Raw genomic sequence first — 71,751 nt, 5'->3', positions numbered from 1 at the left:
CCATACGGTAAGGTATCTTATAATACGGAAAAACTTCTCGCTTTTTAGATATTTAGCGTAACGGTCGCGAGTACAAAAAAAATCCCATATAAACTTAAGTGGGAGTATGAGGAAGTGGCTTCAAATTTCAGGAAACTTGAGGGGCTAGATTTTAAGCCATACTTAACAAGAAATTTATCAATCATTCGTATTGCTGCTACAAGATTTAAACTAAATTGTTGAAACTACGCTCTATTTATATTTTTAAAAAATCGGTATATCAAATTCAATATAAATAATATTTCTATTGTAAGTCCATTTTAAATTACCGAGTTCTGATTTTTTTTTTAAAATTATAGTATTGTATTTCGACTTATCACATGCATCTTGTTAAAAATCCCGAGCTAGATTATGATAAGTCAAGATACATTACAGATTTTTCTGACTTTGTTAAATTTTCCAAAAAATACTAATAAATGGACACTTTTTTTACATTTTCCACTAAAACTACCATCGTGGAACATGTTTCATGGGGGAGAACTTACATTTTTCTACGATATATTGCAAAAGTATATGTAAACTAATTGCAGTGAAATTTTTATAGCTTAATATTGTATCTCAAACTTTAAACTTCTCTCCTGAAAAGTTGCATTTTAGACTTACAATAGTCTTCTTCGGAACCGACGATATCGCCAGAGAAATCGAAACTTCAGATTTCCAAAATTCTACCAAAATATGACTCCTTAGAAAGTAAGGGCCTTGACAGACCTGAGGATTAGCCAAGAGACGGCTTAGCATAATTATATTAGAAATAATGGTTAAACAACATTTCTATCATTTTCCACTGTCGTCTCTTGACTTAAGTCGGAAGTGTGTCTAGGGCATAAGGAGTCAAATTGACCTATATATTATATGCAAGAAAAAGGTTTTTATAGAGTTTTTTTCTCTTTTATTTGTATAGAGATCTTCCGGATTGGTACAAAAGTGCCATTTTCAACGAGCTTTACTTCATTTCTGATGGAGGAACCTGTTGGTTCATCACGGATTCCAGTGATAATTTGGCATATGATGACCCTCGATTGGCCTATGGACGTTTTGCTTACCTCGAAGGCCATGAATATCGTATGTTCAATACATACGATGTTCACTTCTACGCATCTCACGCCATCGCAAATCTTTGGCCTAATCTACAAGTGAGTCTTCAGTATGATTTCCGTGATTGCATTTTCTCCGAAGTCGGTGAACCCCGAAAGTCTCTCTATGATGGAAAAATAAGCGCCCGAAAGGCTAAAGATAGTGTTCCCCATGATCTCGGGGATCCCTGTGAGGAACCCTTCATTCTCCCAAATTCCTATCCTATTCACGATGTGGCCGAATGGAAGGATCTCAACACGAAATTTGTCCTTCAAGTCTATCGGGATTACCACGTGTTGAGTCAATTGGCACAGTCAAATGCAGAAAATGCCAGCAAGTTCAGCTCAATAGAATTCATTGATAAGGACAGCCTCTTTGAGATGTACATACAAGACAATAAGCATCGTTTGTCACCAGACGACAAAGATAACCGCAAATCGGCCTCAATGTACATAAACGAGACGAATGGCAAAGTGTACCTTATGGACGCAATGGTTTATCTCAAAGCCATGTATCCAGCATGTAAGGCTGTCATGGCAAAAAGTCTCGAGTGGGATCATGATGATGATGGACTCATAGAGAATAGCAAATCACCCGATCAAACCTATGACTCATGGGTTATGGATGGACCAAGGTAAGAAATTTCAATGTCAAAAATATATAGTATTATCTTCCTATAAAAAAAAATTGAGATTCTAACAGAAAGACACGACACAAAAAACGCAAGAACAAAGTTTTTATAAACCATCTTAAAGTACTACAAACAAAAAGCTGAATTTAGAATTGAAAGCCTTATAATACTCAGAAATATTTTTTGGGTATTAGATTGGTGCAAAAGGCCACTATATTAATCCAAATCGGACTAATCAGTTATAATGATTATGAACAAGATTATGACAAAAATTATAAGGTAAAATTTGGAATTTCGAACAATGCGAAATTTCGAATAAACCAATATATAGGGGGTCAGTAAACTGACCCACACCTTATTTAAAATCAATCAAATTTAGAATAACGTTTTAATTAATTTATTACTAAATTACCAAAATTCCGAGTTTTCATTAGAGCTAGTATATACTACATATAATTTAAATGAGTCCCGCTCAAAATCCTGAAAGCCAACATTCTGAACGCCAAAATCCCGGAAGCCAAAATCCCGAACAGTCAAAAACCCGAAAGCCAAAATCTAGAAAAGCCAAAATTCCGAAAAGCTAAAATCCCGAAAGCCAAAATCCCGAGTGGATCATAAACCTTAAAAACCCTGCAAACCGGAATCCGGTGTCTACACACTAGAAGAAATTTTCGTCAAAAATTGCCTTTTTTAAAAAATTCTGACATTTCTGCCTACAAGGATAGGGGAAATTTTCTTTAAAAAGGCATTTTTTAAAGAAATTTCTACTAGTGTGTAAAATTTCCCAAAAATTTCCCAAAAAAAAAACAGCCAAAATCCCAAAAATCCAAAATCCCGAAAAGCCTAAATTCCTAAAAAATAAAATGCCGAAAACGAATAGCCAAATCCCGAACACCAAAATCCCGAATGTGTTTTGGAACATTGTTCTACATTAAGATTTCGAATTTCGACTCAATCAGGATTTTATATCTTCGAGATTTTAGTTTTTCAGTATTTTGGCAGGTACCGCATTTAAATTATACTACCTTATAGACCCCAAAAAATATTAAAAAAAAAATAAATTGATTAAAAAATAAAAAAATTAAAGGATGAGCTATAATTATTTAATATTGAAATAAGATGTGATTGCTGCCTGATTTATCGATAGAGTAAAGAATCTTGTTGGAAATTTTATGTCCAGGGTTCACAAATAATTAAACCCGATTTATAAACCAAATAAAATTTCCCAAAATATGGCGTAATAAAATATAATATAATATAATTTCGGATTAAAAACGATTATTGGTTTAAATTAGAAAAATTAAATAATATTTTATTATACCATATTTTGAGATATTTTAGTTGGTTTATAAATCGGGTTAAATTATTTGTGAACCCCTGGACATAAAATTTCCAACAAGGTTCTTTACTCTATCGATAAATCAGACTGCAATCAAACTTTACTTCAATAATAAATAATTATAGCCGATCTTTTAAAAATAAATGGTTTAGAACCGATTGGAAGTCACTTCAACCATATTAGAGCTTCAAAATACCTTTTCGATGTAAGAAATTCGTAAATCACCTTAAAAGCATCTCAAAATAAAATGTAATAAAATACACGATAAAAAATCCTTAAATCGGTTCGGATCTAAGGGCCTTGACAGACCTGAGGATTAGCCGAGAAATGGCTTATCGTAATTATATTCTAAGTAATGGTTAAACTTCACTTCCATCATTTTCCACTATGTCGTCTCTCGGCTTAAGTCGCAAGTGTATCTAGGGCATAACCGTTTCGGACTTGCAAAACCTTTAAATATTTTCCTAATATATCCAATCGTTTTTCAAAGCTTTCAACAAATATTTGAACTTTGGCCTTGAAAACTCGTTAGACGGACCAATTCAAGGCTATTGAGCTATATGCACAAAAATCACACAAACCGTTTTCAGGTTATCTCAAAAACGGATTCCGGTCAGAAATTTGGCCCTTTCGGAATTTTAGCATTCAGGATATTGGCTGCTACCGCTCAGAAAACATGTTCTCGAAAACATTGGAGAATAGTCAGAATCAGAAATAAAATAAGGTTCAAAGAGTATCGTGCTTTTCTCGTCATTTAACCATTTGCTCTAAAAGCGAACAAGTATTGTATCAGTTTTCTCCTTAAACCGTAATGTGCTGGACACATTTACGGCTTAAGCAGAAAGGTGACTTAATTAAAGATTAGACTACATTTCCATCAGTTTTCCACTAAACCGTCTCTCGGATAAAGCTCAGAATCACATTGACAGTAAAATGCTCACCGTATTTCGTTAATTTACGCATTTTCATTGCAATTATTACGCAAATTTTTGATAACCGTATCACCTTATCTCATACTCGGTGGCACTAGGTGAAAATAATATGAGAAAATTGAAGAAATAAAACAAAAATTCGATAAACGATGAGCAAAAAGAACTGTACGATTAATTTTTCTTAGTTTTTTTGCTCATCGTTTATTGAATTTCTGTTTTATTTCTTCGATTTTCTTATATTATTTTCACCTAGTGTCACCGAGTATGAGATAAGGTAATACGGTAATGGAAAATTTGCGTAAGAAGTGCAATGAAAACACGTTAATTAACGAAATACGGTGAGGCTATGGCTAGCATTTTATTGTCAATGTGATTCTGCCCTAAGCCTTAGGTCTGTCTAGGGCAAAAGATATGTAAAATCTGTAAGGATCATGTAAAAATATGATCTCAGGAGGGAAAAAACCGAAAGTTGATAGTATCAAGTATTCTATCGATGAAATATATATACGATTTTAGTATGTAGTATTAATCATAAAATTTAATTCAATTTTATCCTAGTTTCAAAAATTCCAGGAATGAATTTCAGTTTGTCCCAATCAATTGTGATATAAGGCCTCTTGAACGTTTTTAATAATTTAACCTTAGACCTTGAAAAACCAGTTTTAGAGATGATTGAAATTTTTTTGTATACCTAAATGACAATATCCTCCTAGAAAACATCTAAAAACCAATTAAAACCTAAATTATTGCGCAACGACTTTTTTATATAGTCCCAAGAAGGTCGATTTATGGGGAGGTCCTTGGAAAATCCAATTCTCTATCTGAATCCATTTGACCAATAGCTCTTCTAACTCTAAGATGCACCGTTAGTGTGACATCTTTTTTTAAATAAATCTTCTGATTGCCAAGATATGCAAAGAAATGGGTCCGTGCGGGTGAAAGGTACAAACTTCGAGATCAAAAAATCAAGGAATCTAATATTGCTCTCCTTGTGAAATTCGGCAATGAAAACAGTTTTATTAATTGTTTTATATGACTCAATGTCCATTAAGTCGCCAAATAGTTAGGCACATTTACCGACACTTTCATGAAAATTAGCAAATCTGCTGAACCTTGGGATAGTTTTAACAAAAATACATTAAATCACAAAAAACAATGCGCTTTCCAATCACAGTAAATAATGAATGAAAAATTTAATTGACTTCAAATTGCAGCTCTTACTGCGGAAGTTTGTGGTTGGCCAGTCTCCATTGTATGGCAATCATGGCCAATAAGATGGACCAGCCAGAAGAGTGTGTCAAGTACACAGATATTCTGGAAAAGGGAAAAAGTTCATTTGAAGATAAACTGTGGAATGGAACATTCTACAGATTTGACACGGCTCCAGGGAACAAAGATACCATCATGTCTGACCAACTATGTGGACATTGGTATCTCAAGTGTTCAGGATTTGACTATGAACTCTTCCCGAAAGAGAATGTTCGATCAGCCCTCAAAGTCATCTACGAGAACAACGTCAAGCGCTTCTGCAATGGAACTCTTGGTGCTGTCAATGGCTACATCCAGAATCCTCAGCCAGATAAGGATGGGCATCCCGATTGGACGACAATTCAGAGTGAAGAAGCATGGACAGGAGTAACTTATGGACTAGCATCCCTCATGATACACGAAAAAATGTACGAAGAGGCTTTTGCAACTGCTGGTGGTTTGTACAAGAGCCTCTCGGAGCGCATTGGAATGAACTTTGAAACGCCTGAAGCTCTGTATGCCGAAAGGCACTACAGGGCTATCGGATACATGAGACCCTTGAGTATTTGGTCCATGCAAATGGCCTGGGAACGTCGAAAACAAATCAGGGACTAAATAATCCCTACTAACAAATTTTACTCTGATGTTTTTTCCTCAGTCATCTTCATTATGTTTCAATTTCCCATTTTTTCAGCAACTGACATTTTTCACAAAGTTTTGTACAAAAAAAATGCAAAACAATTCACGGCTTCTTTCGCAAAATGTATGCACAAGAAAGTGACGTGTAACTCAATTTTATTAATCGCAAAAAATAGAGAAAGAAAAGTTGAAGATTAGAAAAAAATAGATCGTCGCTTGCGTCAACAATTGCTGTAACTACATTTTTTTTTATTTTCTCTTTATTTTCAATTTTGAAAATCAATTGCAGGTTTTCTACCGAAAGTATTTTAACTATTTGACAAGGGAACAATTTGCGAGCTATTGTAGATCCGCTATTTTGAAATTGGAGCAACAATAATTTTTATCATAAATCGATATTATTCACAGTTAAATACAATTTAATAATTTTCATGATAAAACAAAAACTACCTTATGATCGGTCAGGTAATACTACAAACGAGCCACCATCTCTTATAATGGTTCTATAATCTTTCTATGCAAAGAAAAGCAAGCTTAAATTATTTGAGTTTCGGGTTTCCCTGAAAAATCTAAGGATTTCCCATGAACTGCTTTAGTTCTCCATGAATTTTCGGGACATACGATGGAATCTACAAATTCCTTGTAGTTTTCTCGGGTTCCCTGGAGGGTCAAGGGTGTCCCAGAGTTCATACACTGAGATAAATCAGAAAAACTTAAAATAACATTCTGGAAATGCTAATTTTACCCTGCAAATTGATCCAAAATCGGTGTAAATATTACGCTTTTTAGGTGTATTAGGGGTTAAAGTTACCCTTTTCCATGTTAATTTTACCCTTTAAAAGGTGTAAAATTAACATTGAAAAATGTTGATATATACTATTTTTACATCTAAAAAGTGTTAAAGTTCTGAGGAAAAAAAGTTAATAGTATCCTCTTTTTTCTCAGTGTATGTGTCCTCAGAGTGCTTCGCATTCTCTCTAGTTTCTCGGGTTATCTGGAATCTTTCAAACATCCCCGGAGTTATCCGAACGGCTTCCGGTCAAAATCCCGAAAGCCAAAATCCCGAATTGGCCAAAATCCTTACTGGAGGCAAAGGGAAAATTTCTGTGTTTTGGGAAATTATTCTAGACATTATCCTCCATATAATTTCATTCCTTTCAGGGTTATGAACATTCGGGATTATGGCGTTCGGGATTTTGCCTTTCGGATTTTTGGCTGCCTTCGATCCGGAGTACCTGGGATTCCCTGAACTTCCTTGAGTTCCCTGTATTTCTTCGACTACCTCGGAGTTCGTCAGATTCCCGGACTTCCCTGTATTCCCCGGACTGTCTTAATTTTCCCAGGAGTCTCGAGTTCTCAAAAATTCCTCTCTTTTCCCGGAGTGGCTTGGGTTCTCAGAAGATTTTCGAGTTCCCTGTAGTTCATAGGGTTCTCCGGAGTTCCTTGAGTTCCTTATATCGGATTCATGATAAGTTTTTCGAATTTCGTGTGATTTTCTCACGTACCTGTAAGTTTCTCGGATTAACCATGAGTTCCTTGGAGTTCCCATAAATTCTTCATATTCCCTAGGTCAACCTGCTGGATCCGTCAGGCAATCTGTTAGGACGAAGCCATTAAGGCAATCACGTGGATGAACGCCTTGGACGCCAGAAGTTTCTCCAGAACCCTCAGCGTTCCTCCTAACGATCTATTCCCTACGACAACGACCTAATATGAACAAACTCTCAATACTAATCCTGTCTACGATACCCCTCACGAAAGAGTAACTCACAGGTCTACACTAGGAACGCTCTTAGGAGAAATCGGCACCATTCCGAGAGACATCTATGATGTCAATTCAAATATCGACGAAGGATTTAACTGTTGAGGAGGACCTAGTATTAACAAACTTAAATTATTCAGGTTCTCCACAAGTTCCTCGAGTTCTCAAGACTTTCTTGAACTCCTAATGGATTCCCCGGATTTTTCATGAGTTCCTCGGGTTCCCTATGAGCTCTCGGGCACTTTAGAAACCCGATTCTCCCATAAGTTCCTCGTAAGTTATTTGTGTTTCTGTTGATTAACCAAGTTCTCCTGTATCACCGTGAGTTTCCAAGCTAAATTAAATCCTTCTTGACCCCTCTAGATCACACAGAAGAAGAAGATTTTCCAGTCATGTAATTTTATCAATACTGTTTGTTGCATAAACCCTCCTCTTATGAAAATATTAAGAACTTGTGATACCCAGATAATTCCAATACAGTTTCAATACCTTTTAAAAATACTCAACAATTTACAAAGAAACCAATTTGATTGGGAGCTATGAAGAAGCTCACCAAAAGGAAAAATAAATACACTGGTGAGAGAAATCCGAAAAAGTTAAAATAACATTCCGGAAATGTTAATTTTACCATTTTACCTTGCATTATTGATCCGAAATCGGTGTAAATATTACGCTTTTTGAGTGTATTATGTGTTATATTTACCCTTTTTCATGTTATTTTTACGCTTGAAAAGGTGTAAAAATAACATTAAAAAATGTTGATATATTTTTACACCTAAAAAGTGTTAAAGTTACGAGGAAAAAAAGTTAGTCGCACCCCCTTTTTTCTTAGTGTATATAATTCTTTTACAATATTCAAATTTTAGCATAAACATGTTTTAAACTTTTTTTTTAAATTTTTCCTCACAAAATAATAGTCTTTTCTTCGATAACGTATATTTTAAAATCCATTTTAGTTTCAGTTACTACAATTGTTGACACAAGCGACGATAATTTAGTGATTTGTATTACAATGACAAAAATTGTCAATATTAAAAAAAAGCTCAAGGAAAATTTTACAATTCTATATCAATCAACTAATAAGCCAAAAGTCTTATCCCACTTCTACAATCAAGTAAATGGAATACCTATGTAGGTATTTGCTTCTAACATTTGCTTTACCGATTTTGGTGCTTCTTAGAATAAAAGTATTTAACGTATTTCTTTTTTTTCCAAAGTTGCAATGCAATTGTGATTATTATTTTCATGAAATTTAGCATCATGAATCAGCAACTATTTGTTTTCTGGTCATGGTTAGTCCCACTAATATTTTTCCAGATGTGATTTTATATAATTACTATTGAAGCATTTTTTTCAATGTTGACCAAAAGAAAGACAATTGCTCTTGCATTTTATGCTGTAATATTGTGAATGTGGTAGAAAAAAATTCTAGGAGTTAGTAGTACAAAAGGGAAAAAAAAGAAGAAAAATTGAAGAGCTCAGACACAAGCTTAAAAAGCTATTTTGTGAAATTAAACAGACAAAAAAGAAAAAGAATATTTACATAAATGTATACATAGTTATATCTATGTTAAAAAGTTTCATGATCCACTATTACGTGTACTATAAAACTTATATAGATGTGATTGATTTACAAAGTATAATGTACACTTGTATTGAAAACCAATGGCTTTTTTTCTCCTTTTCAGAAAATTATAATATTTAAATTTTAAATAAAAATATATGGAAATAAAAAGGTATTTGAAGGCTTTTTTTTAATACTTCACAGAAAATATTTTATTGTGTTGCACGATAACATCGCGCAATTGAGAGAGGTAAGAATCAAGACTCATAGTTAAAATATGCATATTGATTGTAGATTTTCCTCCTTGAAATTCTCTATGATCGAACCATTTCCCGTTTTTAACTCAGTTTATATATCTCTCCATAAAGCACAGTAATTTCACATCAGAATTTCTCATGTTTTGCGAAAAACTTAACGGAGAAATTGTCATCCCACCACTAAAAAAATGTCCTTCACAATAATTAGTTCAACGTTACAAACTAAACGGTCATGTTTATGCAAAGTAATGAAATGACTTACAGATTTTTCTAAAACATCTAAAACAAATTATCCAATTTGCAGACGGTTTGAGTTTTTCTCTCCAAGTCTTATTATATGATAAACGCTCGCATTCATTTACTTAGAATCTCATAATTATTTATTCTTGAGACTCTAGTTTCGCAAGAAATCTATTGCAAAAAAGTATTTGGCAGTGGACCTAGGCTAAGTATGCTGAACTCGATTGTAAATAAAACAGAAGAGAAGGCGAAAGAAATTCGCAGATTACTCGAATTCGTCTGACAAGAAATAACAGTGATTGTGATTAGCTTTTATGAGCATATAGAACCGTTATCATAGCAAATTCGGTTGCTCAAAAAAAAATCAAAAACGGTAGGTAAAAAAAACAAAAATAATAAGTAAAAAATCAAAAATGATACAAATGATACAAGTTATTTTATTACTTTCCAAAAATTTCCCTTTGCCCAGGAAATTTGCTTTTACCCCACAGGGTGAAACTAATACTTTCTCTAAACACACAGAATTTCCCGAATAATTTCCGAAAACATAGAATACTTTCCTTTGCCTCAACAAGTGATACTGATAAAACTTCCCAAAACATGGAAAATATTCCTTTGTCCCAAAGAACGAAATTCATAAATACCCAAAGCACAGAAAATTTCCGTTTGCTCCAAAGAAGGCAGAATTTAATAACTTCCCAAAATACAGAAATTTTCCTTTGCCCCAAGGGGCAGAACTAACAATTTCCCAAAACATAGAAAATTTCCCTCTTCCCCAAAGGGCAGACCTAATAATTTGCCAAAAGTCAGAAAATTTCCCTTTGCCCCAACAGGCGATACTGATAAATTTCCAAAACACCGAAAATTTTCCTTTGCCCAAAGAGCGAAACTCATAAATTCCCAAAACATAGAAAAATTCCCTTTGTCCCAAAGAGCAGAACTAAAAACTTCCCAAAACACGGAAATTTCCCTTTAGCAAAAGGGGCAGAACTAATAATTTCCCAAAACATAGAAAATTTCCCTTTGCCCCAACAGGCGATACTGTTAATTCCAAAATACAGAAAATTTTCCTTTGCCCAAAGAGCGAAACTAATAAATTTCCAAAACATAGAAAAATTCCCTTTCTCCCAAAGAGCAGAACTAATAATTTCCCAAAACATAGAAAATTTCCCTTTGCCCCAACAGCCGATACTGATAAATTCCAAAATACAGAAAATTTTCCTTTGCCCAAAGAGCGAAACTAATAATTTCCCAAAACATAGAAAATTTCCATTTGCCTCAACAGGCGTAACTGATAAATTCCTAAACAGAAAATTTATCATTGTCCTAACAGTGAAACATTTTAACTTTTTTGATTTTTTAACTACCAATTTTGTCTTTTTTGTTACTTACCATTTTAGATTTTCTTACTTACCATTTTAGATATTTTTACTTACCATTTTAGTTTTTTCTACTTATCAGTTTTGATTTTTTTACTTACCAAATTTGATTTATTTACTTACCATTTTTGATTATTTTACTTACCAATTTTTAATTTATACGAGTTAACCGGTGAAAAGTGAACAAGGACGAAATATTCAGCTGGAGTAACTACAAAACATATCCGAAAATCATTGAAATCGCTAGGGCCAATTTTGAGATAAGTCAAAAAATCATGTTTTTGGAGGGAATAAAAATAAGTGGGGGAAGTTAGTTCGCTAGAGAATGTTGGTTTGTTGGAGGGTCACCGAAAACCGGAAGTCAATATCTCTTATCGTTTGGCAACCAGGATAATGAGAAGTTGAAAAAATTCAATTGTGGAAACTGCTCTGTCTTGCAGTTCGAGCAGTTAAAATGAGTAACTCTTAATATTCTCTGCTCGTTACTAATCTTAAAATACAACCTTTTTCTTACAAAAAAAAAGAAGATTTGCAAAATGTAGAATATATCTATTTCTTTCTCTTTAATCTTCGAGCAATGATAAATATTGAATTCATAAAAGCAATCAAACATTTGCCAAAAAAAAAATGCAAACACATAAAAAAAAGGTCTTTATATCGATACACAGTGAAATCGAGAGATAAAAGGAGTGGGAAAAAGTCCACTAGTTGAGTTTAAATGAATACATTAACTTTGTTTGAGTCTCTATGTAGGAACGGAAAGCATTGAAAAAGCCCAACTCACATCACCTTCGCACTACTATCCGTTGAGACTTCGATCAGAGAAGATCAATCTACAACAGGTGAGTCTTCCCACCTCTCTCTCATAATCTCATCCCAGCAGTTGCGCAATAGTTTAATTACCCATCAATTGAGAGTGAAAATTACAAGGAAAGACGGCTTCTAAATGCAAATTCTGTGTCCCTGGACGTGAATTTCCCCTTCTAACGGACATTGAGAAAGCAGATCGTGATTAAAATTAACAGTGATTAACACTTTTGGTGAATTAATTACTCCGCTAAATAATGTGTTTAAATAACTTCTTCTCTTAAAATTGTGTTAATATGTATGAAAATCAATATTGCGCGAATGACAAAAATTGCTTTTGTGATCCTACATAATTGTGTGATCTAATCAAAGACAGAGTTTTTGTTTAAACCCAACAATTGAGATGTACAATGAGAAAAAAGTACAATTTGTGAGATTTTTGCTGAGTCAACCACAGTTGAAGAAAAAAATTCAAATAGATGGGTTTCACTTGTTCACGGCAATTGTGGTCAAGTTCAGAACGAGTTGATGTAAGCAAGAAAAGTTTAGCAATAAGAAAAAAAAAGAGAAACCAATGTGACCAAAAGAAGTTAAATAAGTTACAGATAAGGCAAGGGATGTTGGCACAAAGCAAGTAAACGGGAAAGAAAAAGTAAAGTTTAAATCCTTAGTTTGTTTAATTGTTTTTAAACAATTGGACTTTTTTCAAAATTTTATCTGATTTGTGTAGTAGCATTTAATAAAAAATTAAAATTCTAATTTGATAGACGCTATCAGACAGCCATCTTAACGATCACTCAATTTAAATTCTTTGGATTAATTCATTCAATTGAAGGGTATATAGATGACATTTCTCAATCCTCAATTGAAAACAATATTTTCAAAAACTTAGTGGAATATTACTAAATCAATGAAATTTATCGAGAAAGTTAATGTAATGCGATAATGTTGAGGAAGCACCAGAGAAAAATAATTCTAATACAGATTCTACGCAAAACCTTTCCCCATAACCTCAAAATTTACATTTTAAAATCAATCGTCACGTCGTTCTTATTTGAATTATTCATATTTAATGAACATGACTGTATAGTGTAACGATCTAAGAAAAGAATTTATCACTCAGAATTTAAATCTGGAAATATAATGTAGAAAAATTTTATCAAAATTGACGCAATGTCAAACTTTCCATGCGTAACTTCGTGAAGAAAATTTCAGTAACATTCTACGAGGTATCAAAAGTATTACCAAATGATACCAAAAGTAGATACCAAAAGTATATTTTATTGCAATTTTTCTACGTGACTGAAGAACAAAAGTAACTAAAAATCATTTCCCAAATTTGAATTGAAAATCATTAGCGCAGAAGTTAATTATCGTAGTTTATGATAAATAATGCGATAAATGCGAATGGGTCAATTTATTACTCTTCAAAATATTAAAAAATAAATAAATATAATATTCTTGGGTACGGCTGCCACCGACTTACCACGACTCACATACTCTTCAAATTGGGAGTTAACTTTGTGGCAGTATACTTCGTAAAGAGAAAACTTAGGAGAGTTACCATTAGATTTTTCGTGAATTTAAAAACCCTATTTTTTGGGGAACGACATCTACGAGACCCCATCCATTCCGCCCATGATCGAAATGGCTTAAATTGAATTGGAATTTGAATCTTTGATATTAAGAAAACTTGGGAGAAAATGACAAGCTGAAAAATTCCGTATTTTTCGAGATGAAATACACCTAGGCTTCTTATTTTACTATTTTTACAACAAATAATCTTCACGACGCTCCTGAAGCGTTCAGTTCCAAAATTATCAATATTGACCAACGTCTCTTGTAGAATTTATGCATTAGGGGAAAGTGCTCTCCCTTCGAACGTTCATGCCTTCGAATAATGTGAATTTCTTTTGTTTTTCGTAAGAGATTTACACTAAATTACCACGGAATTATCTACAATAATTCCGTGATACAAGCCAACTAATATTTAATGGAAATGTGTAAGTGTCGTAGAAAAACTAAAAGAAAATTCACATTATTCGAAGGCATGAACGTTCGATGGGAGCGTACTTTCCCCTAGTGTTTCCAGAATAACTTGTTTTCACTAAATACAAATTCATTGTCGGGATCAGGACTTTCCCTCAGAAATTTCCAGGACTTTCCTCCAGGAAGTTTTCCTCCAGAAATTTTTATTAAAAATAACCACTCGGGATAAAAAATCTGTGAGTGTTATTTACTTTTCCCCCTCCGTTTCCAGTTCTCCTTTTCCGTCTTTTTTGTTACCAAGTCTTAGAAAAAAACCGCCAAAAAGCGTATGAGTTATTAAAATTGACCAAAATGATCTTCCAGAAAGTTGTAGAGAACTAAATTTCCTTTCTGAATATGCCAACTAAATGTTTCCATACAGAAAAAAATGTTTCATAAAATTGTTTGTATAAGTTTGTGAATTCCTACTGGGGACTTACGAAATATTCGTAAATCGTATATATAACACTGAAAAAAAAAAGGGTGCGATCACCTTTTTTTCCACGTAACTGTAACACTTTTTAGGTGTAAAAATATATTACCATTTTTTAATGTTAATTTTACACCTTTTTAGGGGTAAAATTAACATGAAGAAGTGTAACTTTAACCCCTAATACACCTAAAAAGCATAATATTTACACCGACTTCGGATAAATAATGCAGGGTAAAATTAACATTTCCGGAATGTTATTTTAATTTTTTCGGATTTCTCTCAGTGAACCTACTGTAAAGTTCGTTAAATTTAAAATTTTTCACAAATATTGCTCGTAACATGGTAACTTGTCGGGCAATTTTCTTTTTTAACAAATATTTGTTCGTAAATGCTTGTCAGTACACAGAAAATTGTTTTGTCAGAAAGAAAAATGTACGAACAAATGTGTGTAAAAAACGAAAAACGCTCAAGTCATTATGTTACGTACAATGTTTGTGAGAAAGTATAAACATTTACGGACTTTTTTTGTGAGTTACACGATTTACGAGCATTTCTTAATTGTCCCCAGTAGGAATCCATAAAATTTTACTAAATAATTTTTTCTCTTTGTTGTTTACGACAGTTAGTATCAAGACAAATCAAAATCTTTTAAATTACCCAATCCACGCTTGTTAATATTTTACCCAGGGGCATGACATTTCCTATGTTTCCCGTATGTTTCTAGCGTGCCGGAAAAACTTTTGGGTTTATTAGCTCTTTTCTGTCAGTGTAGAATGAATTAGCAAAAAATATAAATACAAAATAAAAGCTAACATAATATTGAATGCGCAACCGAAAACTACAAATTGGTAACCTACGTAGTTTTGCAGATATCTTGTGAAATGTGTACGAAAACAGGGAAAAATTTACACTAAAATCGGTCGCATTTTTTCAGAGCTAATGTCACTCCCTTGATTTTACCTATCGTTTTTGAGAACTTATACAAAATAAACTTTTAGAAAATGACTCAAAAAACATATTTTCCTCCGAGGTAGAGGAAAATACTCAATTGCCAAATTTGCATAGTAATAAACTTCTTATGAAAATAAGCCGTTCAGATGTTCTTCAGGTCTTGTAAGAACGAAAAAAAAGCCTATGGAAAGCTTTAATAAATCATCGCTTTATTGGACATAAGTACTTCTATAAAGAGTCAAGAATTCCAAAAGGGGCGAGATCTAAAATGAATATCGAACGAAGCTCTCACAGAAGTCATTCGAAGCATTCGTAGCGTATCGTATTTATGTCGCAAATCCCAAAAACGGGAAAGAGACATACCTGCGAAATTTCAATTCGCACTTCATTTTACTTGAAAATTTCTCAAATTACACTTTGAATTTTCCAAATTTGTTGACGTATCAAAAATTTTAAAATTTTTGGAAAGATTTTTACAAAATCAAAATTACGCAAAAATGCCGAAATATTAGAAAAGTTGCACATTGTTCGTGCTTCGAACTAACACGAAAAAGTTTTTCTTTTATAATATTTCATGCTTATGTTAAATTAATCTATAATGGATACATCCAAATTATGCAGAATATCAAGACCTTTCCAGTGATATTACATTGGTCATGATCAGTTAGGCCGTTTAGCAGGATACTCAAAAAAAAAACTTACAGATAAAAATAATTCACAAAGCCGCCATCTTGATTTTTCAAATGTTACAAGAATTATGTCAAGGATTATGATCCTTTATTAACCAATTTAGCTACTAGAGCTAAAAATACGCAGTGACTTATATAAATTTGCGTGCGGACTCAAACACATGACCCTCTGGTAATCGAATAAAAAATTATACAAAGTACTCGATGCTGAATGGTTTTTTTCTGTTTTGGATCTCAGGTCAGAGCTTAAGAAAACTAGTTGTTCTTGAGATTACATTTTAGAATACGAAAAAGTTCTCAAACAAGTACAATGAGGGGGATTTATGGACTTTCCATCTGACATTTTTTGAGTTATGGATTCAGTGATATATTGCATTGATTTTCTCTCGGCCACTGAAACTCGCTAAACGAGTTTTGTGCGCGGGAAAAGACCATGGAATTGCACAATACGAGATTAAGAGACAGAGAATTACACATCATAAATTTGCATAGTCTTTTAAAACACTCACCTGTTGTGTAGGATGGCTTTTCGTTGCATCATCTTTGCCGTGGCAATTGCCCTTCCCGCTGCCTGGGCAAATTCAGCCGGTGCCCCAGTAGTGGCTTGCGATGACCTCGTACCTCAGCACCACGTTGACCCACAAACATCCCCAGCACCATACAGCTATGTCTTGCCCCAGAAGCGCACCGTGGCCCCAGGGGAATCCTTCCAGGTGACTGTGAAGGGCAACAGTAAAACTGACACCATCAAGGGCTTCCTGGTTCAGGCACGAACACCCGGTGATTCTCAATCTGTCGGCACTTTCACATCACTTCCTGGCCAGACCACTCAGACACTCACTTGTGGCAAGGGCCAATCGGTAAGTTAAACCCTTCACTGCTTCATTTTAGAACGATATATTAACACTTTTCACATTTTTGCAGAATGCATTGACCCACACGAAAATTGAGAAAAATGTCGAGGCTATTACTTTCAAGTACACCGTTCCCCAGAATGCTCAGAAAGGACAACAATTCAACTTCCTGTGCACTGTTGCCCGCGATGGATACGTCTTCTGGGTACGCATCCCATCAGAAAAGTTCACAGTAGGATGAAATCAGAAATCACCACAATGAACAATTTTGTTACCACTCATCTACAATTAAAGCAATTTTAGTGGAAATAAATAACATTTTTTTTCCATTTTTGAAAATTATGTAGAGATTATACGGGCATTTCGTCTATCAACGAAAATAACCTTGAACTATCCTCAAATAATCTTTTTTCAAGGTCAAGAAATAATCAACTCTAGAGACTATATATCTCAACCGTTTGGGACAGATTTGATTTCATTTTAAAGGCCTTAATATCCCGAAGGAATTTACAGTATGATTTTAGAATCTTGGTTTAAAAAAAAATCACTGTTTGAAGATGCTTTTATAAACACTGAGAGAAATCCGAAAGAATTAAAATAACATTCCGGAAATTTTAATTTTACCCTGTATTATTTATCCGAAATCGGTGTAAATATTATTCTTTTTACGTGTATTAAGGATTTAAGTTACCCTTTTTCATGTTATTTTTACCCTTAAAAAGGTGTAAAATTAACATTAAAAAATGTTGATATATTTTTACACCGAAAAATTGTTAAAGTTACGAGGAAAAAAAGTCAATCACACCCTCTTTTTTTCTCAATGAGGGTATAAAAAACTACTGACTCAGCATCTGTTGAATTATGGAGGGTTAAATGTAAGACAATTCATTGTTTCTTATTTGAGGATTTTATCTGAATTGCTGAATTTTGGTTCGTGAAAACCTTCTCGTCCTTAAAAGATTAAAATTTTATATCAAGCGGCGAGATAGCAGGGGAAGGCTTTCAGGCTTCGCACATTCAGGCTTCAAACACTTCATAAATATTTTTCCCATCTTCCTTTGAAATATCTCACCTATCTATGGCTTAAATTATTTTAATCCTCTAACAGTGTTTTCTTTAATATGCGAAAAAAAGTTCTAAAACAATGTTTTCTAGAATAATCATGATTCAATAAAGTCGAAAAAACCATCCATTCTTGATTATCTTTTTTAGTTTAGGCGCTAGGTGAGAAAATATAAAAATTTTTTGAAACTCTTTTTGCTTCTAAAATTGACATTTTTGGTTTTTTCAAATTTTTTAAATAAAATATACAAAGTAGAATGACATATCTTTCAGTAAAAAATAAATTTATGTTAGTCAGATAACTTTAAATCGGTATTTTTATAGAAATTGGAAATGAGTTTTTTTGCACAAATATTTTTTGTTGCTTTTTCTCTGACCTGTCACACAAAACTGGGAATAGCAACAAAACGAAGAGTCAAAATGAGTTCAAACTTTCAAGAGATGTTTATAAGACTATTACCGAGGACACTATAGCACTTTTAAATAAATAAAACCTTTATTGTCGCTGTAATGTGATATTTGTGAAGACCGCCTAGAGGTGGTCTTACCCGTTAGAGGGTTAAGATAGCCTTAATCTTCTTAAGCCTTAACCTCCTAAAAATATTCGGTAAGTTTCCTGGATAATGTCTTCTAAAACATATCCAAATAAGCTAAAATGTAAAAAAAATTCGCGACGCGTTTTGGAGAAATCCGAAAAAACACGATTTTAGAGTGAAGGAGGGAAGGGTTAGCAGAATGATAACACCTTGAACCATAAACCCCTCATTTTCCCCCAACCCCGTCCCCTACACTCTAAAACCGTGTTTTTTTTAGATTTCTCGAAAACGCAACGCGCATTTTTTTCATTTTTGGATATGTTTTAGAGATTATCCAGGCAGACATTTCGTAACAGTTTTTCTAGAGGCCGTATTTCTCAACCGAACGGTATCATCTGGAAAGTTGGCCTTTTTATATGGAGCTATTTGAAGCCAATTTCTAAATTGATCTCGGACTGAGCTCACAGTGCTCCAAGGAAAAAAATTATTTAAACAAAAATTTAGTATATTTGTCCCTCCATACGGAAATGTATCTTAATACGGAAAAACTTCTCACTATTTAAATATTTAGCATAACGATCACGAGTGCAGAAAAATTACCATACGAATTTGTATGTGAAAGTAAGAAATTGGCTTCAACTTTGAAGACCACTCGCCGGGGACTTAGATATCATGTTTGGGCTCGTCGGAGAGGTCAAGGAATTTTTGACAAGTCAGTTGTGAATCGGTAAGAAAGCGGTTACGAACCTTTAGATAATAATTGTCCGAAAATCAATTCTATTACTCTTTAAACTATCTTGGGCAGGGCCGGATTTAGAAATGTGGAGGCCCAATGCCCATTTGTGGGGGCCCCAAAACTTTTACGTTTTTCAACAGAGCCATTGCTTTTAAAATTTTATACAATATAATGCTTTCCATTCTACAGGTAAATTTAACCCTCTAATGTCCAATTTTTTAAAAATGCAAAAAAACAGTAGTATCATAATTTTTTCCAGGCTCATTAGGGTCCAATAAACTCAAAAAATACCATCCGTTTTTTTATTATATCTTTTAGTTTAGGCGCTAGCTGCGAAAATATTAAAAAAAAATCGAAACCCTTTTTGCTTTTCAAACTTACATTTAATTTTTTTTATTGTTTTTTAAATTAAAATTTATAAAGTAGAACGACATATCTTTGAGTAAAAAATAAATTTATTTTAGTCCGATTACTTTAAATCGGTATTTTTCTTCAAATTATAAATGCGATTTTTTACACAAAAAATTTTTCTACTTTTTCTTTGACCTGTCACACAAAACTAGGGATAACAACTAAACAAAGAGTCAAAATAAATTTGAACTTTCAGTAAGACTATTACCAAGGAACAAGGATAGGGGAGACGGGGCAAAAAGTCACAAATCGAAAAATTCAAAATTCAATATCTTCTAAGATAAAAAAGATAGCGGATTAAAATGTTTTCTATAAATAGCCCCCGTAGACCTTCTGCAATGTCATAAGTTTCTTATGAATTCGAACAAGGAATTTAGAAAATAAAAAAAAAAATATTGAAATTTTTAGGCCTGTTTTTGAAATATTTTCCTCACAAGAGATATCAATTATTACCTACTTATTTACCAAAATTGATGCACTTGGGATTTTTTCCTAAATGATTTGGATTCCCTGAGTACGAATCCACTATCCGTTTTAGCATTTTCCAAATATTCTTCTAAAAGTAACAAGAAGTGAAGCAATTTCAGATGTCTCACGGCGAAAAGAAATGTCATTACCATGTCTCGCTGTTTGTTGTTTGCATTGGTCAAACGATTTGTAATCTTTTGTGTATTTTTTCTAAAATAGCTTGAAAAACGGTTTTCTCGTTCAGAAAGAGAAAACGGTGTTTTATAAAGGTGTAGATGAATAAATTTTTTATGAAAATATGTCGTTTAGGTATTTTTTCAAATTTACGGAAACCCATACCCAAACGGCAATTTTGAGGAAGATTACTGTTGGATGTATGTATTCTGGATCCAAAAATGGGTCCTGTGACGGGCGTCAGAGCGTTGAATGACGGAAAGTGGGGAATAATATGATGGTTATTACGAAAGTCACTTGGCGTCGTAATAACTCTGAGATTACTCGCCCACGACTAAAATATGACTCGCCAAAATGAGCTCTTCCAGTGACTTCCAGTGTCCCTATAAATAATCTACCCTTCGCTGAGTATGTCTGAGAGGAAATATCACTTGTCAAATGGGAAATAGAATTACTCAGTGCTGTGAATTCGCAAAGTAGTTGGCAATTTCGCGTGTTTTCTCAATAATATTATAGTGTAACATTAGGAGAAAAAGCTCCTCCAGTAGAGAAATGTGTTATGATTTAGAAAAAGACAGTGCCGACAAAAATTAAGCAAAAATGAGGCAGTGTTTTGGTTAATAAATACCCGGACAATTTTTATGGAAAATTAATTTTCGTTATTCAGGTGTTTGCTCCTGTCTCAGGAGTATTGTGTGATAAAAATCTTGTGTGTAAAAGACCTATTTAGTGAAAATTTTAAAAGATTTTTGTGTGTTGTTGCCATCCAGCTGGAATATTTTCGACATGTCGGGCGACTCATTCAGCAATAGTCGAATGCAGAAAAATATTCGCAAATGTGAGTAGTGAAATTGGAAAAAATGACCAAAATTCCATAAAAAGTAGAAAAAAAACAACAAAATATGTGAAGAATTAATGAGAAAACAGTGTCTAAGGTGATAGTATAGTGCAAAATTGTGGAGTGCATTTGACTTTTCCATTGAGAGTACGTACGTCGATTTCGTACATATGCGGTAGAGAAGGATGGCAAGTGCACTGTTTTTGGCGCGTCATTTTTTCGTACGGAAAAGGACCGTCCGTTGGAGTCGCTTTTATTACTTCATGTTAGAGTAAATTTTAAGCCCGTAAAATAACTAATGTATTACTAACTCAATTTTGAGTAATGCTCTGACTAAAATTCGACGCGAATACAACTAATTTTTAAGATTCCAACTAGGAGTAATTTTTTGACCATTTCTTGTAGAACAAAACCCAGTCATTTTTGAGTCGGAGTAATTGTTTGCCCATTGGGATAATGAAGCAAATCAAAATATGATAATACCCAATGTCTGATACTATTTGCCCCAACATTTTTGAGAATGGTCACAAGATTAGCTTTTAGAAATCGGCTCAATAAACGTATTTTCTTATAAAATAGAGCAAAAATTACTTTCACAAAGTTGTAGAACGGTAAATTTCTTATAAAACTGCGCTAATTAGAAATTTCTGAAGCGATCGAGTAGCTTGCAAAAAAATAAAATATAAGTTTTGTGACTTTTTGCCCCAGTCTCCCCTACTATAACACTTTTAAATAAATAAAACCTTTATTGTCGCTGTATATATTATTTTTGTGATGCTACCCTGGAGTGACTCTTAGGGCCCATTTATAGCTATGTAAAACACCGGTCCCCATAGCAAAATTCCGCAAAAATTCCAATGGAAAACTTGCGTCCAAATGGCTAAATTCGCTGGAATTTGACGCTAAAATTCCACTAAGTTTTCCTATGGAATTTAAAGCCGGAAATTCCATGGAAATCATGGTGCTCCATGGAATTTACTAGTACGACATGCTGGAATTCCAGCGTTAAATTCCGCGGTATTCCGCGGAAGATTTATATGGAAACTCACACGTGAAACGTCCGCGGGATAAGCTGGAAAAAACATATGGAAATTTCCACTATCTTTCCATAGTGTTTTATATGGGTTTTTCCACTAGTTTTCTCAAATGTCAAACAAATAAAATGGTGTTGCGACAACTTTTAGAATTTGTTTCCAAACCTTCCGCAAACATTTCTAGTGATTCATGTGGCAATTATAATATAATTAATTATGCGATGCTGCGTTTCGTGTAGATAATAATGAAGTGATTACATTAAATAGGTCGCCAACCTAAAATAATGCTGTTTTTATGTTAATTAATATATATTTTAGGAAAAAAAATTTTTTTAATAAAATATTTTTTTATTGCTCAAAGTGTCAATTCGTTATTGCTGGTTTATAAAAACATATTATAATCCTCGTAATCTTTGCCGTTTCTATAAAATTCGGAAGTAAAATCATGAGGTGCATGTGACAGCTTCATTTTTTCTCCATTTTATTTTGGTGGAAAAATCCAGCATAAATTCCATGAGCATTTCCATGGATGTATTCTATAGAAAAACTCCAGCATAAATCCATTAAATTTTCCTTGGAACCTATTATGGAAAATTCCTATGGAATTTTTTAAGGAAAAATAGTGGAAAATTCCAAGGAATTTTTCGCTTGTTATTCCTATTCCGCTTTCTTTTGCAATGGGGGTGTAATACCGAGAAAACTTTTAAAATTTGGATAAATTATGCGAAGCTACTTTTCGGACTGAGCACACTGTTTTATTTTATTTTTTCTTGTTGTTAGTCAATTTTTTACGATTCTTAATAAAATTGAACTTGTCCATAATGCCTACGCAGCTCAACTCTCTCAAAATATCTGTTTCTGAACTAAAAATTATCCGCTAATTGTTGGTAGGGAATTTATTGTGGCTGAAATGAGTTTTTTTCTTGTTGATTGTTGATTGATTATTCATTCTTAAACTCGTCTAAATTATTTCGCGCCTAATATTTGAATGTTAACGAATTCATCATGTGCCCAGATACATTTGTGGAGGCCTCAATAGGAAAAAGGAAACAAAATATTGCAAAAGGAATATTTTAAATAAATAAATGACTCTGTGAGGATTCAGTAGGAGGACAGAAAACGCAAAGTTGTAGAAAAATGCTTAATAAATAAAATAAATAATTTTGAGTGGAGACCTCAGCACAAAAAAAAAATGAAACATTTTCCAAAGTGCAAGCCGCTTCAACCTTTTTCATATTGTTGGACATTAAATGCTCTTATAAGCTAATAGCAATTTAATTTGCAATTTTTTTCGTAGTAATTTTCATTTTGAGACCATTGTGACCATAGTAAGCTTTTTAAATGTGGAGGCCCCTAAAATGTGGAGGCCCGGTTCCTTGGCCTCAGGGAACCCACCTAAATCCGGCACTGATCTTGGGGGATGCTTTTAATCATTTATGAATCGGTTTAAATCCCTTTAACCCTTTAAGGACGATTGGGACACCGGTGTCCCATAAAGAAAATAATTTTTCCTGACTATACCTAAAGTATTTTGTTTTCTTATGCTTTCACGTAGGGTGCAAGGAACAGCTATTGGCACCCTAAGAACTTTTGTGACTTTGCTCATTAATATTTTCTGTTGTTTTGTAATTTTTTGTTTTTAAAAAAATGAGGTAATTAGCTTATTTATTTGGCTATCGATCTGTACAACAGTTTTGCTCAAAATGCTTTAAAAATTAGAAAAAAAAAATTTTTCAAGATCATTACCAAATTCCGTACCTATTGGCAATTTCGGTACCATTGGGCAACTGAAATTCTGGACCTCTTTGGCACTTTTTTATATGGTTTTCAAGTTCTTAGGACCACAAAAATCAGTTTAATACTATTAAAAAGTCATGTTTTGAAATTCATAATAAATTTATTGTTTATTTAATCAATTTTCTTTCTTAATTTTCTTTTTCTTTCCAACATTTTCTTGTTTCCTCATTTTCTCAGTCTTCTTTATTTCCATCATAATCTTTCTTTGTGCTTTTTCCTCATTAAGTATCCTCTTTTTCTCTTCACGCTCTTTTTTTCGGAGCTCTTTTTCTTTCTCTGTCCTCTCCTTTTCAGCTTGTTTGGCCTCCTTAATTTCGATCCATGTTTTGGAAGTAACGGCACACGGAGTGACTTCCTTTTGTCTTGTCTGTTTCTCTGTTTTTGATTTTTCTGGCCATTTCACAACACTTTGAAGAATTTCTGAGACCCTTCGCTTCTTGATTGGAATGAAGGAGCAACCGTCCTTTACACTGATCGAGGATGTGCTGGAAGGAGACACTGGAAGTTGAGCGGACATCATTTTCGGGGCCTGAGTGGCAACAATATCATCGTCATTTCCACTGATTGAGGACGTGCTGAGAGTAGGCTCAGAAAGAATTGATTCAATAGTAATCAGTGCATTCTGGTTATTTGTGTTAGAAATAAACCAATCATCTTCCTCGATAAGTGAAGCTGAAAAGTAAAATAAAAAATTAGCATCAGCAGTGAATCGCTAGCAAAATTCAGCAATGCCAACCATATTCTTCATTTCTATCTTCCAATGAAAAAGCAGAATTATTGTCCACCGAAAGCAAGGAAGCACTTGTAATCAACACTGGATCTTCAGTGAAACAGCCATTACCTGGTAACAGCAAAGGATTTACTGTCATTGGCGTTGCTCCTTCAGCCAGAGAGACTGCATTATTCCAAAACTCAAATAAATTCTTCGATTCAACATCTCCCTTCCAGTGAGTGTTCTTCATCCTAGTCATTTTGAATTGATGCAGCGTGGAGACATCAATTCTATTCTCTAGCATCCTCAGGAAGACGGCGTCCGCACTTTCTTCCGGGTCAGTTTCTTTGCAATCATTATGCAACACTTCTTCCTTCCTCTTAATAACTTTAGAGTAGTCAACTTCATCTGCATTAAATGGAAAAATACCGCACGCACGAAATCCCGATATGATATTTCCTCTCATTCTTTGATCTGAGATAATCATGTGCAGGGCGGCTGGTACATTAAACTTATTCATTTCTTGTCCATGTTTAACCCTCCAGGCTGTCTTTATTCGCCTCCAGTTAGCCTTCATAGGCTTAAAAACCGCCACGTCCAACGGCTGAAGAATATGTGTTGAATTTGGGTAGATCGAAACTAATATTATGCCTGCTTCAGCGCAAAACTTACTCAAAGGCAAAGATAGATGGGACTTGTGACCATCCAGAAAAACGATAACGGGAAGTTGAATACATTGCTTCTTCACCCACGGCAAAAACACATTAGCAATATACTCATAAAAGCACTCCGAGGTCATCCATCCCGACTCTGTTTTGCCTAAACCCCAATCTGGAGTAGGTGCACAGGTGGCGGCTTGCTGGGGCATTCTCTCGTATTTAAAAACGGTTAAAGGTGGTGCGAAATCTCCAGCAGCATTTACAGCAAACAATGTTGTTTGGGTCTCTTTATCCGAATGCTCAGATTCAATGTATGCGTGATGATTCAAAGGAGCAATTACAACCCCTCCCTGTAGAGAAAGATTAAACCCGCTCTCGTCCATGTTAAATACTCTTTGTGATTCCTGGAGGATGTGGACATTTTCTCCTAATTCAGTTTGAATCTGCGTAAACCAAGCACGGATTTTGGCTTCCGTGACACTTCCGCGTGCCTTGTTTACATATTCGGCTTTCTTTTGACGAACCTCTGGATGGCGTTTTAAAAATGCGTAGATCCATTTAGGCGATGGACGATTGTCTTTGAAATATTTTACCTGTATGTCTGCTTCTTTCAAAAGAGTTTCCACCCCAGAATACAGAGTCTCCTTACTAATAGGAAACCCAAAATTTGCGCATTGCACAATCCACTCGACCAGTTTTTGCTCAATATCATTGCCTAGAGCACTGTGAAATCCTCCTCTTCCCAGTGTGTTTAGTTTTCCTTTGCCAGACACCTTATACTGCAGAGTTGATCGGGGAATTCCATATTCACGTGCAGCTCTTAGGACTGACATACCTTTTTTAACAGCATTAATTGCATCGCCAATCTGTTTCTGAGGATAAGCCAATCTTTTCAAACACTTTTTTGGTGTCATCGTTTCCCAGAGAGTATCATTCAATTCAGCTGTATTTTGCAAAAGAAAGCAAACAATGAAGTAAATCGAAATTTTCGCAGAAATATGTAGGTTCCAGGCAAAAATATCATTACACCTCACTAAAGAGACACTCACGAATCAATTTAATCAATTTTTCACATTCACAAATACTTTATTCTTTTATTTTTCCACGTCTTTTTTAACAAAACTGAGGAGCACTGTTTTGATTTCTATAATTCTTCTTATTCTTCATATTGTGTCAAACTCATAGAAAAGTGGGCAAATTGAACGTGCTTAAAGATCCCGAAGGCAATGAATTTTGAGTCTACCTTTAAGCACAATAATTAAATATCTTTTAATACAATAAATTGATATAAACCTTGTGTGACACTAAAATTTAGTTATTTTTTCACTCTCATGTAATAATTATACGTTCTTTTTATTGATAAAAACACGAAAAAAGATATTTCCGTAGGAGCTTCTTCTTATAATTTTTCATAAGAATTTGTAAATTTCTTCACGTCGGAAAATGAAATGGGTTAAACATTTCTTAATTTTCATAAAATCATGGAGAAGTTACAGGGAAAGATAGATCAAAGAAAAGCATGTCATAGTACACGCATTGTATTAGATACAAATAATTTATTTAAAAGAAATTTCAATATTTTCGCGAGCCTGCCAATAGGGGTTCCCTGCCGAACAGGTATTCCTTGCACCCTAATTACGAAGTAGAAAGTTGAAAGAATCTAGGATATTTTTTGCAAGTCTCCAGCTATTTACTATATTAGTAAATTTTTAAGCTAAAAAATGGAGAATTTTTAAATTCTCAAATTCATAATTGATTTTATTTTTTTTTTACTTCCAATTTTTTTTAAGCAAAACCCTTTTGGCAATAAAAACTACAATACTCATACAGTAGACTCTCTCTCAAATGAGCATTTGGGGCAAAATGTCATCCGGTTTATCGATAGATTTGGGCGTCAAAGCCTTTGTAAATTCCACTAAAAGCGCTCAATTATAAAGAATCACGATAAAATAGGAAGAACTACAGCGAATTTGAGCAAATTAGCTTCATAAAATTAAATGTGAAAATTGTCAACAAAATTTTTCGCCCGATTGAAAAAAAGCCGATTGAGCGAGAGTCTACTGTACGTTATATTTTTCATTATAGCAAAAAATATTATTCATTGGTATTGTCAGAAAAATTACTTAAATTTTTGGGCTATTTTTGTCCCTATCGTTCATAGAAATACAAAATACACCGAATCAGGCTCTATTGGACTTTCCAAGGTTAGATATAAGACTTATCATTCGTTATGTTCCTCAATTTAATTTTTATTGTTGATTTTCAGTCCGTAAAAAGTGTCTCATCGTTAAAGTGTTAAGACACCTAAACAAAAAAAAATCAATTTAATTAAGCATAACTCCTAAAACTTAATCTAGCATTGTGACACTTCCAACATACATTTCTTTCTCAATTTTACTTTCATTTATTCTTTATAGCTTCATCAAAAAAAAAGTCTATGACTGATCTCACGCTATTCACCCTACCATCTTTTTATGATCTGAAATAATAAACATATCCCAGTCTTGTTACTGCAAAAAATATCACAGGTAATTAATCCTTAACTGTGTGAATGTTTTTCTATAGCTGGATTAAGACAGTTTATTTTTCACATGATGAATCTGAAAACCTTAATATAAAAAAAACGGAATGAAAATGCACCTAAGAAGCGTAGTAAAGTGATATACACTGAAAATGAGAATCATTTTGGCATTCACAGATGATTATTCGCTAATTTTAAAGAATTCTTCGCTGAAATTTGAATTATTCAGCAATTTTCCAATTATTCTCAGGCTTTTTATTAAGATTTTAATGTGAAATAGACTTCCTAAGTACTTCCTGTTCCTAATGAACTCGAAAATTGCAAAATGTTATCTTTGAATTAGTGATAATATTAATGTTAATAATATTAATATCAATAATAATAATAATACATAAATAATAATAATAATAATAATAATAATAATAATATAGGTCATATAGGTAATAATAATGGTAGCACAACATCCATAAGCGTAAAGGCGCTAGGCCTTCTCGCACGCAGGGGTTGAATTACACACATTTCGATACTATCGAATCGATAGTGTCGATGAATCTGTATCTGTTAGATTAAGATGAATGTCGACATTTTACGCATTGTTAGGTCATTCATTGAGACATTTTTAAAACGTGACTATTGATAAATATCTATATTTCGTCGGTTGCGTCTACCTCTGTCGTATCTGCATTCCTTTTGTGTCAGCATTTCACGCAAGAGGGGACGTCTGTAATGTAGCTTGCACCAAATGCAGATACAAAATAAATACAGATACGACAGAGGTAGCCGCAACCGACGATTTGTTACAGGAAGAACAGCTATCCCTTAAAATTTCAGAATCGACAGTCGATAGTATCGAAAATAAGTTATCATGTCGTCACCCCATTTCATTTCTTCATGTACATGGACTGGGATAGTGGTTCCATCGCAGCCCCATTAAGCAATTTCAGTGAGAAAAAATTCCCATAGGGAGCAGGACATTAATAAAGGTCAGTGGCCAATGAGCGGCGAATGGCCATTACAAGTTACCCTATGAATCTGTGAATGATTCATTAGAATCACATTTTTGAATATTTTTCCCGAATTTACATAGTAAAAATGTTTAAATTTGTCATATGACATTGTCATACTGTTACAGAATTCCCCTACTGGTAACCTAAAAGGGAAGTGAACCTGGAACATTTGTATTTCTAGAGAGTGCTGTATCACTTGGCCCTTTTAGTGCCCATTCAGTGGTAAGTGATGATACAAAAATCCGGGTGATATTCGAACTGAAAATGTCAAATAAAACCCACGCGTGTAAGATGTTTTGACTTTCTCTTACGTTTGACAGCTGTCATCTGAATATTAGAGAACCAAATAGCAGAGAGTAGGCTGTGTAATTAAGTCCTAGATTTTTATCTTAGATTCTGATTGGCAACTTTAAAAAACTACGGCAGAGGTGTGCAAGAACCGTTGAAACCGAATAAACGTCAAAATAAGTTTGTTCTGGTAGCGTTTTGACCATTGACGTACATGTTTCATTTAGCGTTTATTCGGTTTCAACGGTTCTTGCACGCCTCTGAACTACAGTATAAAAAATCTTGTGATCAAGCTTTAGAAGGTTTATAATAACAGGTTTAGCTATAAATGCTTAAAGCGCTAATAGAAATGTTCAAGCTCCTTATCAGTATTCTATAAACATGTAAAGATTAAATGACCAAACAAAAAGTGATATAAACAGGCTTTAAAAATACATAAGCCCTGCAATGTCTTATTTAGAGAATACTACAAGATAGGAGAATAAAATGTTTCTTGGGAAGCATTTCATCCATTCTGCAAGGCCTATTGAGTAACGGAAAATTGGATTCAATTTCAAATTAATTTCTATAGCCCATAAATTCCATTTGATGGCAGCACAATCGCCTCAATGAAACAAATCGAATAGGCTGATCATCTGCGCAGTCGGACTATTCATTACTCAACAGCGAAAGTGACAAGACTTCAGAGAAAAAAACACGCGAGTTTTGGAGTGAAGAAAATCTTTCAAATTTTTGGTTATTACGTAGTGTAATAGTTATCATTTTCTGCCTTATCATTTATACAAATAGTGCAGTATTCAATTCCAGTGATTTTAAAGTTTCTTCACCGAAGGAAATGGTAATGAATTGTAGTATTTTTTGTTGACATTTCGAAGGCTGTTATGTCTTTAAATTCCTTTCTTGCACATTCACAAAAAAGTCCATAAACTTGCTAACGCAGCTAAAAAAGCGATGATTAAACTCTCACTCTCTTATAAGAAAACTTGGTCAAATGTTCGCGGAAATGCGACTTTGGAATTGACCCGAAACGTGATTCAAACAAGGATCGCAGTGTTTGAATTATCATCATTCTTATCAGTTTAGTGCAAAATTTAGAGCACTTTATATCTCAACACTTTCCAAATCGCTTGATATTGTTATTTACATGCAAAATGCACAGTGTTGCTCAGAGAGAAATTCTTTATCAGTTACACCAGCCACTCAATAATTGTCTTTTGATGCTTTAACATAACATAAAAGGTCTATTGAGTAACTTAAGTTGCAGTTTTATTGAGTTGGTAAATTGTGTTTCTTTTATACTGAAATAATTGCACCTGGTACTTCTTGTACTCAATACATTGGCCAGATTAAGTGAAAATCCCAAGGACAGAAGCTCACAAGTGAGTCGAGAAATCGCACAAGTTCGCTATAAAAAGTAACGTGCATTTTTTCATAAATTGGCACTTGACCAGAGTTGATAAGACAATAGCTTGATGATAAGAATTTTTGTTGATTTTTTTGTCAATGAACATTTCACAAACACATTTTACAAAAATTAAATACAAGTGGCAAGAGTACTGTGAACCTGTCTATCGCTAAGCTGAAGTATTCCTACATGAAGGACACAGGCTTGATTCTTGGTAATGACAAATTTTTCTTGTGATTCATTCCCTAGTAAATAAACCGTAACTTGACTAACAGAAAATAACTTCTTACAGAATATTATATCCTTTTACATGAAATAAGTTTAGTAAAAAATCGCTTGCTCTGTGATTTAAGTGTCCCGAGATCGAATCTCTTTTAAAATTCCAATGAATGCTAATTGTTAGGGACCAGGTCCTCTGGGCAAACAAATTCAAGATTTAGTGGACTGTATTTATTTTTATCAACCTATTCACTCGTGGGCGATTGCAAGGACTTGAACTAAGTATGCTGACTAACTGGCTGGCTAAATATTTTAATAAATAATTGTTTGTAATACGATACGTTGATGGTCCCTTATAAAACATATGGCCTATCTTTCAATTCATTTCTTTCAACAAGTTAATGCAGTTGTGTCTTTAACTCAAATGGTCTCCGTTTACTTCTATCAACCTCAAGCTATTTCACGAGTTCGAGTATATAACCTACAATTTAATTAACCCATTCCTTACCATGGTATTACACAACATACGTAAATTGAGTTATTTTAGATGATTTATTCCTGGGCAATTGTTATTCGAATTTCTGTCGGGAATGGATTTTTAGTACCTTTAGTCCTTCAATTACGAGAAAAATAATCCGACAGAAATGAAATTACATTTTGTTATTGTTTTCTTACTTCGCGGAAGGTCATGCAAAATGGCTAATGGAAAATTTGACATCCCGTCGAATTTGTTAAAATTGGTTTTTCAAAAAAATCATCTATTAAACTGTAAGAAACTAATTTCAAAATATGAACATTCTATCTCAAGTATGTCTACATTGACTGAATGGGTTAATAAACTTCATCCTATCGCCATATTGAATTTCTCTAAATTTTCTATAAACCTACCAAGTTATATAACTCTTTATCCTGATTCAGGACTTAGCTTGATCGTCTCCCAAGGAGTTCAGCCAAATTTATCCAATAAATATTACTAAATTAAATGGGATTTGAACATGAGAAGATATACTAACTTATGCAAATTCATTTCCTAAAAGAATTACACAACTGCACGTTACGCCACGCTTCCTACAAAAAGACTGACAAATGTGCCGGAAGAGCTTACATAATTTTTACATATTTCCACCAGTTGGCAATCGCGTTTCAAATACTAATGCTAAGCCAAATTTGTGGAGAAGCAATATTTTTCATAATATAAATCTTCTAAAATTCTCTAAGTAAAATGTCATAGAACCAAAATTCTTATAATTTACTTGTACCACTCTTGATTCCGGCATCGTGACTACTAAAATCAATACTTTTCGTTTGATGTCTTGCTGCTTTGTGACTTCCAGTCGGGTTTCCGCAGTGGTCATAGCACTATATCTATATCCGCTTTTTCGAAAGTAAATCATGATATTGCGGGGGCTATTGATCACAATCGGTTTGCAGTTCTAGTTTTGCTAGACTTCACCAAGGTTTTCGATAGTTTACCCCATGATCTGATGTGCTTTAAATTGTGCACTCTCTTTGGGTTCTCGTCTTCTTCAGTCTCGCTCATCCGTTCCTATTTCAATGACCAAATGTCTTCGTCTAGCTCTTTGATCAAAGGAATTGGTGAAGCTTCCATCCTTGGCCCTCTAATGTTCTCACTCTTTATAAACGACCTTCCATCTGTACTGCAGAACTGCTCGTATCATTTGTATTCAGATGACTTGCCAATCTATGTGGAGGGCGACCCCTAAATTCCCTCTCTAGCGTTCGAACTTCTGAACTTCAATCTCTCTAGAATTGAGCATTGGTCGTCCGCTAATGAACTTCTCTTAAATCCCAAAAAATCACAAGCTATTGTAATTATTCTCTTTTACACCCTTCGACGCTACCGGGACATCACACCCTATGACACGCGCCTGCTCCTCTCTCGAGCGCTACTCCTACCTGTTTTCTCGTATGGAGCTGAGCTATTCTTCTTAGCGGATGGAGAGACAATCCACCGTTTAACAGTTGCTTTTAACAACTGCATAATATATATCTGTGCTCTCAGTTCCCGTGACCACATTACTCCTCATAAGGACGTTTTTGTTGGATGTGATTTACCATCCTTCCTTCAGATGCGTGCTCTTCTTTTTCTGCACCGCCTGATAGCGACTGAGTGCCCGAATTACTTGCCTTCCCTTTTGATTTGAAAGGGTTCGGCTATGGTTCGGGGTTTCATTGTGTCTAAGGCGGAGCGGGAGCGGGAGACATTTTACCGAACATTATTAGACCGAGGTGTCTCGCTTTATAACTCTCTTCCTCGTGAATCCCGCAGATCTGTTGTCTCTATCCAAGGACATTTTCAGTCTGGGGAGACATGATAACTCTAATTGTCCCATCGTTACTGCCGAGTGTCGATTATGGACAATCGAGATGATAACTTGCATTTTTTGTCACTAGTGTCAATAATTCTCGCCACTAATTTATCGACACCTCTGGAGCTGTCGATTTGTACTTTCGAAGTGAAACTTTACATTTTTTAGTAAGTAAATACCTTTTTCATTCTCTTAAATTCCCTTTTTTAAATTTTTTTATTAGTAAATAATAGTTCTTGTGAAATTTTATTCATTCTGGGCCAACCATGACGTATGGAATTGTTTGAAATATTCTAGGCCAAATCGAATGCGGAAAGTTATATTATGTTGATAGTGTTCAATCCATCACAAAATTATCCTTGCACCAACCGGGAAAGGCTCATTAGACATGCTCGGTGTCATGTTTAGGGCACTGCTGTCCAGGCAGTTATAGGAGAAATTTCTTATGTATGATGATTAAGTTGAATCTGTCTAGCAGGAACTCATGAGTTGTTGGACATGATCACAGACTCGTTAGTTTTCTTCGAAGCTTCTGCCCTTCCTTGACAACTAGAAAGCACCACAATAGAACAATAACCCACGCACTGATTGAAAAGAGAAGGATATCAACATTCCTGAGATTCTTTGAACCACTTCTTCAGTAACAGCAGTTTAGCAAGTTTTCGAGGATTAATTATTTCGTAAAAATCTTAGGCAAATAAATAAGATACGTGTGATTAAATACATTTTTATATCAGTGATAATTTTTTACTTACACATCTTCCAGAAGCTCCAAAGAGTGGCTTTGATTAAAAAATTTTTGTACCTTCTCGCGGAATATGAATGTTGCGTTACATTAATATCACACTTTATGAAAAAAATATTTCTGAGTTCGTATTTTAATATAAAATCAATTAAATCACTAAAAGAACTCTGATTGCAAAATAAAAACAAGCGAGAGTGAGGTTATGTTGCGCTGTCCCAAAGTGTCACAATAACGAGTCGACAATGCGAGAAGAGCCGACACTCATTTCATCTCATCATTTGGATCTAACGATACTAGAGATTCGATAGTGTCGAGTCGATACTACCGAGAGCCAAAGTTATCAGATCACCCCGGCTTCACAATTAGTACTCTCACTTTTTTCTCTTTTAACGTAATCTCAGCTGGATTTTTTAACTCTCCCACTATTCTCATTTTATTGTTATTCTTTGTTTTTTTTTCTTTATCTCTTCTTTCACTGCCACACATTTGTAAGAGGGTTGCACCGTATTTGTTGTGTGTGTTTTTTTTTTAAATAAACAATAATAATAATAATTTTCTCTTCACAAGTCAATTATTAATCATTAACTCTTTCCGGACCGCAGCATATGCTGCAAGCCAATTTCACCATTTTTTAATCAAAATATCTAAGCTCAGGAATTAATTGAGGTCCTACAAAAAATATGTTACATTCGGACATCCTTATAGTTTGTAATCATCCACAAGAATCGGATTTTTATCAATTCTGAATAATTAAAAAATATCGTTTTTCACAGAATATTCATATGCTGCTTTGGGTACTCAGAGTCCCAAAAGAGACGAAAGAGTTAAGGAATTAATTCTAAAATACGAACAGTGTATCTTCAGGTTCAGTATTTCAAAGACTTTGTTCAAATGGGTTAAATTGACATATGCTTTTGTAAAGCGGGAATGAGCGTTATAATGTAATTGAATGTTTAGAAAAAGCGCGATGATTTCTCATAACTCTGCCACGAAAAAAAATACTTTATAATTATTTTTGACCCGATGTTTCTGTCTTCAAAACATCTCACTGAGCTCATCATATTTTATGAATCATTCAATCGGTGTTGGGGTGATTTTCAGTCTTTCAGACTCAAATACATTCTCACTTATCGATATCCGATTAAAGCCATCAACTTGAGATAATTTCGCGAGCTCTTTATCAGTCACTTTTGTTCTCTTGTGCGACAAACAGCAAAAATTAGTGCAATATTTCAATAAATTGCTATACTAAAAGACTTTCTTTGTCCCTTTTCCCAATTTTTCCAGAGGCTATGATATAAATTGTTCCATAAGTGGTCTTAAGCTTCCAACATGACCGCTTGTGCGTGTTCAGAGAAAACTAAGAAGATATGGATCTTCAGCTGTGGAGCCTTCTTCCTTCTCACAGGAATGATAATGGCTATTGTGTGGAGTGCAGTATCCATCAATATTCTTCACAATGTGAGTAAAAATATTACGACTTGATCACCATAAAATCAGGGATTGACCAATTGAGTTTCGCGGGCTAGAGAGAAAGTTTTTGTAGTTTGTGGTTTTTGCACTTCACTGAATTTTTCTTAATTCATATTGCGCAATTTTTTATCTTTCCGAGGTAAAATTTTTATTTACATTTCTGTTGACCTCTAGAAATCATTATTTTAAGCAAAACATTGCTTCGTATGTAATAATAGAGGTTACAATGATTTAGCATGAAATATAATTAGATAAAACGTAACTTTTAATGACTTTTTATATCATACTTCTGAAATGTAAAAGAAATTTAAGTGTGGAAAGACTTTTTACTTGTCGTCTGGAATTGAAAAATGAGACAAGATATTGAGGGTTTCTTATCGAATTGGCTGATAAATTCTTAAAAAACAGTTGCTCTGTTGGAAATTTCAACCCAAATATCTCTTTCATTGTTTATCTGCTATTTCAAGTATAGAAAATGATAGCGAAATTTATTAGAATTGCTTCTACGGTAACGTTCTTTTTTTGTATTATGCAAAACGAGAATACAACGGTAGAGTAGAAAGTGGTCAACGTTCTCTGCAAGAGACCCATTATAGATGTCCTAGGCACGTTTGATCAAAATGAACTCACGTTTACCACGTTTAGTATTTGCTTGGGTTGGTTGGCTTATAGAATGTCAATCCCGAATTATTTGTGAAGTTATTTTCCCCATGAACGCTAATCTTACGAATTCTACAGCAACTGGTGCTGAAAAACGGATCACAAACGTACAACAACTGGATTGAAACGCCAATTCCGATGTACCTGGAATTCTACATGTTCAATTGGACAAATCCGGATAAAATTAATGATTGGGAGACGGAAAAACCAAATTTCGTCCAACTCGGACCCTATGTCTTCACTGAAAAACGGAAACGGGTTAACATAGAGTGGAATGCAAACAATACTGTGTCCTTCAATCAAAGTCGCGTGTGGCATTTTGTACCTGAAATGTCCAATGGGACACTCGATGATGAAGTGACAAACTTAAACCTGATTCCCACAACTATCGCGTATACTCTGAGACATCAGCATGCCGTTGTGAAAATGATGGTGAACTTCTTGTTCAAAGAGAAACATGCTCATATGACGATAACTAAGTCAGTGAGAGAACTTCTATTCGATGGTTACGACGATCCTATCCTGGACTTTATCCGAAAACTCAACATATCAGGCTTTGTTATACCGTTCAATAAGGTGGGATGGTTCGTTGAACGAAATGAAAGTTCTACTCACGATGGGAGATTCAATATCTTCACTGGAGAAGATGATATAGGAAAATTAGGACTTATTGATAATTGGAACTATGTTAATCACACAAAATTCTATAAAGGTCACTGTGGTGAAGTTTCTGGAACAACTGGCGAAATTTGGCCACCTTTATCTACAGATCATTCCGAAAATGACATCGAAATGTTCGCTTCAGACATCTGTCGCTCTCTGACACTCAGTTTTCAGAAACCCATTGAGAAACTCGGAGTAAAGGGAAATCGCTGGGTTGCTGATGAGAGAGTTCTCGACAATGGCTGGAATTATCCTCCAGCTTCTTGCTACTGCACCTCAGATCCTTCATCATGCCCTGATCTACTCCCAGGCGTACTCAATGTCTCAGACTGCCAATTTGGTGCTCCAGCTTTCATATCCTTCCCCCACTTCTACCTCGCGGACGAAGCCTACAGGGATTCCATTGAAGGGATGAACCCATCACAGGATGAGCACGAGTTCTACATGGCTTTAGAGCCACAGACGGGTATTCCTCTGGACATCAGAGGTCAATTGCAATTGAACCTCATGATGACCCCAGACGAACACTTTTCCATCTTTGAGAAAGTGCCAAGGATCTTCATACCGATGCTGTGGTTTAGGCAAACTGCTAATCTGACTGAGGATCTAGCTAAAACAGCTTGGGTAAGTTCAAATTTTCTTACAATTTTTGGATTTTGAAAAAAAAAATATGGTAAAACAGGGGCCTCTCGACATTTAATTTTTCCATACGTTTTTGAATCGAGACACTGAAGACTATTGGCAAGTTTTTTCCTAAAGAGAATTGACTTATCAGTCTGATATATTTCGAAAGTGTGCATTAAAATCTATCTAAAAATACATATTTCATTATGTTCGCCAAAATTATATAAGAACTACGATCAAATTCGTTTAAGTCGCGGTGCAATGGCTGCAAAATTTTTACAAGGAAAAGTGAAAAATAGCTTCACTTTTTATTAGGCTTGATGGGCCCCTGGGTAGAGATAGATTTTAGATTGTGGAAAATATCCTGGGATGGGAAGCAGCCATGTTGAACGGGTAGCTCTGCATGTCTAGATGTCTAATCCCTGATCCCTATTTCGTTTAACGTTCAATCGGATTCAATCCGATTGATACAAAACAACTGTAGATACGACAGAGGTAGACGCAACCGACAAAATGTTGATTTCGCCCCCACATTTACAATTCCCAATTTCTTTGAAACTAAAAAATCCAATAAATAATTTCCTCTGTGGTTCGTATCAGAGCTACCCCAATACAATATTGTGTGAGTTCGCGTCTGTTCCGATAATTAAATCTAAGTTACTTCCCTCACAATAGTTCACAAGACTCTCCATTTCCGGAGAGGGAGGGGGTAATTCCGAGTCATACGGAAGGTACAGCGACGAAATCAGAATCGCACATCGTTGGCCTTACAGTCCTAGCTCCACCCGGATAGTAGTGATGTCTTTCCCGCTAAATTGGGGGAAAAGAATCGCATTTACACTTTTAGTACCCATTTATAGCTATGTATTACGCCGACGTAATACAACGTTGTATTACGCCGATGTAATACGCCGGTGTATTACGCCGACGTAATACAACGTTGTATTACGCCGATGTAATACACCGGCGTATTACGTCGGCGTAATACAACGTTGTATTAAGTCGGCGTATTACAAGGTTGTATTACGTCGGCGTATTACGCCGGTGTATTGCGTCAGCGTAATACATAGCTATAAATGGGCCCTTAGAGACAAAAATGCATGTACGAATTCTCACATCACTCTTCTCATAGTGGCAGAAAATCTTACCATTTCTAGAGTTTAATCCTTTTATTTTCCCTTTGTAAATCTATGGTTCTTGTAACAGGGCAATGCAATTGTTGAGAGTGGAGATTTTTTGACTCATAAGAGCCATTGCCCCTACACTCCTGTGCATGTTACCCTGTAGGAATGTTATATTAATTTTCTGTTTCCATTGTGTTGTCATCTTGAGTGGTTACTTTAGTCTCCTTAAACCGCACAGAAGCCACTCCAACTCCACAAAGAATGTGAAGTTGTTTGGACTCCAAAAATTCCTTTTCTTCCTTGTGGACAAGAACATCAAGGATCGATGATTAGATTAGATTACAGTGGGGGCGGTTCCTCGCGGAACCGCTGCACCCAGGCCTCCTTTCGGGTCCATTATGCATCCCCAGATAAATTAATCCCTGTTAAGGGCAAGATGGTTCAAGCCAGCCCGTTTTATAGATAAACTCCATTAAACAGGGCGGCTTCAATCTTGATAGGTCTTCATCAGACAGTACCGCTTTACCTAGCAGCACTCGTCTGATATTGCATAAGCTGGGGCAGTCACACACATAGTGAGTGACCGTCTCCTCAGTTTGATTGCATCCTCTGCACATTATGTTACATTGGACACCCATCCTATTCAGATGTTTATTTAGACAGTGACCGGTTAGAACATTAGCAATCTGCCGGGCTCTCCAGCGACTGCCTCCCACCAGTACGCTGTCCTTTTCTTATCCAAGTTGGTCATGAATAGTTTGGACACGCGACAATCTTTAGTCGCGGCCCATTCCGTTCGATGAAGTTTTAATGAATCCTGTATAATAGATTTACTCATTTGCAAGGAAATCACTACAACAGGTTCGGGACCAATGAAGGCAGTCCTTGCCCCCGCTACCGCGAGGCGGTCCACTTCTTCATTTCCCGCTATGCCCCTGTGCCTCTGGTACCCAATGTAGACCGACGTCACATTTCTGTGAGGCCGCTTCTAACATTTTCCTGCACTCAGTCACGATAGCAGAACGCGACTCATATCCTGTTATAGACAGAATCGCAGCTCTACTATCTGAGAAAATTTGAACTTTTCTACTCTCAATGCCAGATTCCACTAGACTCCGAGCACCAAGCAGGATTGCGACGACCTCAGCCTGAAACACTGTCGTGTTTCCATTGTGTTGTCATCTTTAGTGGTTCCTTTAGTCTCCTTCAACCGCACAGAAGACACTCCAACTCCACAAAGAATGTGAAGTTTTCTGGACTCCAAAAATTCCTTTTCTTCCTTGTGGACAAGAACATGAAGGATCGATGAACCATCTTCATGATCTGTGACATTCCTAAACATCCATCTGTTGTCATTTATTCCGGGGTTGAGTTTAGAAATTAGTGGGAGAAGTTTGTTCAGTGCCAGTCTCGGCTCTGGAACAAATATCTTAGCAGCAAACATCTCCTTCAGAGCATTTTCCTCCAGTAAAACTAGATCAGTGCCTTCCAGAGAAAAAATACTCTTAAAAGATCTCTTAATCCAAAAGTGTGTCAGAGCATCTCCACAGACCACACAGTAACCATCCATAATCAGGAAGTTTCCGGTGATTAAAGGTGGATTTCTCAAACGGAACGCATATTCAATTTAGCAAATCAATAGTTACTGGTCACTCTTACTTTATTTAATTCTGCGATTATTTCGTTGTGGCCGGAAATTTAGTCATGAACGCTAAATATTTTCTCGTACATCATACCATTTCCCTTCAATCCGAGACACTTGAATAGAATTTAAATTGATCTAGGATTGATTGTATGATAAAGTAAATTAAGAACTTCATTCTAGTAGTTCTTCTCTCGATGGGATTAAATGACCGTACTTGCGTTTCTTCGGTTCCTAACATTACCTAAGGCGTTCAACAAAATTTTGAAGGGTTAACACTGGCTTTTGAGACACCTCTTAGATAATTCACTTTCTTATCAATAAACCGACACAATTGTTCGCAATTCTTCTTTATGAGTTTTTGTTTCTTAATTTCCAAGAAATGCTGCACCAAATGTTTGTACAACAAATTCTTCTTTTTTTCTAGTGGGCTATAAACTTGCCAGATTTTGGTCTGTGGATCGCCTTTGGAATCGTCGGGCTTGGCGCAGTGATTGTAATCGTTGGAATCGTTCTGACGATCACGAAGAAGTGGACTTGGTCCAACAGAGATGACGATGAAGAGCCACTACAGTAGCCATCACAAGCCATTTAGTTCAACAAAAAAAAACCAGAATCAAAAGAACCAACGAGCCAATAAGAGTGGATTTTGAGCAAAATTAGAAGAAAAACTGTGATATAAACTCGCTATATCTTACCAAAACATCAATAAAAATTCCACCATTATTGTTGCGGGTGAAGACAAAGAACAATCTGCCTTATCGAGAAATTCTTATTCCGTATGTGTTATCCTTTTAAAATCTTACACTTCATTTCCTTTTTTTTGTAGATGTTATTATAAAATATATCGTGGGAATAATGAATTTTATAAAAAGAATATAAATAAAAACAACATTTAATTTTAGGGAAATATTCTGATTATTTCATATCTCTTTCTATCTCTCTCTCTCTTTCTCTCTTTCTACTTTCATTTCATCATTTTCGTCTTTAGGAGAAAAAATGTCAAGAAAAATTTTGTTATATTTTACAAAATTGGCAGTGTGTCTCTAATATTCGTTTTTTTTCACAAATTCTCATTTTTATTCTTTTTTTTTCTTTACTCTTGTCTCTTCAATTATTTTATTTGTCTTAACTAAATTCACGATATAGTTTTGCTCTCTTTCTCTCTCTCTAAGTTCTGTAAAAAGAAGGACGTTGAATGAAGGAGATTTCCTTATTTCTGTGATTTTTATCTTTTTAATATACACTAAATTCTGTAAGATTCTTAGTTTTTTTTTGACACGCGCATACAGAAAGAATAGAATATGTCCAGGAGTTAATAAGTGCTGAAATTTTGGAAATTAAAAATGTCTGATTAATTTGTCCTACAATTTCTTAAACCGATTTTTAGTATTCCTTTTCTTTCTTTGTAAGTTATCATTCAAGTCTTAAAATTTTCCCGTAAATCACAAGCTTATAAAAAAAACAGCAAATGGCGCTTAACATCGTTTTTCTGAAAAAATTTCACCAAGAAAATCAAGACTATCGAAAAGATTTTAACCTTACGGGACCGGAAAGTCTAAACCAGGTTGGTGACATTAGCTCTGAAACATGAGACCAGTTTTAGTGTAAATTTTTTTCTGATTTCGTACACATTTTACAAGATATCTCCAAAATTATGTAGGTTGCCAATTTGGGGTTTTCGGTTGCCTATTCTATATTAAATTTCCTTTTATTTTGTATTTGTATTATTTTCTAATTCATTCTACAATGACAGAAAACAGCCAATAAACTCAAAAGTTTTTTCGGCACGCTAGAAAAAAACGTCATTCGCCTGGTGTAAACCATCTTGGACGAGTTTCCGCAAATTTTGGAAAGGGTTTCGCGTTTCTATAAACGCTTCCATATTTTCTGGATACATTTCCGCGATTCTAGAAAGGTTTTTGTGTTCGTAAAACTTTTTGTGGTTTCTTTGAGCATTCCTGCGAACGTTTCCATGCTTCTTGGATGCGTTTCTACGGTTATAGATACGTTTTTCCATTTCTGAGTATATTTCCGTGTTTACAAAAACATTTTCCAGCGAAAACGGTTCAAGAAAACATTTTCTCGTTTCTTTAAAGATTTCCGTTTTTCTTGGACACGTTAACGTTCTACAAAAATCTGTGTTTTATAAGTGTTCCTATGGTTCCTTTCAGTATTTCCGTAATTGGGTGACCATTCTCGCGTTTCTATAAACGTTTTCGTGTTTCTTAGACGCGTTTCGTTGATTACAGAAACGTTTTTTGCATTTTTTTGATACGTTTCCTCCGTGGTTTCAGAAACATTTACGAGTTTCTAAAAACATTTCTATATTTTCTCAATTCGAATATTGCGTAAAGGTTTTCGGGTTATTTGAAACGTTTCCGTGTTTCTTGGATGGGTTTCTACGGTCATAGAAATGCTTTTGCGTTTCTCTTTGGAGACATTTCCATGATTCCAAAAATATTTATGTATTTCCAAAAACATTTTCCTGCAAAATGTTTCAGGAACATATTTACCAGGTTTTTGAAACATTTCCGTGCTTCTTAAAGACGTTTACGTTCTAGGAAGTTTAATTTATGTTTTTATAAACATTCCTATCGTTGCTTTGACCATTCCCGCGATTAGATGAACATTTTTGGTTTCTAAAAACGTTCTCATATTTTTTGGACGCGTTTCGTTCATTATAGAAAAGTTTTTGCATTTCTTGGATATATTTTCGCGGTTTCAGAAACATTAATGTGTTTCTAAAAACATTTCTGTGGTTTTCTATGAAAAATACCGGAATTTCGTAAAGGTTTTCGCGTTCGATGAAATGTTTCCGTATTTATCGCACACATACTTTCTAGAAAGTGTCACTTGTGTTTCTATAAACGTTCATATGGTTCTTTTGGGTAAACATTTTCGCGTTACTACAAACCGTTTCATGTTTCTTTGCGTTCCTTAGATTACAGAAGTTTTTTCCGTTTTTTGCATACGTTTCCGTGATTCCAGACACTTTTACATGTTTTTTAAAAACATTTCAGTATTCTCTGTGAAGATTCCCGAAATTGTGTAAACATTCCCGCCTTCCTACAAACGTTGTCATGTTTCTTAGATGCATTTATACGGTTATAGAAACGTTTTCACTTATTTAAGATACATTTCTCTGATACTAGAAAGTTTTCCGCTTATGTAAGTTTCCATTGTTCCTGTGAACTTTACCACAATTATACACGGTTTTCACATAGCCCTTGTTTACGTTTCCGCGATTCTAGAAAGGTTTTTTCTTCTCTGTGTTTCTATAAATGTTTCTACAAACATTCTATAAACGAGTTTATAGAAACATTCCCGTGTTTCTAGAAACGTTTTCGCATTTCTATAAACATTTCCTTGTTTCTTGAATGCATTTCTACGAAACTAAAAACATTTTTGGCGTTTCTGGAAACAATTTCACAATTACGAAAACATCATGTCATTTCAGAAACATTTATGTCATCCTTCTGTGAATATTAACGGATTTGCGTAAACGTTTCTGCGTTCCTACAAACGTTGTCATGTTTCTTGGATAAGTATCTGCGGTTATAGACACTTTTCTGCGTTTTTAGGATACGTTTCCGCTATTTTTGAAAGATTTTTTTTCTGTTTCAGTAAGGGGCCCATCAAACCTAATAAAAAGTGAAGCTAATGTTCACTTTTTCTTGTAAAAATTTTGCAGATATCGCACCGCGACTAAAAAAAATTTGCTCATAGTTCCTGTACTATTTCGGCGAGCATAATGAAATATGTATTTTTAGATAGCTTTTAATGAACGATTTCGAAATATATCAGACTGATAAATCAATTCTCTTTAGGAAAAAACGCCGTTAGTTTCTGTCTTTATAAACGTTTCCGTGTCTACAAAGGCGGAATATTTCGCGTTTCTATAAACATTTCTATTTTTATTAGATACGTTTCTGCGATTTTAGAAACATTTAAGTGATTTCAGAAACATTTATGTGTTCCTTCTACTTGCATTTGCAGAATTGCGTGAACGTATTCACATTTCAACAAAAGTTTCCATATTTTTTGCACATGTTTCTGAGGTTATAGAAACGTTTTCGCCTGTTTAAGATACATTTCTGTGAGTCTAGAAACATTTGCGTGATTTCAGAAACATTTATGTGTTCCTTCTACGTGCATTTGTAGAATTGCGTGAACGTATTCACATTTCTACAAACATTTCCACATTTTAAGCACGTGTTTCTGAGGTTATAGAAACGTTTTCGCCTTTTTCAGATACGTTTCTGTGATTCGTGAGTTTTTTGTGTGTCTGTAAACGTTTTTCTGGTTCCTGTGATTTTTCCGCAATTGTGCAATGTTTTCACAATCTACAAGCATTCCATATTTCTTGGATACGTGTCTGTAATTATTGTGAAAACTCCATTTCTTCACTCAATGAAACACTTGATAACTTATGCTCTTTTATTTTACTTCTTCACTCATCGACGTCCAATCTAAGTCTGTCTGTCGCTCTTATTCGTCCGGCTTCGTCTATTCTGAGTGCCATCTTTTGGCAATTATTCTAAGTATGGTCCTTCCAGTTCGTTGACCACACTAGAAAGGTCTTTCTCTTTCTATCTTTCTCTAAAACTTTTCAAGTTTATAGAAACATTCTTGTGTTTCTATAAACGTTTTCGTGTTTCTAAAAACATTTCCATTGTCTTTGGATCCTGTTCTTGGATACGTTTCTGCTATTCTAGAAACATTTACGTGATTTCAGAAACATTTATGTCTTCCTTCTACAAGCATTTGCAGAATTACTTGTAGTAGATAAAAAATTCACTAAAAATTTATAGAAAAAAAAACAAGTAAAAGAAAAATATAATTTTATTTTAAAAAAATCCATATTACTGCGTCCAGTTAAAGCCACGCCCACTTTTTTCTTCCCACGAAAAAAAAAGAAATAATTTCATTTTTTTTCTTAATTCACATTGCTATTTAAAATAGATGACAATTCTGCGAAAAATTAAATTTGAAAAACATTGTTTAAATATTTTTCTTTTTCATATAAATCTTTTTAGGGGGCGTGGTCTATTTTGTAGTAGGTCAAACACTTCGAATGTCGTCCAAGTTTAACTGAGTGATTGGAGATCGTATGAACATTATTCCAATCTGTCATTTACTTAATATTTTAAAATCAAAAATATAATATTCTAAACTTCATTTTGACTTACCTCTACAAGGAGGCGGGGCTTAAATTCATTTTTCTTTTTCTTTTTCAATAGTGGTTAATTAATTTAATTCTGAAACTTAGAAATAATGTTGAAAATTCAGAGTTTTATATCTACTAAAACTAGAGTTCGAGATTTAACAAATAATGTATGTATTATCAGTCACTAGCGCCATCTGTTATGTTTTTTTTTACTTTCTGGTAAACCGTTGCCTTTTTATTTAGTAAATCTATCTCCTGGACATATCGTTGCTTCCTGTTTGTTTCAATATAGGATTCTTTTTTTTTCAATTTTTCCGCTGAAAAAAATCTAACCGATCTATCCCCCAACCCTTTCTAGTCTATCCCTTGGCAGTTTTAGTGTGCTTTCTGAAAGTTTTTTTCCCCCTTAGAAGATACTTACACGATCGCATTGGGCAACGTTGCTTGATTGGTTTTGGGATGATGATAAGCTTAAGAGACTCCTTCCCACTCGACGAGGTACTGAATATTTCCGTCCACGTCGATCCTCTTGCCCCGGATCACGTACTTATCGCCATGGGGCAGATGCGAGGGTGTGCTGGTATCAAAGATTTTCCCAAAAAAGCCCTTACCCGAAGCAGAGGAACTCCGAGAATGTCCCGGACGTTGGCTGCTAAGCAGCTGCTGACTGAGGAATGTTGTGGCTGAGAAATTGATGAGGGACGACGAGGAGGATGATGAGGACGATGTATCAGAGTTGGAACAGCCAGATGTGGACGCTTGAGGATTTCCAGTGGAATTGGATGAGGCAGCTGGGCGTCTAGTGCTCTCAGCATAATTCTTCTCCTGCCTCTCCCTCAATCTCCGTCCGCAGGTGTACATTTTGCGTCCTGGATAATTCCCATTGGACGATGCTGTGCTCTGGTCCGAATTATTCGATGATCCCGACCATGCATCTTTGTAGTCTGACGAGCGCAACGGAAAGAAATTCCCTGTCTGCAAACCCCAAAAAAAAAACAAACTCCCAAATAACCAAGAAATGACCTCGACTTCCCAATTTGATAAATACTCACATCAAACGGCGAAAGAGAATTGTCCGAATACGACAATCTATCATCACCCATCAAATTGTTATTCTTATTAAAATACTTTCCACCATTCACGCCATTCAGACTATTTTGTTCGAGACACCTGAAAAGGCATAAATGGAGGCAGGAATTACCATTGAGAATCACGATACATTGCAATTTTAATGGAATTCCCAATTAATTTCAACTTAATGAAATTGTTTGAAGTATCACAAAGAAACTTTTGAAACATTGTTGCAACTGTTTCATTAGAAAACTTTTTTAGAGGGTATGCTTACAGAAGTAAACAAAAACGGTATGAAAACAATTTGTCATGTCTGTCGACAAGGAAAATTCATATAGAATTGCAATTTCTGTGAAAGGATTTCCCATCCTTTTCATCCCGGAAATTTCACAGAAAAAAAATATTTCATAAAATTCTTCGTAAATGTTTGTGAATTCCTACTGAAAACTTACGAAATGCTCATAAATCGTATAACCCTTAAAAAAGTTTGTAAAAGTTTGTAACTTCTCACAAACATTCTTCGTAACATGATCACTTGACGAGCATTTTTTTGTCTTTCACAAACATTTGTTCGTACATTTTTGTTGGCCTGACAAAACTTTACGAACAAATGACAAATCTTTACGAACATTTTGTTGTGTGTTTACGAACATTTACAAATAAAAGTTTGTAAAACAACAAAACTGTTCGTCAAGTACCTTACGAAGAATGTTTGTGAAAATATACAAACTTTTACGAACTTTTTTCTGGGTTATACGACTTACGAGCATTTTGTAAGTCCCACAATAGGAATTCACAAACATTTACGAACAATTTAAAGACATTTTGTTTTTATGCATGACCTCAATAAATCGCTGCTTGAAAATTACAAGGGGCCAACTCACTTTTTTACGATTTTTAGATTTTAAAGCACTTATAGAAAGGGATTTTCATAAATGATATAAGTCATTAAATTTCATTATTAGAAGAGTTTCTCATAAATTTTACTTTTTTATTGCTTACGCAATTTTGTTTTAAGTAATGAAGCACAAAATAGATTTATCGTTCAGATTTTTGTAAAACAAGGGACTAACTCTACCACTTAAACGTTATTTTTAATTACGCAATCGAGTAAAAGCCGTCATATCAGCACCTGCGTACTTACGCAGCGTTATTGTGGTAAAAAAAATCATATTTTTTTTTTACACTAAAACGACAAAATCGGACATATGACATAATCTGAGCAAAAAAATGACGTTTGGACGAAGTATAGCTATAAATGTCCTCTACAATTACGCCGAAGTAATAATCAAAATCGGTTGAGCAAGAGTCGAGATAATTGAGTTTATGTAATATGAAAACTGGTTTTTCGACTGTAGCGCCCCTAGCGTTGGTACTACAAAGTTCAAATACCGCAAAACTTTGGAAACTTCATAGACTCTAGGCCACAACACTCTAAAATTTGATTAACTTGCACAATGCCGTTTTTGAGAAAAATTAATTTGAATTTTGATTAATTTTGACGCTATCGCAGTGCCACCTGTGGTGACTTTTTGAACTTCCATCTGAAAGTGCTCATTGAGACGAAACCAAAAAGGTAAAATTTAGGTCGCTATATTAGTTAGAACCGGAGATAGAGGCCGGTCAAAATTCGAACTTTGACCCCTTATAGCTCGGGTCAGGGGTAATGGATCGACTTAAGTTTTTTTTTGTTTGATAGGTGTAATCAGCGGCTACAACATACTAAAATTTCAGCACGATCCGTGCTATATAGGACCCGAACTAATTAATTTAGAGAATAAAAAAAAAAATAGAAAAAAACGCACTTATTGATCAAATTCGGACAATTAGAACCGAAGATAGACTCATTTATTAAAAATAATTTGACAACTTCTAACTCGAGTTTTGGGGGTCGGAGGGCAGTAAGTTTTTCTTTTATCTAAAGCCCTAAGACCCAGATATAACATACTAAAATTTGAACCCGATCAATGCCATAGAGAAAAGCTACACTCAGTCCCGGCATTAAGTTTTTCGGGATTATGCACCTGACGGAATTATGCACATGCAATTATGAAAGTTTGCCTACCCTTGGGAGTCAATTTATGAAAACCTTTTTTGAAATGCTCCTGAATGTATACTAAATTTCGGCACGGGAAATTTAAACACACTATGCTCTTTTTCAGAATAAAACTTTAATTTCTTTTATAAGGGAATTTTTGTTAATGCATTTCTATTAAACAGTTGAATCTTTTTGTTTGAACTACTTTTACTCCGCGCGAAATTCGTTCTACGGCGATTTATTCAAAATAAAGCCCTTGCAGGTATGCAAATTTTTTCGATGCGTAATGCCATTTCGCGAGTTTTTGTTCGGTCCCGAAAATGTGCATAATGCCGGGATCTAGTGTATTGAGAAAACAAAAAGTTTGGGAGATATTAAGCTCCAAAGAGCTGTCGGACGCACGGACGGACGGACAGACGGACTTACGGGAACGGTTTTTAGCCATCCATATATTCGTGATCAGGAAGTGCTCAAACACATTTTAGCAAAGTTTGGGGCCGATCAGAAGACATGAGATTTTGTGATAATAGGTGCTATAGATAAGAATGTCACTTAATACCGTTAAATCATTCTTAATAACGGTTTTTCAAGGTCAAAACTTCAAAACGCTCTGGAGAGGGCATTTATCAATCGAATGATATCACCTTTGGACTCGTTGGAAAGGTCTTGGAATTCCTGACAAGCCTGAACCTATTCTAATCGTTGTTGAAACGGTTATAAAGCAGCAATCATTAATTTTGCCGCAAAAATCAATTGAATTACTCCTAAGATATTTTAGGCGATCTCTGGGTGATTTATGAATCGGTTCAATACTTTTTTAATTTTTATAGGTGTAAGATGCAGCTACGGAATATTATAGAGAGAGAGAGTGATTTTGATAGCAGCGCCTCTAGCGATTTGTCATTTAAACGAATATTATAACCTTTTCTAATAATTATTACAAGGCGATGTCTCGCTTGATTTAAAATTCATTAAGCCAAAAGGCACCACAAGAGAATTTTGAAATTAATTTTAGTCATAAATTTATTCAGACAAGAAGTAGCGAAACACTCTTTGGCAAAGTTTGAGCCCGATCGGAAGACATGCAATTATCTGAGAATGGTAGTAGATAGGATTGTGAAGAATCTCATCCAATTTCTCATACACTCTTCGAGCTGTAACTTCCAGCTAATTTAAGTTCCACAAACTGAGCTTCAAAGAAAAAATCGCAGCTCTCACAGATGCAAACTAACTTTTTGCTGACTGTTCTAGTGTTACCATGAACTATTCTACACACAAATGCCCATCGAGGTCTCTTCTTCAGACGTTCAGACAGTTCAACTGAGCACATTTTGTGAAGCGTGCAATTCGTTGCAAATGTATTTCGACAGTTATTTGCACGGGATTTGCAGCGCGACCTGAAGAATATCAATTAAATGCTTCTACCTAATCAATGCGGTTGATCACGAGATTCGTGATCCCTCGTGGTTTTATAAGCTTGAGTTACACTAGACTCTCGCTCAATCGGTTCTTTCTCAATCGGGCGAAAAATTTTGTTGACAATTTTCACGTTTAACTATGAAGCTAATTTGCTCAAATTCGCTGTGCACTGAGTGAGAGAAATCCGAAAAAGTTAAAGTAACATTCCGGGAATGTTAATTTTACCCTGCATTATTGATCCGAAATCTGTGTAAATATTATCCTTTTTAGGTGTATTGGGGGTTAAAGCTACCCTTTTTCATGTTGATTTTACCCTTAAAAAGGTGTAAAATTAACATTAAAGAATGTTGATATATTTTTACACCTGAAAAGTGTTAAAGTTCTGAGGAAAAGAAAGTTAATCGCACCCTCTTTTTTCTCAGTGTAGTTCTTCCTATTTTATCGTGATTCTTTATAATTGAGCGCTTTTTGTGGAATTTACAAAGGCTTTGGCCTCCAAATCTATCGACAAACCGGATGACATTTTGCCCCAAATGCCCAATTGAGAGAGAGTCTACTGTAAATGTGATTCTTCATAGTTGAGGACACTTTTTGGTGTGTTTAGAAGACCTTTTTCACTTTTCCAAAACCCCTCCTCTATCCCTATAACATGTTTTTTTCGTCTAGAGGTCACCTCATTCCCAAAAATGATTTTTGAAGGTCAAAAAGAAAAATGATTCTAAAGAGGGCATTTCTTAACCGATTGAATTGTTTATGGACTTATTTGAAAGGTCTTGGAAACTTTGACAAATTCGAATCGGTTCTAATCGGTTTCGAATCAGTAAATTTACATTTTTATCTGAAATTAATTATTTTGACTTTTTTTTTAAATTTCTGACAAGGTTTTGTTGTGATTTTTGAATCGGTTCAAAACGGTTTTGAATCGGTGAACCTAATAAATATGATGTAGTATTTTTTTATGGTAGATTCTTTGCAAAATGCTTGACTGAAATGCACCAAAAGATTTTTTAACCACTAAAAAAATATATTTAGAAACAATAAACACTTTTGGTCACTATTATTGTTCCTTTTATCATTTTTATAGATTAAAAAATAAGTTCGAGCATTCCGCAAGGCTGTGATGCTTTGTCTTCTCTTTTCTTTTGAAATTGTAAACAAAAAATAAATATTTTATAAATAACCATAATAAGTCCATAACCGATTGGATCGTTTATGGACTCATTTGAAAGGTCTTGGAATCTCTGACAAATTCGAATCGGTTCTAATCGGTTTCGAATCGGTAAATTGATTTTTTATCTGAAAATAATTATTTTGACTTTTTTTTTAAATTTCTGACAAGGTTTTGTTGTGATTTTTGAATCGGTTGAAAACGGTTTTGAATCGGTAAACCTAAAAAAAATATATGTAGTATTTTTTTATGGTAGATTCTTTACAAAATACTTGACTGTAATGTAACAAAAGATTTTTTAACCACTAAAAAAATATTTAAAAATAATAAATACGTTTAGTCACTATTATTGTTCCTTTTATAATTTTTATAGATAAAAAAAATAAGTTCGAGCATTCCGCAAAGCTGCGAAGCTTTATTTTCTCTTTTCTTAGAAAATTGTAAACAAAATGAATATTTTATAAGTGATTCAAAATTTTTAGCACTATATTTTTAAGTTTTTCTTTTATCATAAAAAAATAAATTGAAATAATTTAAAAAATAGACTGACCTTTTGCAGTAGATTCCAGGGTCCTTTCCTTCCACTCCGGTGCATTTTTTGTGGTATCCTCGGTGGCAGCGCTTACAGACATCCACCACGGATTCCGGCTCCTGGCCGCTCCTCTCTTTGCAGTGCACACAGACCGGGCCCCTGTCGCCCTCTTTGTCAATCTTACGCATCTCCCCAAAGTACGCCCAGCATTTGGATTCATCCCCAAAGGTCACGCAGGCCTGCTTCCTACCCACGAGCACCACTGTGCCCAGGTAGAAGGCATCCTCCCTGCTGACCAGAACCTCGTCCCCGGCCGCAAAGTCGGGGCAGTCGGGGCTCTTCTGGGGCGGTGGTTGAGCTTCTGCGGCGGGTTTGGCGTCCTTGCTGGGCTCCGGCTGGGCATTGGGCGCACTGGCCTGAGATCTGGAGTCTCTGAAGTGACATGTGGTGGAATCTGGCTCATCCTGGGGATCCTTCGCCTTAACCTGATGGTCTGCTGGGGCTCCAGTGTCCGCGGTGACGGAGGAGGAGGAGCTGGTGATGGTGTCACTGAAGTGATTATTGATGCAGATATTGATCTGGCTGGAGGATGTGATCTTGGACACGTCCGTATTTGATGTGAGAATCATGATGGAATTGTTGGAATTATTGGCAATTCCTGCATTGCTGTACTTATTTGTGATCATGATGGTGTTGCCGGCTTCTGATGGGCAACCCTTCGTCCTGCCCACAAATTCCTTGGGCACCTTGTCCGGTGGAGCCGGTTGGACAAATTGTGTGTCATCTGTGTCCATCAAGGTTTCACCGTCGCTTCGTGCGGAATCCTCACTGTGTGACATTGCAATTCCGCCGACAGGATCACCCTTTCAAACCCCTTGTTTCAGTCCAATGTTGTCCAGTCTGTAACAAAATCCGGAAGATTCCCCTGTCATAACCTCCAAAAAAAAGGACGCTTCTTCAATTTCTTCCCAATCCCCTTTCACCATTCCCCAGCAATTTTTCCACCACATCCACTCCAGCATTCCCCATCAAACACCCAATCTCCCCAGCCACCTAAATCCCCAGAAACTTTTCATTGTCCCGGAGAAACAAACACAAAATTCCCAGCAGCTTCGTGACAAATCCACCCGCAAAATGGCTAAAAAATTCTACATTTTCATTCGGCATTTTAGCATGAAATTCCCAGAAATTTTAGCACTTTCCGGGTGGATTCTGTGAGGCTGTACATTAAATTAGCAATTGGGCACATTTTCACCAAAGCGCTTTACCTAAATATTCTCTAATTTGCTAAGACATATTATGAAGAATTTTCCCCATTTTTTTTTACTTCTTCGGTTTTTTCACTGACTTTGCTAGAAATTCAAAACAAATCTGGTAGATGGCGCACGCAATGAAATGCCTATTCGATTGTCAGGAACCTAGATTTTTTTAGCAAGGAGACTGAAGTTTTACCCAAAAAATTTTACTAAAATGAAACACTGTGAAAAAATAAAGTGACAAAAAAGTGAGAATCAGGGAACAGAAAATGTGAAATAATGGTTTGGTCCTACAAGCCGCACATTTTCTCTAAAAACGTATTTGTTGAATTTGTGTGATTCTCTAGCAGGTATTTTCTCTCAAATTCATCTTCTACTGAAAGAATATAACTTCCAAATGTTGCTGAATGTTGATTTGGGGACAGAAATGAAAATTATGTCGGCGATCAAAGAAGAATCTCAACATTTATCAAACTCATTCATAGCCAAGTCAGTTCCTGACACACTACAAACGAGGTTTAACATTTTCTGGCACTCACAAAACATAACTTTCGTGGGTTTTTATGAAGATATTTGTACTGAAATGCACTACACTGCAAAAAAAGTGTGACGTCCAAGAACGTGTTAGCGCTTAACCCATTCCTTACCATGGTATTATACATCACACGCAAATTGAGTGATTTTAGATGATTTATTCCTGGGCAACTTTTAACAGAATTGCTGTCGGGAATGGATTTTTACCAACTTTAATTCTTCAATTACTTGGGAAAAATAGTTCTACAGAGATAGAAATGCATTTTGTTGTTCTTTTTTTGCTTCATGGAAGGTCATGCAAAATTTTTGCTCAAAATGGCGGACGAAAAATGCGACATCCTTGGCCTCTTTCCTCTTTCCTGATTTGAATTCTAGTTGCCAATTTGTTTTCTTGGATAGTTACTCTATCTAAAGCAGTAGAGTTTGTAATGAATTAATGCACAGAATTTAAATTCAGTGACCTTTAAGACGTGTGTTTGACAGGGGCTCCCCGCGCCCCCTTAATAGGTAAAATTGTTTTCTTTTCAAAAAATTCATCTATTACTCTATGGGAAACTAATACCAAAATATGAACATTCTATCTCAAGTATTTCTGGTACATTGACTGAATGGGTTAAGCTTCCACTTGGTGTAACAAAAATTATCACGTTCGGTAAGGCCTAAAAATCCTCTAAGCTAAATTGCTACTTTTTTGCTGCTAAGCAGGAGAGTGAGAAAAATTCAGTGAAAGCTAAGAGCTAAGCCGCGCGAGCAACAGCAGGAAAGGAGTAAAGTGAGAGAGAGAAAAAGTTTGGGCTCTCGCGGGAGAGTTTTTTTTTCACATTCCTGGAACATTCTAAAAGCGTTGGCCTCAGTGCAGAAGGCAATAGCGTGCAATTTCTCTGTGAAAAGTGTTTTATTTATGTAAAATTTATTGGCATTTTAAGCTACGAGAACTTGGAAAATAGTGGTGAGTAATTTAAAAGCAAAATATTTAAGTTAGATAGGTGAAAAATCTGTTTTTTTGGTGAATGGTGTATCGCATTAGAAGTTTCTAAACATTCAAGGAAATTTTCACAACAATATTGATTTGAGGAAAAGTATTTTAGAGACAATGCACGTCCAATTTGATGGAAATAGATAATTATTAATTGCTATCTTCTCCCTTATCAATATTTTTGTTTTCCAAAACCATAGTTTCTCTGAAAAAAAATAATTATAAGTCTAGATTAGCTTATTACTGGTGAGATTCTTAACGTGTGTCAACTTGGAATGTGTGGAAATACTACCTAAATTTGGGGGGACGTAATGCATTAATTTTGAGTTGAATAGTGCAAATTTTGCATTTAAACCAAAATATCAAGGATTCGAATGGACTTGCAGTAAAATAATAAGTCATGTGAATTTCAGAATGTCCTCTATAATTTTGCTGAATAGTTTTATTTTGTCAGTTTCATGAAATTTCAGAAAATGAAATTTTTTGTAGGATTCGAATATTTTAAGAATCTCACCTAAAAGTGATAATTTCTTTCTATGCTCATTTTCTCCTTTTAGTCTTTTATTTTTATTATTAGGCTTAAATTTATTTACGTTTTTTTAATTCTTGATTTTATTTATTTATTTATTTTTCGTATAATTTGCAGTGTGCAGTCGGGAAGGCGGGATTCTAAAAATTTCAGAAGGCGAAATTCCGTGTCTCACCGATGCCAATGAAGACGTTCTCGTGAGAAATGTGAATCCTGAGGCACGTAAGGATGTCATGGAAAATCCAAATGTGATGCCTACTTTTATTGCGAAGGTATTTTACTTTTTTGATTAGTAAAGGACTCAAATCGTAGCAAAAATAGTTGTGGTCGATAAAATATTACATTTTGCTCTGTTATAAACGTAAAATTGACCAAGAATTACTAAATCATGTCTATGCTAAGATGTCAAGTTGATTTTTAACTTCTTTATTATGAATTTGTCCCAACAATAGTCTCTATTCTGAGACCAAGATCAAAATCAAAATTTCACACTGTCAAATATTTCCATGATCAAGATTTTGGTTAAAAAACTTTTAGTACCTTGATAATTCCAAATATTTCCAAGAGGTCGTGGAAACAGGAAGTCTGACATAGGTTTATACCTTGACATTTGATAGATTTGATATATTGTTCCTAAGTTTTCAATTTCGGAATACTAAAATACTCAAAGTAATTATCTTATTTTTATTGTTACTTTTTATTGTTATTGTTACTAAGGTAACTGTAAATTGAAATTTAATGAAAAAAAAACAATTGTTATAAAAAATTTAATTTTATTTCCTATGTGAATATAAATAGTGATTCATAATAATGCTAAAATTGGGTTCCCTTTGAGTACAAAATCATTAACAAAATGACATAAAAATCTCTAATATAATTTCATATTTTTGCATACATTTTGATACAAAAGTTCAAATTTATTAACAAAACGATGGTACTTGAATCTACTAAATGGTGCTAAAAGCGTTTACGATTTGTATATAAATTTACCATACCAAGTGGAAGTCCTTCTGGCGCATCCCAAATGTAAGCGAATTCTCTCACAAATTTTTTTGAGTGTAGTAGTCCTTTGAAAATGAAACTACTTTTAAATTTACTTCACCATTCACGTATGAAAACAAAAATTATTCACTAGAATCGCCTAAATTGGCTTAAGTCGCGAGTTAGCTTCCACCTTACAAATAATTGTAAATTAACAATAATTATTGCACATGTACTGACTGTGCTAGTCAATTTCTCTCGGCCACTAAAGAGCTCACAGAGGTGCGAGTGAGAGTTTCCAAAATTGGCCCTCAGTTCATAATCCAGCAGAATAAATAAATAGTACAGTAGACTCTCGCTAATTCGGCTCTTTTAAGATCGGGGTACCTTTTAATTCGGGCAGCGGTTACATTTGAAAAAAGTTTGTTGTCATTTTTCAAGTTTGATTATGATTATCAAATATGCTCAAATTTGGCATGGTTTGTCTTAGTTTTGATGTGATTTTGCATTATTGAGGGATTTTCATGCAATTTACGTTATATATGAGTGTGTAAACTCAATATCTATATGCACATGAATAAAAAATCGTTGCATTTCAAAAACTTTGTCGCCCGAATTTCTGTCTAATTCGGCTGACATTTCGGTCCCATATGCCCGAATTTGAGAGAGTCTACTGTATTCTTAATAAAATTTAAAAAAATAATGATTTTTTTGAGGTTTTTTTCTTGAAATAAAGAAAAATAATTTTTAAACTTAAAAATTCTTCTATACATTGACGCACGTTTCGAAAGATATCACCGTGTAGGCGCCGAATAGCCGAATAGGCTGATTTACAGTGTACAAACGTCCTATTCAATTTATTGTAATTTTTGCACAGAAATTCTGTGTAGTCTATATTTCTATGTAAAATATCAAGAGGTGTTTTGCGGAAAAGAAATTTCCAGATATTTTCCACCACAATGGACAATGCAGCTAAAGAAAGACTTGAGCAGCTGATTGGTGAGTGTTCTTGGCATAAAATAACACACCGGGATGCCTTGAAATTTATTAATTTATCCGTTAAGATCGTGCAACAAATCCATCATCTTCGGAATTGGAGATTTCTGCGATGGATGCCTTCTGTTATGCCATCAGGAGTGACCCATCCCTCTGCACTCTGGCCACAAAGCTTCTGGCTGAGAGGATACAGTCATCAAACAAGAAGGAATCGCTCTATGCCTTGGAATTGTTGGAGGAATCCATGGCAAGGTGTGGAGAGGATTTCCGAGCCAAAGTGGGAACTTTTAGGTTCCTCAATGAGTTGATAAAGCTCGTCTCGAGGAAATACAATGGAGATTTTACTGATAAGGAGATTAAGGATAAGATTCTGGATCTGATGTTGCTGTGGACGGTGGATTGGCCGTCGGAGACAAAGATTCAGGAGTCCTATGATATGCTGCTGAAGCAGGGCATTAAGCATGAACCTATGCAGGGTATCAAGCCAAATGTAGCACCAGCAAAACCTCCGCCGAAAGCGAATAAGCCTCCGGAGGATCCTAATACGGTAAAGTTCCAGCAATTGCTGTGCAGCAAGAATCCTGCGGATATCCAGGCAGCACAACTGATGATGGTGAATATGGTGAAGGAGGAAGAGAAGAAACTGCGGAGGGTGAAAGAATTGGCCAGGGGGAAGGCCAATGTAGAGTTGCTGAATGACATGATTGATCAATTCAATTGTGACGATACCTCCATGGACGATTGGGCGTTGATCAATGAGCTCTTTGAGAACTGCAAGGAAGTCCAGCCGACAATAATGCTTCTGGCTCAGGAACAGAATCAATCTGAGAAGGTTATGTGTGATGCTCTGGATACCAATGACCGGCTGCACCAAGTTGTGGAGAAATTCAATACTTTGGTGCTGAAAAAGGCTCCTGAAGGACTTGTTCGGGATCAAACAACTGCTGCAGCTTCCAATTTGGACTCACTGATTGAGATTCCAATGCTGGGAGCCGAAGCGGCCAAAGTCGAGGAGACTTCGTCAAAAGGATACGAAATGAACGAACTTAACGACATTTTCAGTGCAATTCAGACAGATTCGGCCCTGGAAAATCCACCAGTTCTGGACAGTAACAATATTCTCAAGCCTTCGCCTGCGATGGATAAGTCAGAAGATCTTTTGCTACTCCCGGACTCTCCCATAAAACCCTCAAGCCAGGATCACAAGAAAACCGAACAGAAACCTTCCGGAATGTTTCCGGAAAGGAAAACCATTGACATTGATAGTCTTGTAAATGAAATGTTGAAACCTTCGAGCTCGCCAGCTAAAATCCCCGAGAAACTTCCGGACATTCTCGAACAAATCACAGTAGACATTGAAAAATTGCTACCGGACGAAAAGAAAGCTCCACGGATGGTTCTGGACCAAACAAAAGGCCTGAAGGTGCTGCTCAATTTCACTCGGACGCATCCAAAGCCAAATGTCGCGGTGATTGTGGCTACAATTTCCAACCAATCAACAGAAACCATCAGCAATATTCATCTGGAAGTGGGTATTTCCACAACGCCCCCATCCGTCGCTCGTCTGAAGCTTCTAGAACCCTCTGGAACATCCCTGGCAGGCGTCAAACCATTCCGATCGGCTGTTGAGGACATCACTCAGGTGATTCTCATTGAAAATCCCTCCCGGGAAGACCTCAGCCTCCTCTGCACTGTTAAATACAAAGAATCCTCTGGTCCGGACTTCAACCAGTCAATTAAAGTGGATCACCTATCTCATCTGTTGGACTAAAATAGAAAACCAATTCACTTCTAAGGTATTTTTATTGTGTCTCTCTTTTGAGTTTCTCATGGTGTGACTTAAAAGAACATCGAGATGAAGTATGTAAAAAAAAAAGCGTCTCACTTTGTATCATAAAATCACATAAATGATAAGTTTCCTGCATGGGATCCAGCTACTGGACCACTTCGTCCCGGAACGCTAAAGCTGTGATGGCACGCTGATGTCCAATGTACTCCCGGTCAATTTCTCGCGTACTAATATTCCACAGCCTCGCAATTCCGTCCGACGAGGCTGTGAAGAGGTACTGAGAATCAGCACTAAAGGCAGCATCCCAGATCCAGCGCTTCGTGTCGATCCGTAATTCACGGTAGAGCGTAAAGTCGCTGGTATTCCAAAGTTTAGCCGTGGAGTCGGCAGAAGTCGTCAGCAGAAGGCTGAAATTTTAGTTCAAAATTGCATCTTTATTTTATTTTTTTTTTCTTAATCTCAGCTTCAATCTTGCTTTAGATAAAACCTACGGAAGTATTTTCAATTTACTTAATTCATTTAAAAATTTTAAATTATTCTATATCATTATGAATTTAAAGAAAATTTGAATATGCTTATGTTTTGCTGTCTTAAATATTATACTTTCGCAATAAAAAGTTCCATTTAAACAATAAAAAGTTTTTTTTTAATATTAATTTATTCGTAGCTCTGGTGGAAAAATATTTAATCAGTTTTAGTAATTGGCAAACATTGACTGAAGGCGCTAGCTTTAAAATTTCGGATCAGAGCTTATTATGTATCTCATTTGGAAAATAGGTTATTTTAGAATCTATAATTTTTGGGGTTATGTATGATTTAACCTCAAACAAGATAATCTTATAACAGAAAATTTCCAAGCTTAAATGAAAATCTACTATTAGGTGAAATTCTTAACAATCTCACCTTTATAATCCTACCAAAATTTCATGTCCGATCAGTCTCAAACTGCCAAAATGTGTTTCGCCACTTTCTGATCACGAATATATGGATGGCTAAAAACTGTTCCCGTCCGTCCGTCCGGCCGCTCTTTGGAGCTTAATAGCTCCTAAACTAAGAAAGATATCGACTTGCGGTTTTTGGCAAAGGTTATATATCGGATAAAAATTGCAATTGGATATATTGGTGCCATTTTGAATACCCCTTTTTTTTATTTTCTCAATGGCTCCGCCCCTATGGCATCGACCGGGCTCAAATTTTGGTATGTTATAGCTGGGCCTTAGAGGCCATAACTCCGGTTCTAATTGTCAGAATTTAAAAAGTGAGGGCATTTTGGAAGGCTCTCGTGAAATGCCACTTCCTCTTCTAACATCGCAAGTTCATAAAACTACCTCTAGGGGCGCTATTTTTAAAAAGAAGATTTTTCAATTTTCTAAGTTAAATAACTCAAAAATTCCATTGTGCATCAGGCTGAAATTTTAGTATGTTATAGCCGCTGATTATACCTATCAAACAAAAATATACTTAAGTCGATCCATAACCCCTGACCCGAGCTATAAGGGATCAAAGTTCGAATATTGACCGGCCTCTATCTCCGGTTCTAATTAACATTTTGATCTAAATTTTGGTCAAAATTCATCGAAATTCAAAGTAATTTTTCTCAAAAACGGCATTGTGCAAGTTAATGAAATTTTAGTATGTTGTAGTCCAGTCTAAGACGTTTCCAAAATGGTGCGTATGTGCGCTGTGGTTAAAACAGAACCGGAGATATGAGGGGTCAAAGTTCACGAAATTCAAAAAATCATATCTCTGGTTCTATTTGACCGATTTTGATGAATGAGGGCTTAAACGAAAGATCTTACCAAATGCTACAACTTTCTAAAACATTTGAACTTCGTGGGACCAACACCAGGGGCGCCACAGTCGAAAAACCAATTTCAATATCACATAACCTCAATTATCTCGACTGTCGCTGAACCGATTTTGATGATTACTTCGACATAATTGTAGAGGACATTTGTCTCTACATTTCGTCCATACATCATTTTCCGCTCAGACTACGCTATCACTACGATTTTGCCGTTTAAATGTAAAAAAATTGATTTTTCCCATAATTACGCTTTGAAACCACTCAGATGCCAATTTGATTGCTTCTACTCGAACTAGACAGTTAAAATAGGGTTTTAAATGGAAAGTCTCACAAAATACAACAATTCTTTGATATAGTTGAAGTTCATCAAATGAACACTTGGAGCGCTCTGGTCGAAAAAGCGAGTTCAGAAACAAACAACGTCGATTACCTCGGCTTCTGATTAATCGATGAGATCAAGTTCTACGGCGAAATTATAGAGAACATTCTGGTCTACATTTCACCCATATATCACTTTTCTGCCAGTTCATCCAAATCTTTGATATTTTTGTTTAAATACAAAATTTGTATAATTTCACGAATTTGATTCAAAATAACTGAGCGGAGTCCCCCAACTTCAGCTCTAAATCGAATTTGCATGCATTCCGAGTTAGCTCACATTAAGAATCTCACCTACATAAGCCGGTTAGGATTATCTGTCCCTTTAGTAAAGAATTGACAAAATAAAAAAAATCCTGGGGTGACATGATAACTTATTTTCGATACTATCGATCCCGGGATTTTCGGGGTCCCGGAATATACGGGGTCCCGGGATTTTCGGGATCTCGGGATTTTTTGGGGTCCCGGGATTTTCGGGGTCCCGGGATTTTCGGGATCTTGGGATTTTCGGGGTCTCGGGATTTTCGGGGTCTCGGGATTTTCGGGATCTCGGAATTTTCGGGATCCCGGGACTTTCGGGATCCTGGGTTTTTCGGGATCCTGGGTGGCCCAACAATGCGTAAAAATCGACATTCAGTTAATCTACGAGATATAGATTTATCGACACTATCGATTCGATAGTGTCGAAGAGTTATCAGTCCACTCCTGTTCTAAATTCAAGATTGCAAGAAGCTAATGATTTTTCAAACATATATTGCAAATTCCCCTTAAAAGTTTGAAATATTTCGAATATTTGAGGATTTAAAAATCCTTCACGGTCAAGTGAGCCTAATTAAGTTTGACATTTCCCTTTCTGCAAATTTTCAAGTTTGTTCCATTTTATTGGTTAAAGATATTTGACACTTTACTGCCAGAGAGGCGTGCAAGAACCGTTGAAACCGAATAAATGTCAAATGAAACATGTACGTCAATGGTCAAAACGCTACCAGAACAAACTTATTTTGACGTTAATTCGGTTTCAAACGGTTTTTGCACACCTAATCTCAAAGATCTCAAAGGACTTCGGTCAGTAATGAAGGCTCATATAAAGAAATATTTACTAAATTAATATTATTAAGATGATTTTCTAAATTTTAATATGGATTTCAGTAAGGGAATTCTGTAACGATATGACAATGTCATATGACAAAATTTCGTAATAAATTTGGGAGCAAGGCATAAAGCCCAGTTAGCACTAAATGTACGTCAATGGTCAAAACGCTACCAGAACAAACTTATTTTGACGTTAATTCGGTTTCAAACGGTTTTTGCACACCTAATCTCAAAGATCTCAAAGGACTTCGGTCAGTAATGAAGGCTCATATAAAGAAATATTTACTAAATTAATATTATTAAGATGATTTTCTAAATTTTAATATGGATTTCAGTAAGGGAATTCTGTAACGATATGACAATGTCATATGACAAAATTTCGTAATAAATTTGGGAGCAAGGCATAAAGCCCAGTTAGCACTAAATGAATTCTGGAAGAAGCTCTATAAAGCTCTTAGTAACTGACAAGAATCTGATTTTTGATTATGTTTTTCGAATTTACCATATAAATATTTTAAAATTTGTCATACTGTTACAGAATTCCCCTAAAAAATGTACAATGGCAGTCATTTTGTTCTAAAAAATGAGATAGCGGGTTAATTAGCGGTAATAGTTTCTGTTGTCAAATTTTGGGTTTTCCGCTTTAAGACTTTCAGAAGGCGTGGCCTATTTTGTAACGGTCGGAAGCAATAAAAAATTTCGAAATGTAAATTGTGATTTTTTCTCATAAAGAATATCGATTTTACGTTAAAAATAAATTTAAAAATAGCAAAATTAGGTGAAAATAGTTTTGAGGGGCAGGGCCTGAAATCCCTTTGGGCGGGGCTTACTTAGACAACTCAAAATTACCTTCCTGATACACTGAGAAAAAAAAGAGGGTGCGATTAACTTTTTTTCCTCATAACTTTAACACTTTTTAGGTGTAAAAATATATCAACATTTTTTAATGTTAATTTTACACCTTTTCAAGGGTAAAATCAACATGAAAAAGGGTAACTTTAACCCCTAATACACCTAAAAAGGGTAATATTTACACCGATTTCGGATGAATTTTGCAGGGTAAAATTAACATTTCCGGAATGTTATTTTCGGATTTATCTCAGTGTACAAAAAATTATAATAAATTTTTTCATGGAATCTTAAGCAACCATGTGAAAAATCTTTTCTTATTTTTGGGGATTTTTGTAATTTCTGGAAAATAGGAAAGCAATCTCACCTGGAATCCGGGCTGAATTTGCACTTTAGGGCGTACTTTTTGTGTGCATCTAGTTTGTGTTTTGGCTGCAGGACACTCAATTTGCTGCTGGACGTGGTATTCAGGCTCCAGATGTAGCACTTTCCCTTGTTGTTGACAGCTGCCATTAGAGCCCCATTGGGACTTATTGCAATGGACTGAACGGAAGCGTCCACCTCCGGAATGAGCTGCTCATGAGCATCAGATTTCACATCCCAGAGATAGACGCCACCATTCTGAGCGCCTATAGCCATCTCCACCTGATTCGGATGCAGACAGACGGAATTTATAGGGGACATACAGTCGAACATTCTCTTGCAGGCAGGATTGTTTGATGTCATGTCCCAGATTCTCACGTGGTGATCCTCTCCACCAGTGAACATCCACTTGCCGGTTTCCTGGTGAAAAAAATAGATTAAAAAAAAATCTTTCGGAAGGGAACTCATGACGGAATATTTACCTCGAAGCCAACGCTGGAGATGTTCTTGGAGACTCCGTCAAAGTTAACGATGGGATTGTTGGAAATCATGTCGTAGAGGCGTATGTGCTGATACCCACAAGCTGCCAGCATTGTACGTCCGGGTGTGATCTCTAGGGCACTCACTTGCTGCAGAAAAGAGGACGCAGGAGTTACCAGAAGCTCACGAAATGTTCCCGGAAAAAAAACTTACTGTATCCGAATGCTGCATCGTTCTTATGCAAATTCCTGTGTGTGCTTGCCATAATTTTATTGTGTGATCGTATCCGCCGGTGGCGAGGGTCAAGTGGTCACTTTCACCGTCAGTCATCTTATTCCTGGACGCTGAAGAAGCCAGATAAATTAAAAAGTTCTTCACGAGCGAGATAAACAAATTTTGTTTGAGGTTATGTTTGACGTTTTCGGCTTTCATTCTAGGTTCCCATCGAGCATATGCACGATGCACAAGAAACACGTGAATCAAAGTTTAGTGATCTCCTATTTCCCGCGCATTTTTCCCTCGCAAGACTAATTGAGAGATTTTACGACAAATAAAAATGAAAAATTCTAAAAAAAAAAAATACCGAAAAATACTTTGTATAAATCATTAATAAAGATAATTTGTAAGATTACAAAATTTACAGTATAAAAGAACAAAAAACTAACCATAAGTTTTGTTACATAAAATAAATAATTATAGGTGATTTAGAACCAGGCATAAGGAAGAGGGAGGGGTCGTTGCCTCACACAATTCAATAAATAATGCCCCGTCAAATCATTGCTCTACCTGCCGATTTTACTCGGAGGTTTTTTGAATTGTAACGGTATCTGTAGATTTTTGGCAGAATTTCTGCCTGAAAATCTATAGATTTTCTGCAGAAATTCTTCCGAAAATCTGCAGATTCTCGGCAGAATTTCTGCATAGAAAATCTGCATAGTCTCCACTTTCTCAACAAAAATATTGTTGATTTATCAAGAAACTGTAGAAGTTTCAAAGAAGATACAGTAGACTCGGTAGATTCTCTCAAATTCGGGCATATGGGACCGAAATGTCAGCCGAGTTACACAGAAATTCGGGGACAAACTTTTTGAAATGCAACGATTTTTTATTCATGTGCATATAGATATTGAGTTTGCATACTCATATACTTATAACGTAAATTGCATGAAAATCCCTCAATAATGCAAAATCACATCAAAACTAAAACAAACCATGCCAAATTTGAGCATATTTGATTCATTTGATAATCATAATCAAACTTGAAAAATGTCAACAAACTGTTTTCAAATGTAACCGCTGCCCGAATTAAAAAGTAGCCCGATCTTAAATTGAAATCACCGTGAATTCACTGTGAAATCACCAAGAATCACTCTATTGATTTTTGCAAACTTCAGTGAAAAATATCTTTTCTGACACAGATGTCTGGAAAGTCTGGAATGTAGAAAAAAATCGGCAAAATATCTTCAGAAATTCGTCAGAGTATGCACCAGGATTCGTCAGAAAATCTGGAAAAATTTCTGACGAATTTTGTCCCAAGCCCAAATAAAATTTGTAGGAATATCTACAGATTTCTCGGCAGATTTTCGGCAGAGGTGTAGATATTTTCTGCAGAAAACTTAAAGATATCTGACGAAATTATTTGACGGGGCACTAATAAAATAGTTTAAAGAGTTCGAAAATTACTAAGATTTAGCTGACCTGAAGTGCAATCTTAAAAGCATTTAAAAGAAAGTCCAAAGTCATTCAATTTGGATTAAAACGCAATATTAAAAATTTCAAAATGTTTTTTTTAGAAGGACTCTGGAGAAGGTTCTGATTAAATTTTTTCAAAGCTGCAATATTACCTTGGAAAACCTTTTAGGGTATCTCTCAAACTTTCGACACCTTTGGCCCCAAAAACCCTACAATCATAAAATCGGTGCAGTTGCAATATTAATTTTTTTGATGAAAATTTCTGAAATAAATTTTACTTACATAAAAACCTTTGAAACCTTTACAGGCATTTCTATTCAATTGTGGAACGATCTTTCCGAGATCAAGAGAAATTCTTCTTAATGTCTATGCAAGTTTTTAGATTACTAAAACCGCAAAGTTACATCAAAATTCAGTTTAAATTAGGTTTTTTTCATACAAAAGAACTTATGTTTATTAGAATTTCTACCAAGAAAATCCCAACATTCAGAAATATTTTAAAAAGAAATATTTAAAAAAATATTTAAAAAAAAATTTAAAGAATTTTAAGGAAAGAAAGCTTGCAAGCTTGAAAGGAATTTTTAAACGATTCAAAGGAAAATTCAAGTTAGTTTTCATATTCCTCTTCCTCTTCTTTAAACCAGGAAGACAAATATTCACCCTTAAGGCGTCTACCATTGAGAGCAATTTTCGTCAAAAATTGCGTTTTTGACAGAAATTTGACGTTTCCCCCTACAACGCTGCAGGAAATTTCCTTCAAAAAAGCAATTTTTGACAAAAATTGCTCCCAATGTGTAGAGGCCATTAGAAAAACTAATTAAAAAAAATTAACATGTAAAAGAAATAGTAGGTGAGATTGTTGAGAATCTCACCTAATACTTTGTTAAGACAAGTAATCAAAATTGAATTAAAATGCGTTTTATTCCTATTTTTTGAGTGAATTATAAACTGATTCAAATCGGTTGTTCTATTGAGTCTTCTACACATTGGGAGTAATTTTTCTCAAAAGTTTTATTTTTGACAGAATTTTGACGTTTCCACCTACAGCATTGGAAGCAATATCCTTCAAAAGAGCATTTTTTTTACGAAATTTTGCGAAATTTTCTCCCAATGTGTAAAGGCCTTAACTCTTCAAAATGTTCCTAGCAATTAGCAAAAAGAAGATTAAAAATGCTTAGTTTTAGCTCTCGATATTTACTGAATTATTATAACAGAGAAATCATCTAAATTGATTAATTACCTTCGGCACACCTTTTAGATTAGGAAAATTTCATGAAATCAAATTTCAAATCTCGTTGTTTCTCAAACTTACATATCGTATTTGACATTCAAAATGGAATTGAACTAAATTGAATTTATTATGACATTCAAAAGAAGAAAAAAAATCCGAAAAAAAGGAGATATAAATACGGAAAACGCTTTGTAAAGAAAGGGACGTGAATATCGATTTCATGAAATTTTCCTGATCTAAAAGTTGTGTCCGATCGGAGCCATTATAAAACAAGAAATTAGAGGTTATATGGATTTTCTGAGATTTTTGCGTAATCGCTTGTGTAGCATGACGAACTTGAAGTGTTTTAGGTAGAGATAGTAGAACTTCCCAATAATTTCTCTCTACTTCTCAAATGCCTAAAATTGCTAAAATTGGTTAAATAAAACCAAATAAATCGCATAATAAATAATCAAAATTTGTCTTCATTTTGGTTTTACCAATTTTTGATTTAAGAACAAAGAAGCCTTGATACAAACATGACTAATATTTTATCAATTTGAATAACAATTTTGAAAAGGATTGGAACACATTTTTCAACATAATTTCTCATTTCCACTAACGATGGTAAAACAAAGATAAATAATGTGCTCTAAACGTTGTTGTTGGTCGAAATTTAGAATTTCCACTGTAAAATAGAATAAATAAAATGATTTTTTTAATTTTTTTTATTTAATTAAAAAATCATGTTTAATTATTTATTTTTCAATATTTGGTATGACGAAAGAGTAATAAATAAATATTATATTAAAGATATTTTAGATCACCATTAAGTGGAGACGATTAAAAATTAAAATTTCAACACTGGAGACTGGAGAGACTAGAATGTTTAAATCAAAAATATGTAAAATTTATAGAACCACATGTTTTTTTTTCTGAAAAATTTTAAGAAAACTTATGAAAACTTCAAAAAGGATTCGCAAAAATTCAGAAACCTAAAAAAAGTACAACAAGCCTAAAAAAATCCACAAAACAATGGGCTCTAAGTTTTATTTATAGTAGGGGAGACTGGGGCAATAAGTCACAAATCGAAAAATTCAAAATTCAATATCTTGCAAGGTAAAAAAGATAGCAGATCAATTTTTTATCTATAGATAGCCTCCATAGACCTTCTTCAATATAGTAACTTTCTTAGAATTCGAACAAGGAATTTAGAAAATAAAAAATATCGAAATTTTTTAGCCCTATTTTTGAAATATTTTCCTTGCAGAAGATAACAATTATTACCTACTTATTTTCCAAAATTGATGCACTGGTGAATATTTTCTAAATAATTTGGATTCTTTGAATACGAATCCGCTATCTATTTTAGAATTTCACAAAAGTTCTTTTCTCCAGAAATCCTTTTATTAAAAATGGCCCCTTGGGGTAAAAAGTAACAAAAAATATAGAGTAAAAAGTACAAAAAAGCGAAGCAATTTCTGATGTATCACGGCGAAAAGAAACGTCATTATCATGTCTCGCCGCTTGTTGTTTGCATTGGTCAAACGAATTGCAGTCTTTTGTGTGTTTTTTTCTACAATAGCTTGAAAAGCGCTTTCCTCGTTTTCTCACTTTTCTCGCAGAGAAAACGGTGTTTTACAAAAATGTAGATGAATAGATTTTCTATGAAAATATGTCCTCTAGGTATTTTTTTCAAATTTACGAAAGCCTGTAATGAAGCGAATCAAAATATGATATAATACCCAATGTCTGGTACTATTTGCCCCAGCATTTTGAGAATAGTCACAAAAGTATCCTTTTTTAGAAAGTGGCTCGATAAACGTATTTTCTTACAAAATAGAGGAAAATTACTTTCACAAAGTTGCAGAGCGGTAAATTTCCTATAAAACTGCGCTAATTAGAAATTTTTGAAGCGCTCGAGTAGCTTGTAAAAAAATAAAATATCCGTTTTGTGACTTTTTGCCCCAGTCTCCCCTATATATTTTTTTATTTCCACAAATGTTAATTTTTTAAGACTGTTTTAAATATCATCTTTTCTCTTGTTGGATGGAGTTTTTTTGCTTGAATTTTCGTGCGTAAAATGACCGGAAAGGATATTGAGTTCACACCTAGCCAAACACCACATTCCATTCCATTGTTGAGGCCCTTTGACGCCCGAACAAAGGGCAAAATTGCACTGTTGAAGATTTCAATGGACAGGAAAATAAAAGAAAAACATCCTGCTACGTGTTGGAATAATTAACCGACTGAATTTGTGGCTAAAGTAGCTTTTAGTGTACCAAATTCCAATCCCTCCTTCGCTCACACTCAAGTGAGATTCCTTGAAAATCACTTGGACGAGTGCAATTCGAGGTATTGGGTGAGATCTCGTTGGTATTTCACTGGAAATACACCTTCATTGTTAGTGAATTGTGATGCAAAGCATCGAAAGAATCTGTGAGATGATAAAAGGTGAGTGAAATTAAGATGATATAGAAAAAGACCTAATAAAATATTTTAAAATGATTAGCAGAATTGTTAATATATCAATATTAAATTAATAAAATAGATCACCAAATGTAACTTCAACTGCACATGAAATAGAGATTGTAAATTAAAAAAAAAATTAATAATTAGAGCCAGGGGTGAATAAATAGAGTTAGCAAGTTAACGGTGAGTGACAGGTCATCTGATCGGCGTCGATTGGTCACTTTGATCGACTGATCATGTCGATTCTTCACAATCGACAGATCATCGCAGACTTGTTTAGCTCTTGGGCTAGACAGAGCATTATATCCAAATACAATTAATTAATTATCCCATAAGTTCTAAGTAGAAGCTGCCTCACTCTCCTTTATCATAAAAATCCAACCAACATAAATTGAAGTAAAACAAATTTTTCAGTAGTGCATTTAATGTTCTTTATTTAATTTTTTCATCAAGTTTCTCTTCTTTATTTTCTGCATAGCCTCCATCTTCCATGTAGCCGCCATTGGTCCAGGTCCCTTAAGGCTGAAACCATATCTAGAACGAAGAAAATCATATTTTAACCTTTTAAGGACGAGAGGGTCAGAAAAAATAATTTTTCTGTATTTTAAGAGCAAAACGCGGTTTTAGATGGCCGTAGGAAAAACTTTATTTTTGGGTCACCGGTGACCCAATCGTCCTTAAAGGGTTAATAGGCAGTCTAAAGTCTTTTGCACGTCCGATATAATCAGCCATTAGAAAACAGCTGTTTTCAACATGGCTGACCAATCGTCAAGTGTCATTGGCTGTTCAAAAATATGTACAGTCAAGTTCCTGAAATATGAACATTTTAGGGGTATAGAACATTTCTTACTCCTCAAATGTGAGCAATATTTTCAAAAATGTAACGTAAGTCATGTATAATGCACTTTCCCTAACTAAGTTACGAAAAATAACTTTAGAGAACTTATCATTATAATTTATTGATAAATAAAAGTAATTTGTTGATGAATTTTCGGTAGATTTGTTGATGAAGTTAATAAATACGATAATATTGAGGAAATGCTAGAGAAAAATGGTTCTAATTCAGACTTCACAGAAAACTTTCTTCACATAAAGTCAAATTTTAAATTTGAGTTTAACCTTCGTTTATGTTTGAGGAACCTGACTGTAGTTAGACTTTCTCAAATTCGAGCATCTGGAACCGAATTTTCATTCGCATTACAGAAAAAATCAGTCGTGAAACTTTGAAATTTAAAATTTTTTTCAACTATGTACTCAATATATACTTATATCGAATTTTCATACTAATTTTTATTATAAATTCCATAAACAAAATTCAAAAAATTTAATAAACATTTTCTTTTAATTTAACCACTCACTCCTGAAATTAAATTTTCTGATTTTAACCTTAACCTGTCTGTTAGTTCTTAAATACCTTCATTTAATATTATTACAACAAAAGTTAATAAAAATATCAACACTTTCTTCATTTTTATTTACAAAAAAATATCTTTAACAAATTAAACTCAATCTTAAATGAAGCTTATTCGAAAAGTGCCGTCTACCTTTTCATTATAAAACTCTATAAATTGGAAAGAAATGAACATAATCAATCAAATTCAATTTATTTTGTTGTAGGGGAGACTGGGGCAAAATTTTGTCAAAATGAAAATTTCAATATTCACTATTTTCTCAAATAAAAGAGACTGAGGCTTGAAATTTTTATTATAGATAGCCTTCATGAACCTTTTTAAAATAACAAAGTTTCAAGGGATTCGAGGAAGGATTATGTAAAATAAAATTAATGAAATTTTGAGCCCTATTTTTAGAATATTTGGCTTACAGAAAATATCAATGCTGATTAGCTCAATTTAAGCACTTTTCTCGTTAAGATAGAGAAAAAAATAGCTTCGACAAAGTTGTAGAGGAGTCCTATAAAAATATGTAATCTATTTGATATAGCGTTTGCGAGAGTAAAACGTCACAAATTATCCGAAGACTGTCAAAATTTGCCCCAGAAATTTTGAGAATCTCCACAAAATCGAATTTTAGAAAATGATTCGAAAATCACCTTTCTTTCGAGATAGAGGAAAATAGTCTTCTGCAATGTTGTAGAGCAGTAAATTTCCTATAAGAACATGCTCATTATAAAACGTTTAAATTTTCTCAGAGCTCGCGAAAGAATTAAATGTGCGTTTTGACAAGTTTTGCCCCAATCTCCCCTATTAGTATTTTATTGTTCTTTAATTAATTAAAACGATTAATGGATTGTATAAATTGTTAATTAAGTTGCAGAGACATTCAGCCCACGTTTTAAAACTTGGCTTTTGCAAAATGAATTTTTCAAGCATCTTAGTTGAATAATTATTTTGAAAATTACTAGCAGTGTCCAGTTAAGTTTAGTTGAGATTATTTTCAGACAACCTCTCGGAAGACCTGCAACTCGAGGTGTTTGGATGTAAATACGAAATGAATAAAAATTCGATTGCGAATTGACATTTGAGAAGGATGGGGCATTGATTAATTTTTGTCATTGAGATTAGTTCAGATTCGATTTTGATAGTTAGTCATATCCGGAAGGAATATTGAAAAAAAAAACTCTGAAAACTCGAACTCCGTCTAAGGTGCTTTAGAGTCATATCAACATAGACTGAAGAATACAAAAACACTGAGTTGTTGAGTTTCAAGGGTTTCAAGAAGTTTAAGTTCAACTTTGATAAGTCGTAGAAATATCAAACAACTTTTATAATACTAAATACTTTATTTTTCTTATTCCATTAATTTCCACCTTATTTTCTTCCCCACATGCCATTATATCCGGCAAATTGTTGATCAGGTTCCGGTATAGCTAAAACTATTAAAATTATAATTTGATAGAAAGTCTAAAAAAAAATTTGAAGTCTTAATTTATACCAGGTTCCAAGCAATACTCCTTAAAAAGAAGTAACAAAAAAATATTTTTATTAAAAATATTAC

The 71,751-nt window shown here is 34.8% G+C and overlaps 6 protein-coding genes across 9 annotated transcripts in view; 4 read left to right on the top strand and 2 right to left on the bottom strand.

Moving 5' to 3' along the window:
* The window catches only part of LOC129807041 (non-lysosomal glucosylceramidase), a 17,332-nt gene extending 8,135 nt beyond the window's left edge, over positions 1-9,197 (top strand). For all 3 annotated transcript variants that reach the window (XM_055856012.1, XM_055856011.1, XM_055856013.1), the window contains exons 5-6: positions 941-1,747; positions 5,230-9,197. In XM_055856012.1, the coding sequence (XP_055711987.1) occupies positions 941-1,747; positions 5,230-5,878 (1,456 nt within the window). In that variant the 3' untranslated portion in view covers positions 5,879-9,197. The remainder of the gene's footprint in view (positions 1-940; positions 1,748-5,229) is intronic.
* A 2,607-nt stretch (positions 9,198-11,804) lies between these two features.
* On the top strand, positions 11,805-17,205 carry LOC129807097 (putative defense protein Hdd11). Its single transcript, XM_055856139.1, has 3 exons — positions 11,805-11,946; positions 16,533-16,872; positions 16,937-17,205. Exons 2-3 carry the CDS (start codon positions 16,534-16,536, stop codon positions 17,105-17,107), a joined length of 510 nt encoding a protein of 169 aa, XP_055712114.1. The 5' UTR covers positions 11,805-11,946; position 16,533; the 3' UTR covers positions 17,108-17,205.
* Positions 17,206-29,748: 12,543 nt separating this feature from the next.
* On the top strand, positions 29,749-40,904 carry LOC129807062 (protein croquemort). Its single transcript, XM_055856069.1, has 4 exons — positions 29,749-29,947; positions 35,096-35,269; positions 36,020-37,228; positions 40,422-40,904. Exons 2-4 carry the CDS (start codon positions 35,141-35,143, stop codon positions 40,569-40,571), a joined length of 1,488 nt encoding a protein of 495 aa, XP_055712044.1. The 5' UTR covers positions 29,749-29,947; positions 35,096-35,140; the 3' UTR covers positions 40,572-40,904.
* On the bottom strand, positions 40,894-52,761 carry LOC129807064 (uncharacterized). 2 transcript variants are annotated; one of them, XR_008752232.1, is made up of 5 exons: positions 52,661-52,761; positions 51,411-52,292; positions 46,217-46,334; positions 45,586-46,139; positions 40,894-41,171 (listed from the first exon to the last, which is right to left on the bottom strand). XR_008752232.1 is itself a non-coding variant. In XM_055856071.1 (4 exons), exons 2-4 carry the CDS (start codon positions 52,229-52,231, stop codon positions 45,636-45,638), a joined length of 1,443 nt encoding a protein of 480 aa, XP_055712046.1. In that variant the 5' UTR covers positions 52,232-52,292; positions 52,661-52,761; the 3' UTR covers positions 45,224-45,635. The 2 variants fall into 2 exon arrangements, 1 of the variants encoding a protein (XP_055712046.1); XM_055856071.1 differs by lacking the exon at positions 40,894-41,171 and having other exon boundaries at positions 45,224-46,139.
* Positions 52,762-56,541: 3,780 nt separating this feature from the next.
* On the top strand, positions 56,542-59,091 carry LOC129807054 (ADP-ribosylation factor-binding protein GGA1). Its single transcript, XM_055856046.1, has 2 exons — positions 56,542-56,667; positions 56,733-59,091. Exons 1-2 carry the CDS (start codon positions 56,628-56,630, stop codon positions 58,433-58,435), a joined length of 1,743 nt encoding a protein of 580 aa, XP_055712021.1. The 5' UTR covers positions 56,542-56,627; the 3' UTR covers positions 58,436-59,091.
* LOC129807085 (protein LST8 homolog) lies at positions 58,449-63,846 on the bottom strand. The gene is made up of 4 exons (XM_055856123.1): positions 63,636-63,846; positions 63,425-63,571; positions 62,947-63,362; positions 58,449-58,860 (listed from the first exon to the last, which is right to left on the bottom strand). Exons 1-4 carry the CDS (start codon positions 63,750-63,752, stop codon positions 58,599-58,601), a joined length of 942 nt encoding a protein of 313 aa, XP_055712098.1. The 5' UTR covers positions 63,753-63,846; the 3' UTR covers positions 58,449-58,598.
* Between the last annotated feature and the right edge of the window lie 7,905 nt (positions 63,847-71,751).

This window comes from Phlebotomus papatasi, chromosome 3 (assembly GCF_024763615.1).
Source record: "Phlebotomus papatasi isolate M1 chromosome 3, Ppap_2.1, whole genome shotgun sequence".
In the NCBI taxonomy this organism is placed as follows: Eukaryota; Metazoa; Arthropoda; class Insecta; order Diptera; family Psychodidae; genus Phlebotomus; species Phlebotomus papatasi.
This window is presented reverse-complemented; position numbering and strand designations above follow the sequence as displayed.

Coding starts and splice junctions, on each gene's coding strand:
- LOC129807062 (XM_055856069.1), top strand. CDS start 35,141: ATGACCGCTTGTGCGTGTTCAGAGAAAACTAAGAAGATATGGATCTTC. Junction 35,270..36,019: donor CCATCAATATTCTTCACAAT/GTGAGTAAAAAT, acceptor CGAATTCTACAG/CAACTGGTGCTGAAAAACGG. Junction 37,229..40,421: donor ATCTAGCTAAAACAGCTTGG/GTAAGTTCAAAT, acceptor CTTTTTTTCTAG/TGGGCTATAAACTTGCCAGA.
- LOC129807064 (XM_055856071.1), bottom strand. CDS start 52,231: ATGTCACACAGTGAGGATTCCGCACGAAGCGACGGTGAAACCTTGATG. Junction 46,335..51,410: donor CCTGGAATCTACTGCAAAAG/GTCAGTCTATTT, acceptor ATGCCTTTTCAG/GTGTCTCGAACAAAATAGTC. Junction 46,140..46,216: donor ATTCTCTTTCGCCGTTTGAT/GTGAGTATTTAT, acceptor TGGGGTTTGCAG/ACAGGGAATTTCTTTCCGTT.
- LOC129807054 (XM_055856046.1), top strand. CDS start 56,628: ATGGACAATGCAGCTAAAGAAAGACTTGAGCAGCTGATTG. Junction 56,668..56,732: donor AAGACTTGAGCAGCTGATTG/GTGAGTGTTCTT, acceptor TTATCCGTTAAG/ATCGTGCAACAAATCCATCA.
- LOC129807085 (XM_055856123.1), bottom strand. CDS start 63,752: ATGACTGACGGTGAAAGTGACCACTTGACCCTCGCCACCGGCGGATAC. Junction 63,363..63,424: donor TCTCCAGCGTTGGCTTCGAG/GTAAATATTCCG, acceptor TTTTTTCACCAG/GAAACCGGCAAGTGGATGTT. Junction 58,861..62,946: donor AAATTCAGCCCGGATTCCAG/GTGAGATTGCTT, acceptor CTAAAATTTCAG/CCTTCTGCTGACGACTTCTG.
- LOC129807097 (XM_055856139.1), top strand. CDS start 16,534: ATGGCTTTTCGTTGCATCATCTTTGCCGTGGCAATTGCCCTTCCCGCT. Junction 16,873..16,936: donor CTTGTGGCAAGGGCCAATCG/GTAAGTTAAACC, acceptor ACATTTTTGCAG/AATGCATTGACCCACACGAA.